Source organism: Aricia agestis, chromosome 13, assembly GCF_905147365.1.
Source record: "Aricia agestis chromosome 13, ilAriAges1.1, whole genome shotgun sequence".
Lineage (NCBI taxonomy): Eukaryota > Metazoa > Arthropoda > Insecta > Lepidoptera > Lycaenidae > Aricia > Aricia agestis.
The window spans coordinates 5,839,065-5,911,153 of record NC_056418.1 but is presented as its reverse complement, the minus strand read 5'-3'; the positions used below and the strand labels follow the sequence as shown (position 1 = coordinate 5,911,153).

General features: G+C 36.2%; 1 long non-coding RNA gene across 1 annotated transcript; it reads right to left on the bottom strand.

Moving 5' to 3' along the window:
• Positions 1–38,022: 38,022 nt before the first annotated feature.
• LOC121733236 lies at positions 38,023–56,089 on the bottom strand. Its single transcript, XR_006036527.1, has 3 exons — positions 56,079–56,089; positions 50,293–50,297; positions 38,023–38,100 (listed from the first exon to the last, which is right to left on the bottom strand). It is a non-coding gene; the product is annotated as an uncharacterized LOC121733236 (long non-coding RNA).
• Positions 56,090–72,089: the final 16,000 nt, after the last annotated feature.

Below are 72,089 nucleotides of genomic sequence, written 5' to 3'. Positions count from 1 at the left end.
AAAAGTTTCATATTACTTACATACTTACTTTTAACACCATCATAATATAACATTTTGAGCAAAAACTGTAAAAGTTACAGACACGAAATTTGGTGAGTAGGGTTGTTTTATTAAGTAGACACCCACTAAGGAAGGAATTTTGAAAATTTTACCCCGAAGGAGGTGAAATAAGGGTTGAAAGTTTTAATGAAAGTCCGTCATTTCTTGATTTAGAAACATGAAACTTTATTTTTGGACTGCTGATTAAAAATGAACGGATACGTATTTAAGTGTTTCTGGTAATTCTACCCCCAAGGGGGTGAAATTGGGGGTAGAAAGTTTCAATGAAAGTGCGTCATTTCTTGAGTTAGAAACATGAAAGTTTATTGACGTTTGTTTAAATAGGGTCCGTTTTTACCCTTTGTATAAGGAACCACAAAAACAAAAAGGAGAAAACTATCCATCTTTGTTATTATACTATGTTAACGCGGATGAAGTCGCGGGCAACAGCTAGTGTTTATATATTCTTATTCTCTCTCTCTCTCTCTGTTTGAGGTTTATGAAAGAGAGAAGAGGATTATTTTAATCTGTTCCAAAAATCGTCACAACGTTGTAACTTTTCAGCGATACCATTTTTTCTTGCAAAACAGACATATTTTTGCATTTATAACAAAGTAAATAGAAATGTATATATATTTCTGTGTGTCTGTCTGTATTATTGCGGTTTATAAATACTCTCTTCCAATCATTATATTCCTATTCCCACGATTCCAGTCGTCGTTCGCAGGTAAATAACGTAACATTAACGAGTCGTTGTCAACTGTCCCGGATGTGGGCCGAAGGTTTGTCCACACGGAGAAGAAATGTTTACTATCGATTGTTGTCCACGGAAATATTTTACAGGTCTAGTTGCGTCCAAAGCTAAAAACGACGAGAGACGATCAAAATGTATGGAATTGACATAAGCGTTCGATAATATGAAGTTGACGTTTGACTCGTCCACTTTCAATTCCATACATTTTGATCGGATTTAAATGTAATAACATTTTTAAATAAATTTTTAATCGCCATAAAAAATTGCCTATATCCACGGACCACGTGATTTGTGTTCTTTTCGATATCTCTACGCTTTTCTTTAAAAAAATTGTCAAATACTTTTGGAGCCTTTTTGATACAAAGAAACTAATAAAACCTCTTTATTTTAATACTAGATGACGCCCGCAACTCAGTTGCGCCAAAATTCGTTTATTGCGTGGAACCGTTCATTTTTCCGGGATAAAAACTATCCTACGTCCTTTCTCGGGACTCAAAGTATCTCCATGCCAAATTTCAGCAAAATCGGGTCAGCGGTTTGAGCGTGAAGAGATAACAGACAGACAGACAGACACACTTTCGCATTTATAATATTAGTATGGAAGTATTGATCGTAAGAATGACACCGTAAATAAATATATAAATTATTTCACATCTTCAGTCATTCTTCCATAAAATGGAAATAAAAGAATTAAAAAAAAACATTTTCATTTACCGATAGGACTGGAGACGATAACTGCAGCGCACGCGCTTGCGGTAACATTCGCAGAACTTCGTATGTAAATATTATCGATAACTAGTGAGGTACAGTTTTATCGAGGTACATGCATAATTTTACATATTCAAACCTAGGTGACCGTTGTCGGATCCAAAATTATCTCCACACCAAACAGCAAAATCCGTTCAGCGGTTTGGTTGGCTTGAAGCGGTAACAGACAGACAGATAGACACACTTTCGCATTAATTATAATGTAAGTATAGATACTATAGTGCTGATGGCTGGTTCTTCTTAAGAGGGAAGCCATAGCCTGTAAAATAGAAAATATTATGAGTATGTAAAAAACCACATGCTACTGATCTTAGATACTAAATACTAAAAAATAAAAAATAAATCAGTGCACATTAATACAAATATCAATGCCCGGATTTCTACTAGCTCTGCAAATGGATTCTTCCTTTATCGATGTTCGATATCCTCATAAACAATTTATCGATACATTGTCATGGTACACCATTATCTTATATAATTTATCGATACTTTTCAGGCTACATCCCTTCTCCAGAATTGTATAGACCACAGCATGTATACCGTTACTGCAAAACATAGACTTACCACCTGGTCATGTGCTATGTTTAAACGTTCTACGCTTGTTAACATCTTCATCGGCCTAATAGAAGTGAAATATGTTGAAAGATAACCTTATCTTCATTGCAGTTTAAATAAGTAATACCTAGATAAGTTGGGATTGAGTTACAAACAAGTTTTTCAAATATAAACTTATTTTATAGCGGATAAACGAGCAAACGGGTCACCTGAGTCGTATTGATCCAGAAATACTGCTACTGACAGTTTATTCCAGAGTTTTACTGTGGGTGGCAGAAAGGTATTTAGCGGCTACGAATAATAAAAACTAAGGAATCGTAACTCCCATACTATTACCGTTTTAAATTTGGTTCCTTTTGATTTGCCATGTAACGTCAGCCTAGTACCGCTCAAGGTCACTTAAACATTGCAAATGTATTGAAATGTGTACCTAAGGTACACTTTTTTGACAAGTATTGTGGAGCATGTTTTTTGACGGAGTTACTTTTCCTTAGTTTTTATTATTCGTAGTTTAGCGGTTATATATTATACTTACATAACTTCTTATACATTACAAACAATCCTTTAAAGTGTACAAAAGATGATATTATTCAGCGTGAAAATAATCGTAAAGTTATCCTGAAATCATTAACAACACACCTGACTCACGACTGTGACTGAAACCTTCAGTGGTTGGCAAACATTCAATAAATATATGGGGGACCACTAAAACCGATCTAGTTTAAGGCTAATCCTGTGTTAAATTTTCTTTAGTAATAGCTTCGTTTCTTCGCTGAAAACCACTTATTTTTTCGTTGCTTGGCTAGCTCGGTTTGTTTGATGGAGGAGTCGATTTTACGGCGCCCGGAAGGTTAATTCAACGTTTAGGACGGTCCGACGCGTGGAACGTCATTCTATTCAAACAATCAGGTGATCTGCATTGCCCTAACCTAGCTCAGATACAAAATTGTTGTCGAACTGAATCGAACCGAGGACCGAGGTGTCGAGAGCCAATCTCTAAACCACAGGTAGACTACTGAGCTAAAGTTGTATTTTTTATCGAGTTATTAAGGAAAAACTAACTTGGCGATGATTCCACGTCCTCCTTTTTCACCTGGCATATGACAAAAAAGGCGGGCATGAGTGTAAAGAGAGAAGGACGATGTTTGATTTTTTGGGTTAGTCGCCCTCCTAATCCTAATATTATATTATCTAACCACGGATTAACGAACGTGAGATATATAAACTTGATTATATTCACCAAGGATTAACCGCTTGGTGCAAGTAGGCGCTTCTAATTGATTTCAGCTTCCAAAATTTATTGAAGTTTTCACTTCTGTTCCTGCTTGTAACCAATTTTAAATATCTTTGTTGGCTTCTTATTTATATGAAGCCCGAAGGTAAATAACCAGCTCGGTTTGTACTTCCTCGTAAGATCGCATTAGTTTATTGATTTTTATACAGTTTACATTATTTCAATGTTTAATACCTACCTATTTTTTTTAACTTTTTCTAAGTTTCAAATCCTCACGTAAAGACATTAAAAAGGCAAGGGTAAAAAATCTTGGGGTTGAAAATCGATTAGGTACGTTTTAGGCGTTCGAGAAATCTCTCTCTCTCTCGAATTTCAAAATAATTATCGTAACATATTTTATAATACAATAATGCTTTAAAAAATTATAAGGTCTATTACGACAACAGAAATATAATATTATACAGTAAATCATCTTCATACAAGACCTCCCAAATCCGCAAACGCAATAATATAAAAGTTAAGGCGATTTGCAGACGATGGGGTGGGGCGGGCCGGTCAATTTTGCCGCGAACGATAGCACAAGGGGAATCCTATATTACCAACGCACACGGCGGGCAAAAAGACCGCGCCGCAGCCCGCAGGTGCCCGGCGGGCATCGACGGGCGTACGCAGCGAAATTGACCGGCTCGCCCCGCCCCGTCGTCTGCAAAGCGCCTAAGAGAGCATCACTTCCCGAGATGGTAAAAAAAAGTCCTGTATTTAGCGAGTTACATTTCAAGGACATATCCTACTGCATGTATTTATACTACTGTGTCTACTTCAATCAATCAAGGATCAATAGTTATCCTACTGTATGTATTTATACTGTGTCAACACAGTATATAATCATTTAGTATTAGCATTTAAAGTGAGTGTATTGAGAGAGTCCACCGCCCGGAACAACAATGTAGAGGCGCGCCGCGCCGGGATACAGTAATATAATGAATAGCCGCGGTTATTGTTTATGGAAACGAGCTGATGGGTCACCTGATAGTGATTACAGATAGAAATTGGGGTTAGGTGAGTCACAAAACTTTATATTAAGTACATAATAGTTATGCTGTTGTTCAAATATGAGAGCTTTAGTGGAAGATCTTCCAACACGCATTCATTCAGAATTGAAGACATAAGTGGATGAACCGGGCAACTAACATTTTACAATATAAGAGTAAAAACTCATTTACTTACCTACTTCATCATCTGGCTAAAATATCTATCTGGCTATACATAGAACCCATATTTTTTAATTCCAATATTTTTTCCGGTTCTAAAGCATCCATTGCTTCCGTGCAAGAAAAACGACAGTTGTCAACTTGTTACTTTACCTTCAATTGTGCGCTGTTTAATCCGCTACAATGTGTGCTAAAAGTATGCATAATCAAATAATCACTAATAATAAGCGACTGTTAAATGATGACACAACATACAAACGAATTACGATCCAACTACTAAACTTCCATTTCCCCGGCTGTACCTATTGTACAGTACAGGAAGTACAACACGTGCTGGTAATCCGATTAATGGCTTTTTTCGGTTGAATATTCTTTTAATGTGCCGTGTAACACGTCCTGTCGAGAAGTCGTGAACCTAAATCGGCCATGGAATATTGATTAGGATAATAGGTGAATACTTAAACGCAACTTAAAATATCCTTGGTGCCCGCCGTTGCGTCAAAACTCATTCATCGTGCGGGAACCGTACATGTTTCCGGGAAAGAACGTATCCTACGTCCTTTCCCCGGACTCAAAGTATCACCATACCAAATTCCAGCTAAATCGGTTTAGGCGTGTAGAGGAGGTTACAGACAGACACACTTTCGCGTTTATAATATTAGTATGAATACTCTCTGACTCTGTCTAAGCCAAATTCCCAAAGTGATCCAGGTGGACCCCCAGGGGTCCACGGGAGAACGACAGGGGTCTACGCTTGCGTGGAAAAAAATGGGGGTTCACAAGTCGTTAACGGGGGTCTATGAAAATGTATTTGGTGACCCAACTTGACTTCTGTTACTTAAAATAATAGCAAATTTCATGGATTAGTATTGTAGGGGGGGAGGGTGTTACAGGGGGTCCACAGTATGCACCAACACCTTAAAAGTGGGCCACGAAACAAAGGAGTTTGGGAACCTCTGGTCTAAACCAAACAACAACAACTCTATTGGCTAGATAAACTCCTGTCAAAAAACTTAACCTAAACCGAGCATATGAAATAGATAATAACAGAAGAATAACATAGATAATAGTATCGCAATTTCCTGAAAAGTTAGACCATCAACGTTTCAAAATGTATGAAATATGATGATATTGCTGCGCTTCTCACGATAAAACTTAACAATATGATGAAACGGCGCTTGTAATGTTAGATTTATCGAAATTTCGTACGTAGGATCGAGTTTAGTGAAAGTATCATATTGTATTACAATAACTTGCATTGTTTTACGCATTACATATTATGGCATAATATATTACAACGACATTTGACTTTTACTATCTACGAAATCTGTGCATAAAGTTAAGAAATAAAGTTAGATGAAGAAATAGTTTAAAGTTGGTACGTAACGAACTTGCGGGAAAATTTGTTGCGTACCAATCCTTTTATATGAATCGTTAGTTTTCCTGCAAATAAAAATTTTTCTGTACATTATCCCGGATAGCTATTTTTAAACTCCATACATTTTTATCAAAATCGGTTAGCGGTTTTAGCGTGAAGAGAGGAAAATTTTTGTTTTCAATTCTTGAAGTATCTTTATTCATTAATGTGTAGATTATATTAGTGTTTTTAAAAAACAAATGTACTTTTACAAGATCTAAAGAGCTTTACTTGAAAGGTCATTGTAACTGAAAATTTCAACTGAACTCTAACGAAAGTATTATGCTAAGTACTCACATACGGTTTTTCTCGATAGATTTACTCCAAATCGAGTAATAATTACTGTGTGGACCGCAAAACTGACAGCTCCTGACAGCTCGAAGGCTCGCTACGAGCCAGCTTGATGGAATTAAATCTATCGATTTAGAGTAAAACTATCGAGCAATTTTGAATGTGTGGACGAAAGTCCGAGCCGCGGCTTTTGCTTGACGTTATTGCTTAATCGAGCAAAACTGTATGTGAGTACTTAGCATTAGATGACCCGGTGAACTTCGGATCACTTCGGGCGACTATTACCCAAAATTGACGATTTTATAATTCATTTTCATACTTGAAAATAAGCCCTGAATTGTTTCATTTTCTAAACATAGATACTACATTATATTTTCAATAATTTGATCTGAGCGAAAACACGTTATCTTAAAATTTTCTAGCTAGATAAAAAATCACAAAGATAAATCTAATTTTCACGATTTTTTCATATATTGCCGTAACCGTGCAAATTAAGTTAATTTTTAACACGTTGTATTAAATTCTATCATTGACACAAACACGGATTTTTTAAATGTTGTTTATTTATCGAGTTTTTAAGAAAAAAATAACTTGGAGATGAATCCGCGTCGTCCTTTTTCACCTGGCATATGAAAGACGGGTGTGAGTGTGAAGAGAGAAGGACGACGTTGGATTTTTTACGTAAACCTTCCATGGACTTTCATAAATATTTCATGACCTCCATTAGCCAAATCCGTTTCAGCTGTTCAGAGTTTTAATGAGGCTAACAATATTTTGAAATTAATTTTTATTTTTTAAGTAATTATTTAGACAATTTCTTAAAGTTTCCCTTTGTAGTCATGTACCTTCATAAATCATAGTTCATACAGCCTGATGTTTTTAGCTACCTGTGTTTATAACTCTTTAATCTTTATGTGATACTTGATAGATGCATATTTTAATATTAGGTTTACGTGTTTTATCTCAGCCATAAATTCTTTAGTGTCATAACTCGAAACTTTCTTTTGCCGTGTTTTATAGTCTAGTTTCGCGCCTCGGTGCGGGGCGTGGCAAAATCTTTTGATTAAAAATACCGCCGCCATAACTCATTATTTACTTTTACGATAATAACTTTTTTATGCAAATGCACGACAAAAACAAAGGCAGAGCGAATTGTTGAAAATTGACATAAATTAAAATTCTTGAAGATGTTCAACTATGAGAATTAGTGAAAGGAAGATCAACTATTGTCTATTGAAATTTTATGTATCACAAAGTTTAAATAAGATTAAAGATTTTCTTTGAAACTATAATTAAAATAGATAATATTATGATAGATATAATATTAAGAAATCTAATCATAGCACGAGCTTACAAAGGGGCTTTACAAGTAAAGAATAAAATATTTTAAACTTGACTGTGATTTGCGAGTTGCGACGGTATTACGCATTTTTATGTATTTTCTCTTCATATTTGACTCCAAGCAAAGCTATGCTAGGTATGGATGGGTATGATATTAGTATGGATATAGAATATAAAAGCCTGATAGATAGATAGATGTTTTATTTTTGCGCCGGTTCCCATGGTTATCGTCTAAGCGTGGACGGGTCATGACTCATGAGTCATCTTTGAGGTCAAGCGGCCTATTCGAGATTTGCGCTTGCCACAAGCGCATAAAGTTTCGCGCAATGATCATGACCCAGATTGGGAACACGCTGTATTTGGGCCTCACGTCGCGGGAGAGTTATAGACACTTGTAGAGTATAAAGCTGGAGGAGACTTTAAATTTTTTTTTTTTTTTTTTGGTGATTAGTGAACACTGAACAGGCAAATGTTTTTAAGCCGATTTCAATGAGATTGTTTTTATAACATATTGGTAAAACATAAAACAAACAGTTGCCGTCAATCAGTACATGAATAAGCATCTATAAAACATTTCTAGACGGCCTACTGGTTCCCTAAGGTGAATTCCTATGGTTTTCGGAAGTATCACTCAGAGATTGTATTCGTATTCGCATAGGATAAAAACTTGCATGACTTAATCTTATGACTAATAATAATAATTATTGTTATCAGAAGAATTCTTTTTCTCTAAGCATGAGCATCAAAATGAAAGCATTATAGTCGATTACAATAAATACGTTATTTCATATCGTTAATATTTTTTGAATAACAATAATTATCAGTGGCAGACAGCCGGTCTGGGGTCAACGGCTCGTGATTCAACTGACACATCAATTGTCATGGAAATCACTGTCGGTGTCAAAAGGGGAACCTGTTACACCCAGACAACACGTTTTTAGTATACTGTACGACATAATAATAAAATTTGTATTATATTGATTGGATGTAGACTGCAACTTCACACCGTGGCACAGTGACTCCATTTCTACAGGGTTTAAGTAAACTAAGTGATAACGTGTACGTGTTTCTCGTAGAGACTAGAGAGTTCACTGTAAAAGCAGTACTGAAAGACCAATAATTTCTTTTCACTTTTGTCTGGGGAAATCCGTGACGCTGGGGCGCTTGCCCATATAAAAGTGAAAAAAAAACTCTACAAGGAACACATACACACCCTAAAGTATAATCACTTAGTTTTGTTAAATACTACCTGTAGGTATATAATTCGAACTCAAAGTAAAGTCACAAAATTTTATCTAAATTAGTTCAACAGCTTGATGATGTTAAATACAGGCAGACAGAAAACTTGATTACAGACAGACAGGAGGACAGACAGTGATTATAATGTATAGGACTACTAGTAGTAATTATTTAAATTGATAGGAAAAATGTAGCTTAAGCCAAAGTGTCTACGATCAATCAGAAAATATAATGTGTTTCTACTAATTCATAACCTACTTTCAAATTGAAAATTAATAAAACGTTATTTTGACTAAACGTTGTAAATTTTGGCATACGGAAAATAAATGTTAGCGTTTAGTTAACTAGTCACATTAGTCAGGTATTTAGGGTTATGACAATAATTAATGATGAACATTAAGGGTGGGTTGCACCAACTTTCTTTAACTATAACTTGGCGCAGCGCAGACGACAGACTACCGTGACGCACTTTTTAGTCCGTGGCAATAGAACCTATGCAATTATATGCAGTAACGCACACGACGCGCAGCACAGACGTGTGCGTTACTGCATATTGAATACGTTCTGATTCCACGGACTAAAAGTGCGTCACGGATAGTCTGTCGTCTGCGCTGCGCCTAACTTTAACCATAACAAAATGGCAAATGAAGTGTCAAATCCCTAGTAAAAGACCATAATGGACGCCATATTTGACTATAACCTTAACCTTAACTATAACTACGCCTCTGGTGCAACCCACCCTAAGCTTCTCAAATCCGATGCTTTTGATTTCCCACGAATTTATTAACTAAGGTTAACACCCACGTCTGTCTGATCTCCAAAAATAATAAAGTGAATAAATAAAATTACTCAAAATATAGTGACAAATAACTTAGGTTGTACTGGCCAAATGACTGAGCAAATCATAGAAGAATTGGTTCCTATCATGTTCTAACTTAGAACATGGTAGCGCAGAGTACTATAATACTGATGGTAGGAACTTCTAACCCACAAAAAAGAAACTACTTCAAAATCAGTAAATGAGTCTTCTTGATCTTCCTTGCTAACTTTAAATGTCGTACACAATAATGACCAAAAATTGGTCTATAAATTGACATAATCAACCGAAGATGACACTGTTAATTTATGGGCCATTCAAATAATCAATGCGCTTGATCTATGTTATCGAAACAACATAGATCAAGTGCATAATAAATTGACATTGTCATCTTCGATCATATTAATAGTTATATAGTTTCCCATGGGGCCGCCTACGCTGGCACTTTCGTTTGGGCCCCCGGCCGCACGTGACCGCCGCCATGACAGTACAGTCGGCGACACAACTCGAATATTAACGACGCCATGTCAGATTTGTGGCTACGGTGTTTTAGGAAATGAGTGACGACATTTTTCATTTGAAACCGCCGATTTAGACATGATTAGGCTATTAATGTCTCAATCGGCTAATACAAAACTAGCTTAGCTTATCTACGTTTCTAAACAGAGTAAAGTTTAAAATATTCATAACTAGCTGACCCGGCGAACTTCGTATCGCCTAACAGTCGATTCTTTAACTTTTGTATGGGAGTATAGAAAAGTGTAGTTTTTAGACTTTTCCAGGATTTTTTTTTAATTTTTCTCTCCGTAAGAACCATCCTCGTACTTCAAGGAATAATTTTAAAAAAATAATTAGCGAAATCGGTCCAACCGTTCCCGAGTTTTGCGCTTAGCAACACATTCAGCGACTCATTTTTATATTATAGATTTAAACTTGCATCTCAACTTGTTACTTGTTAATCTTGTTATGTATTATTTAAACTACATAATGTTTATAATCCATTTACAACTGAGTCATGTCTTGAAATTCGTGTAACAATTAGTTATATAACATCAAACAGGTGATTATAACCGAGCCCGTCAAACGAGATCAACGTCAAACTATTGACACGTGTCATACTCAACATTAAGTCATGTGTACATAACTATACAAGAGAACTATGACCAGAGAGATGAGTGCGAGATTTGCATTACTGTCACTCGAGCTCACACCTACCGATGCTTAAACGGCGTTTAAAATATTAATCGCCGCTCGATTTACATACAAATCGCGATGAGCAAAGCTTAAACGACGCTTAGACGTCCTTTCGATGTCAGTGAATACGGCCCCAGTCCATCTCGCGTACACTCAATAGCAAAACACTTTGGCGAGCTAAATACAAAACGTCAGTAATATGTCAAGATAAACAATACCCTCTTAACATGGCAACATGTTCTTATGAATGGAAAGGTAAAAGGAATATGCAAAAGATGGATTCTTTGGTGTAATCTACGAACAAGATACGAAGATACTTTCAACATTCCTTTTCGTTTAGCTTGTCTGGTGTATTGTTAATAACAATACTTATTTTATAACACCTAATAACACATTAAAATAACACTTACGAGGGAGAGCCATGCTTCGGCACGAATGGGCCGGCTCGACCGGAGAAATACCACGTTCTCACAGAAAACCGGCGTGAAACAGCGCTTGCGCTGTGTTTTGCCGAGTGAGTGAGTTTACCGGAGGCCCAATTCTCTTCCCTATCCTCCCCTTTTCCCTTCCCTTCCCATCCCTACCCTCCCCTATTATCCTATTCCCTCTTAAAAGGCCGGCAACGCACCTGCAGCTCTTCTGATGCTGCGAGTGTCCATGGGCGACGGAAGTTGCTTTCCATCAGGTGACCCGTTTGCTCGTTTGCCCCCTTATTTCATTAAAAAAAAAAACTTTCATTAATATCAAAATTTTGAAATATCGTACATTTTCGTTACGTATCTTAATATTAGCGCAATCTAATCAGTAATAGTGATTTGAGCTATTAAGCTGTTAATAGATCAATTGTAGCAGTTTTTTGCAAATCGCATATTGACTCTCTCTATAGTTCACGATCGGTAGCGCCTACATCACCATTCTCTTTCTCATCAGCCATTTTAGTGAAAGTCATTCGGTCAAGTTCATCACAAAAACTTCTGATCTGATTTAATTGTTATCATCACAAATACTGCGCTATAGAAAGTGAGATTTTCATCGGGCTTGTTAGCATCATTAAAATTTGAATGGTTTTTTACGTCTTTTGTTACGGGAAGAGCCAAACCTGTTCGACCACACACCTCGTTATCGTTATATCCAGAACTAGTTTGTTGGGATACGCTTTGTTTATTGACTTAAGCCTGTCGCCTTAAATGTAGGCCAATAGTATTCACAGTACATTATTATCAAAATAAAGTTTAGAAGTGATGCTAGATGAGTGAGCTAAGATGCTAATACGATCGAAAATAATTTAAATCCACTTATGGTGTCCCACAGGGCTCAATTTTAGGAGCAGTGTCTTTATCTTTATAGAAACAAAGAAACCTTAGAAGTAATGCACATTAACACAACATAAGTAAATAATCGCGATTTGCGACTGTTATGTTTTTGTAAAAAAATTATTTTAAGAATAATTGGAAAATATAATAATTTTAATTAAAATTACTAAGTATTATTTTTTCTTATTTCAAAAGCTTTGCAGATAATCGGAAAATTGAATAATTATCTGTTAGTTTATTACAATTTAAACTTCACAAGTTTGATATAAAAAGCCTTTCCATAAATGTCGACACAATAAAATTGAATTAAGGCAAAGCTCATTTACAACGTACAAAAAGCGTAATCAGTTGTAATGAGCCGACACCTTTTGTAATCTTAATGTCTCCCAGCATGGGCTTACATACTTATACGTGTGATGGCTTTTTATTTAACAATAAAAATAAAATATCACACAATAATATCATCTCTTAAAATTGTTCGTTTAGTATTTATTTAATAACTAGCGAGCCCAACGTTGTCTCAACTCTCATGATTAAAATGATATAAAGAAATAAAAATTATCCTATCAGATGTCTATGTTGTAATCTACCTCTCTGGAAATTTTATGCAAAACGGTTAAGCCGTACTTGAGAAAAAAAACAGACTTCCTTTACTGCAACTTTTAACTGATGTCATTTGTTGTCAAAGGCTTCGTATAATTCCCGAACCCACACAATCTAACTTTTTAATAGCGTCTTTCTCAGATCCAGTTACAATCTCACAAGTTGCAAAATATAAAACATATTTAGATTATCATACGCATTCAGACCGCCTACTATATAATTTTTTGGCCTTACGCAAGCTTGATGTATGAGTGTACTTTCACTGAGACAGTTAGGAGTCCCCAAGTTTACATCATAACGACCTTATCTATTAGACGACCACATTTTATATTCATTTTTTGCCAATTAATTTATGTTACATATAATTACAGTTTATCTACCCGATACCATCTCGCATCCGTCTCGGATGTTATGTTTTGGAGAGAGGTTTTTGATATTTGATGTAGACAAACATACTTTTTCTGTATTAGGTTTGGAGAGCGATTACTTTATATTTGTTGTAGATAAAGTTTTATTAAGATCTTGTTTTTCTTCTCTTTGACAATTATTATTAATTATATTAATATTACGTAGAAATGATAATAATTATAAATAAGTACATAGTTAATATTGACTTTAGCATTATTATTTTTTATTACCTCGTTTAATTTTTTATGTTTAACTTAATCTAATCTGTCGTAGCAATTCTTAGTCTTTTTTTTACTTTTTCTTCAATAGTGAATTAATTAAGCTTAATTATAATCTAAGGTGATGGTTGTGAGATGCACTAATTTGTATCAAAACATTTCCATATTATTAAACAACATTATGCACACTATCATCATAAATTAGTATTCTTATAAGTATATTGGTTTTATTTTATGTATTAACAAGGTAACAAGTTATCAATCACTGATAATTATGTTAATGTGGATCATTATAATGATGAAGTGTCTAGCTTTCCTATTGATAGGTTTTTAATAAGGCGTATGGCTCAATTGGTAAAAAGCACACCTCATTAGTAGAAATAGCAAATAAATTCCAGTCATCAGAGAGCAATATCAATAAATAATCTTGTTTACAGATATAAAACTCATCTATTTGTGTTTCCGCTTTTCCCATAAAGATCAAATGGGACTTAATGAGACACTTTTTAATTAATTTTTGCAGAAAGTTTTCTTATTTTCACTTTCATGTTACGCTACAATTATGTAACTAACTCACTAGCCCAGGAGCCAGGGGCAGCTAGACTTTTGTCTAATTATAAAAGCTGAAGTTTTTTTAAAGAGGTAATAAGAACCAGAGAATTTTGGAGTTTGAGGTGCGGTTACTTTAGGAGATATCAAATAGTTAGGGCAACCTAAGTTACATTACTATGAAAATATAAATTACAAGCGAATAACTTATTTATTTATTTTATTTAAACACTGATTCCGACTCGGCACAAAGCACTCGTCGTACTGAAATAAGTAAATGACATTGAAGACTCATAAAACGAAACAAGAGATAAATCACAATACTCATCTAAAAGTACCATTAGAACCTCCTATTTCTGATAGAAGAGAATACGAAGATGGCTATAAAGACTTAAATCAAAAGCCAACAAAAGCAACAGAAGATGCAATCAAAGCAAACACTGAGGTGCATTTTAATCCCGGGAGTGCCCCAGGGGTCTGCGATCTAAGCAAAGCCATTACCGGGACTTCATACGTAGACGTTTACAAGTCGTAATTATGGTCGTATAAAATTACCATTATAAGTAATTGCGTATTTATGAACGAACAGAACCTAATGAAGTGAGAGGTGCAGCGACAAAGAGTAACGTGCGAATAGAGACGTACCTATAGCCGAAGTGATTTAAGGTGACATCGGTCATAGACCCCCTGTGAAAGATTTAAAAGTATTATAATTTTCGATTGACAATAAACTAACAGATATTTATATTCTAAAAACAAAGAGTACAGACTATTAAATGTAAGTTGTGATACATGTATAAAATTGACGCAAGTTAATTTCATTTCATTGAAATATAACGTGACTCTTACAGCCAAGTTAACACTAAAAGAACTATAGATGGAAATGAAGATAAATTGTGCCTGCTAAGACTATAATATTATATAAAATTTTTGAATTTTGTAGAGCTAACTCTAGCTAGAGCTAAGAATCCATAAGGAACATTTTAAATTGTTGAAAGTGTTTAAAGTGTACTCTCTGTAGTAATAATCTTTGCTGTTACAGCGTTTGACGCAACACACACCTGCTGTATATGGAACAGAATAACTTGATTTGAGCAGCATTCCGCTACCATATACGACTTACTCTTTTACAAGCTTTGTTTTCATTGTCAAAATACGGAAATTGCGTAGATCCAGAGATCACACGAGTTTATATTATGTGGAGATGAATGCAGCTTTGACGTCTTTTATCGCGTTTTTTTTCAATCTCAGATCATAATAATAAAAAAGGGTAACACTGGGAGTGCCGGAAGGTCTAGTAAAAAAATACCGTATATTATAATGTAACATTGCTTTGCCAGAGGTCAATGACTTTCTTAGCACCTTAATGTTTCATCTATTACCATTTACCAGTTACTATTTTAAACTGTGTCCATGCGAGTATTTTAAAAATATGCCTTTATTACAACACTGTTAAGCCAACTGTGGTTAATAGTACGTTATTTTGCAATTTTTATCATTCATTATATCTGTTACGCTCAAAGACCGAAATCGCTCAATGAGCGAAAAAATGGCTCACAACGCGTTGTGGTCACAGTGAAACAGCCACGACGCGAAATTCGCGTCGTGGCTCTAATGAAAACGGCCACGACGCGTTCTGGCAATCACAAAAAGACCATAACGCGAAATTCGTGTCGTGGCTGATATGCTATTCGTTTTTCTTCTTGATTTGTTCTCGATTGATTAATCGTCCATAGGTATGGAAGATTATATTTAAATTACCACGCGTACTACAAAATATTTTTTCTTTTACTAAATCACTGCATAACGTTTTTTTCATTTTTATTTCAAAATATCCATAGTTCCATAATATCCGTGCTAATATTATTACTGTCTGTCTGTCTGGCGCAACGTGTTATTGTTTGTTGTTGTTGTTTTTTTTAAATATAAGGTAATCTGATCTTAATAAATTATAAAAATTAAGCTTTATTTTTATTTATATAATTTAAATATAATACCACTAGTTGATGCCCGCAACTACGTTGCGCTAGACATACAGTAATAATATTAGTACGTATAGTATGGAATTATGGATATTTTATAAATAATAATGATAAACACGTTATGCAGTGATGTAGGTAAAAGAAAAAATATTTTGTAGTACGCGTGGTAATTCAAATATAATCTTCTATACCCAGGGACGATTAATCAATCAAGAACAAGTCAAGAAAAACGAATAGCATATCAGCCACGACACGAATTTCGCGTTATGGTCTTTTGGTGATTGCTAGAACGCGTCGTGGCCGTTTTCATCAGAGCCACGACGCGAAATTCGCGTCATGGCTGTTTCACTGTGACCACAACGCGTTGTGAGCCATTTTTTCGCTCATTGAGCGATTTCGATCTTTGAGCGTAACATATCCATATCCATAGACCATACTAATAATATTATAAATGCGAAATTATATCTGTATGTCCGTTACCTCTTCACGCCCAAACCTCTGAACCGATTTTGCTAAAATTTGCTATGGAGATGCATTGAGTCCCGGGAAATGACATAGGGTACTTTTTATCCCGGAAATATTATGTATAATACGGCTCCCGCGCAATTAACGAATTTTGGCGCAACAGATTTGTTACTTTCTGTCATCTAGTAATACATTATTTTGCATAATTGTCTGGTATTTTATTGATAAAGGAAAAGGGTATCATTACACGGCATACCCTCGCCAAGGTTAGGAACTAGTATTCCCACGCGGTTCGCCTTTCAAAGGTCCGGTCTTACGAAATAAGACACGTTGTGTGTCACTAAACTAATAGTTTAGCTGACGTGCAGTTGTTAATTGTAATTTAAGCATTTACTGGGACAAAGTTGTCATTTTTTTTTTAATGAAAAAAGGGGGCAAACGAGTCGCCCATGGACACTCGCAGCATCAGAAGAGCTGCAGGTGCGTTGCCGACCTTTTAAGAGGGAATAGAGGAGGGTAGGGATGGGAAGGGAAGGTAATAGGGGAGGAAGGCACTAAATGTCCAAGAATCTCGGTTCGATTCTCAGGATTCGAGGGGAACTGACATTTGGTGCATTATAAGAATTGGGACCCAGAATATTATGTAGAAAGGAGAATTCTTATCGTATCGTGTCGTTATAATATTATGTGTTCTTTAGTAATTAATATACCCGTAGAATAAGCCACGAAGCTTCTACGTAGCTCTACGGTACTTGTTTAGCATTCTACAGAGCCTATCTTTTTACACGTTTCGCACAAAAAAGTGGAACAACGATTTAGTAAAGGATTCATCAAGGATTATCACGCATTATTTCGCCAGATTTGATTTTTTGAGATCACGGCCGACTTGATTCTTGAATAACAATAGTTTGGATATTTGACATTGAACATCTGCAAGCTTTTGTACGAAAACAGTTTATGATTTTGTTTATACGTCTATCGGAATCTCATGGCTTTGGATGGGAGATTTTCAGAAAACATCCTTAATCATTGGATATTTTATTATATTTGCATGTATCGCACGTAGAATCAGACGCTTTTGCTCCAATTTCCCTAGTATTGGTAGTGTCAATTTCTTTTTTCCATTTTTTGCCATCAGATTCTGGTAGACCTATACATACCTTACTAGTCACTGTAGACATCTCAATTGATTTTGATCGTAATGTAAAATACCTTACCGCTTACTCTATTCCTTTCATCATCAATTTATGTCTCCTACATTTTGGAAATTGTCATCTAAATAAATCCTGAACTCTACGGGTTCAGGCTTTTCTCTCTCTATACATAGGTATATATTCTTCGACACATGGTTACATAATATGATAATATTATGTTGCGAGTTGTGAGTAAACATGACAAGAAAACATTTTTTTCGAAAGATATTTTTATGAGCTTTTTACTGCGCAGAAAGTTGATTAAAATCGAGTTCATATTTACAAGATAATTTATGCAATGCAGTACCAAAAGCGGTTGCTTTTAAGTGGTATATTAATGATAAATTATTGTATTAATTATATAAATGAGCACAAATAATTAAGGATTGTTGATTGAGACTAACAATTAGTAGCGACATGACACTCCCGCGCAAATTATGAGGACAAGGCCCTACTACTGTCAGTAAATATAATAAAATATCAGCCAGTGATGTGACAACCCTGGATTTATAATTGGGCCGTATAGGCCGCGGCCTAGGGGTGGCCCGTGGCAGCGTCTTAGGAAGGCGACCGCGACAGCATGCGATTTAGTACATGGGACGGCAGAAATAATCCGGCATTGTGATGTGACCTGCGGGGCTAAAATGGTCGCTTTGAAGAATCATGATATGAATCATAACATGATTTATTTTTCTAAAATCGCAAAATGCAACTCTGCTTGCAATTCATTTATGTATTTTCGTACTGATTTGACATTTGTCAGTTTGACAGCTTTGACAATTCATTTGCTGAATGGATTGAGAGGAATTGCTAAATGTGACCATTTTAGCGCCGCTGAACCAGTCAGGAAAAAATGCACTCCTGGAGTGCCGGCAGAAGTAAAAACGCAACGGTAGAAGCAAAAGAGAGATATATACTTCCTCTTCAACGCAGCTTAGACGGTCTCTCTTTCTTATGTATTTTCGATCAGCTCACGTGACACTGCCAGGAAAGTGTACCACACCTAAAGAAGTTTTCACCAAAATAATACATATAAACTTATACTTACCAAAACAATGTTGTCCTATAAGTACATAATCTATATATATATATATATATATATATATATATATATATATATATATATATATATATATATATATATATATATATATATATATATATATATAAAACTCAAAGGTGACTGACTGACATGGTGATCTATCAACGCACAGCCCAAACTACTGGACGGAGCGGGCTGAAATTTTGCATGCAGGTAGATGTTATGACGTAGGCATCCACTAAGAAAGGATTTTGATAAATTCCAACCCCAAGGGGTTAAAATAGGGGATGAAAGTTTGTATATAACAATACTTCTTAACGCGAGCGAAGCCGCGGGCAAAAGCTCGTTATTAATATTTGCATAATTTTATTATTGTATTCGTTTTGAGTTGACATCACTAGTGTACGAGTATAATGAGAGGTCATTACCAGTCACATTGCATTCGAAGTAATTATGTCACCGAAGTCGAGTGGTCGACCAATATTTTTTTACTGAACTTCGTACACACACTTGAGTGCGGAGAAGGGTACAATAATTTGGTTTTGTTGTTTTTCATTTATGATTTTTTTATACTCTGATGAAAAATAAATATTAGCTACTGATAATTACTTAATAATAATAAATCAGTTTTTTCATAGAATGTAGAGATCAGAGAGAAAGGTGTGGCAAATTCGCTAGAATGAAAATACATATTATATTAATTAGTTAAGTAATACTTTTCTGAATTCTTTGTAGCTACTAAATTGAAGTTATTGAAACAATGTTCTAATCGTTTCTTTTGATTTTTTTTAATGAAAGAAGGGGTAAACGAGCAAACGGGTCACCTGATGGAAAGCAACTTCCGTCGCCCATGGACACTCGCAGCATCAGAAGAGCTGCAGGTGCGTTGCCGGCCTTTTAAGAGGGAATAGGGTAATAGGGGAGGGTAGGGATGGGAAAGGAAGGGAATAGGGGAGGATAGGGAAGGGAATTGGGCCTCCGGTAAACTCACTCACTCGGCTAAACACAGCGCAAGCGCTGTTTCACGCCGGTTTTCTGTGAGAACGTGGTATTTCTCCGGTCGAGCCGGCCCATTCGTGCCGAAGCATGGCTCTCCCACGATAAAAGCGAACTGATTCTTCCATGTACCGACTGTGTATTATTCTCTTAGGGCTGATTACACCTCCCGAGTAGAGCGGTAAGACAGTGCCATCGGCCGAGCACGCCCCTAATGAACTTGGCCGAGAGCACAGTCTTGCCACTTCAATCGGTAGGTGTGAACTAGGGAATGCAATCCCGCCAGATAATTTCAATCCCGGTATTTGCGGGAATGAACCATCGCAATCCCGCGGGATCCCGGTATTTGCGGGATCCCGCAGAGTAGACTTAAACTTTCAAAATAAATGGTTATAATGACTTTAGTTGATAGACCCCGTTTAATTCTTAGAATTCAAATGAAACTAACTTTGTCGGACACTTTTTTTACAAGGGTTTTTAAATACTTCAGGCTTCAGATGTAAAAAAACTAATCATTTTTTGGAAATGGCTACGTAATAATAATAATAATAGTTAAAATAAACTAAAAAACCATGCCTATTTCTTTTCATCTTTTATGAAAAAAATGTTTTATGAAAAGTGTGAACCATAAAGTTAATATACTTAGCGGAATAGAGCAACAATCTCGAGCTGTCAAACGAAACCGAAATTGGTTTTCATCTGTGTGAAAAATATGTGTAAGTACGTAATACATACTTACACAAGCATGATTGAACATGAATTCTATGAGATTAAATTGTCAACGTGCGGCACGTGCCTACTGGACGTCAAAAAAAGAGTGCTGCTGATGACAGCAGCACTCTTTTTTTGACGTCCGTGGCGAAAAGAAAAAAGACGTGTGACGTGACTCATGTGTCACACGTCTTTTTTCTTTTCGCCGTCTCTTTTTACCACGTAGTGTTACTGATAGTGACATCTCTCTTGCTCAGGCCTTTGTTTCTCTATTCTGCTAAGTATATTAACTTTATGGTGTAATCACGCCCCTTCGTTCAATTGTCATTTCCAAGATTCATGGCATGAAAATTGCGCTCCTGACACTTACCAACTAATTACATCTCATCCGTATATTATTTACTCTGAACTGACCTTTTCAACTCCAACATAAAATTTACCTGTTGTATGCAACATTAATCCTCATCTGTGTCCCCGTAACCCATTCAGATGATAAGATATAGCATGGGTGGTCTCGTGTGGATCATGTGACCAACATTTTGGAAACTTCCGGACGTGCGATTTTTTACTCAAAATCTGACTTATCCGCTTATTTTTTGCCAGATTTATAAAAAAAATGTTGCTTTGAAAATTTGGTTACTTGTAAGTAAATAATAAAAGATCGCTATTTGTGTCAGTCTAATGCTTTCTGAGATTTTTCAACACGCCGTCGCACACGGTTTGCGCGCGAGTGGGGATGCGGTCGGGGAACCAGCCGCGAAGTGCGAAAAATATGCGAACCAGATCCACACTCACGTTTCGCGGAAATTCCGCGGCGTCGCGCGCGGTTCGCGCGCGCGACTCCGCGGGGAGTGGGGATGGGGCCTAAACAAAAGTGATATGACAAAAAGACGCAGTGTATATGTCGCAGCCAACTGGTTTAAATAGCCGTTCAATCAAACAGCTAGCCCTTTGACTGAACAACGCCATTCAATCACACGTCTAGCTTTTTAATTGAATATTTAAGTCACTAAAAACGTTCAACACTACAGCTGATTCAAAAGCCGCCGTTTGATTGAATTAGTTCAGCGCTCACCATCGCGGCGCTAGGTGTGTTTTGTTTACAATATGGCGTCAACTAACAGGTGTTTTGTGGTTGTATTAAGAATATATTTTTCGTAAATATACGTGACAAGTATTATTAAAGAGACAGAAATTATGTGAGCACATACGAGTGAATCAAAATTTAAACTAATATTCGAGGAGAAATTACGGGATTATGAAATGCATCAAACAAGTTAATTTATTGCAATTGTGTTCAAAATGAATTAGAATACAATTAATCTGCTTGTCATCTTTACGCTTGTGTAATAATAACACTAAGCTAATGGTCGCCATAGTTAATTTACCATTTAACCAGTTGGCCAAGCGTCATCTAGCTGTAGTGTTGAACGTTGCAGTCAACAAGTCGTCGAAACGACGTACAGCCGTGTGACTGAATGGCGTTGTTCAGTCAAAGGGCTAGCTGTTTGATTGAACGGCTATTTAAACCAGTTGGCTGCGACATATACATTATTAAAGTCATAGGTCCATAGTCTATCTATGGAAGCTGGAAGGTATAATATTATAGCCTTCTCATATTCATATTTTACTAATTGAAATTCTCTTCGTACTTTAAAATATTAGTAACTACAAAGTTATTTAAACAACTTATCAATATAAAACTAATAGATTAACAGCATGTTTTTAATGTAAAGATGTTCAACAAAGGTTCCCCTTGGCCCCACTGAGTGGCCAAAATATGCGACGTTTGATATTAATGTCTCAACTTAGTACAACTTTCTTTTGCTGTGATTTATTTCACTATTTACAAGTTTAATTCACATTTAACATTAAGTTATTGCTATTATTATAACGCTATTAATATAATTTAAGTATATATTTTGAGAAAAAGTTAGAACGTTATAATACTTAATATTTTAAAATCTTGTAATCGTTAGATTGTACTTTATTCGTTTTTAAACAGCAGCATAAGCTGCTGTAAGAAATCAATAATTATGTTATTTTAGTGCAATATTTTTTAAAATACCTATTTGAAAATATTGAGGGTCTTCTTATAGTAGGTAACAAAAAATAATTAGTAGTTTAAAAAGCTAAAAAACACGCTTTTAGCACGCACTAAGTCAATCTTGGATGTCCGCCATGTTGGATTTAAGTCACGTGCATTTCAAATAAACTGTCCGCCATCTTCGGGAGGCCGCCATATTGGATTTGTAATGACGTTTCTTAGCTAGTCGTATATTGTCATCAGAACCAGAGCGTGTGCAAAATTTCATCCTAATCGAAGGCCGGGAAGTGAATCAAATTACGATTCCAAGATTTTCTTACATACTAACTATGTATGAACCAGTGAATCTACGTGTGTTAAAAATACATCAAGGAACAAACATTTATTTAATTGGTGAGAAGATGTAAAAGTTTATTTTTACTTAAACATATAAACAGATAAGGCAGAAGGAACCAAACCGAGTCAGGACTCAGGAGGCCTACTTGGATGTGCAAATTTCAATTTTTCGGCCGAATGATCGGGCCGTTTCCTTATCCGAAATACTTTTGTTCTATAGTTCGAGGTTTGGGCCGACTAACGTTTATCATATTTTGTCTACGAAGTTTCTCACGTGTCTACGATAGACGATAGACTGATGATGTCTGATGAGTGAAGTAACTTCGAAGTTCGAAGTAAGGTCATTTTTGAACTTCGGTCGAATCCGATGCTTTGGATACGCCGTTTCGGTGTAGGCCTTCTGTATTAACAAATATTTTGTTCGGGAAATTACTGTTATCTAAGCTAATTTGGATTAATTAAGAGTAAGGAACAAGATTATTCCTCAGTGAGTAATATAATATGTACATTTCATTCATTTCTGCCTGGCGCCGATTATTCATATTGATTGTAGGTGTTACCTTGAAATTACACGCTGTTTAGTTAACCAACTAATATCTTACTGTTATTAAACGATTACCACGCCATTATTAATAATGATAATGTGCAACATAAAAATATTATGTTAATAATCATCCCACATTGTAATAAGATAGTAGCTGTTTCCTATAGCCCACTACAAATCCAGATTTAATATCATAAATGCGAAGGCGTATTTGTGTGTTTCCTATTTACGCTTAAACCGCTGAACTAATATTACTGAAATTTGGTATAGAGATACCTGGAGACCCGGGTAAGGACATAGGATACTTTTTGTCCCGGAAAAATATACAGTTCACGCGAGGCAAGCGAATTTCTGCGCGGCAGAGTTGCGGGCGTGAACTAGTAATAACAAGTAAGCTTTTATAGACTTGAGACATAGATGAATCATCTTTTGGCGCCGTTCGCACCATATTCCAACAAATGTAACTTTTAACATTTAGTTTTACATACAATATCAATAATCTTAATTCGGTAGGAACATAAATTCGTTTTTCCTGGTAACGTGTCCCCATAACTAATGTTACTTGGAATTAAACTAAGCGATTTACATATTTTTATGACAAAGTAAGCGGCCTGGTTGTTGAAGTAGGTCAAAAGGTATAAGCTGTCACTTTTAAGAGGATTAGGCTAATTTAGGCTAATTAAATAATTAGGTAATTGATACTTACTTACAACTTATAAGTAATCAATTTTATTTTTTTTTGGTAAAAGGTTCAACTTAGCTCTTGGTCTTAGTAAGTGAGATTTAGTTACTAGGAACTTAAAAATTAAATGATATTAATTTTAATTTGTATGCACATCAAGTCAGAGTTCTTTCATGTTTTTCTATTGTCTGTAAAATAAACTGTCTTGGTGACCAGGCTACGGGACAAACTTGAATGATAATGATAAACAACAAATTTGAACTGTGATAAAAACAATGAAGATGCAAAAATTTCAACCTTAAAATTCATTCTTAATTTTCTTAAAAGCAAAGCAAAGAAATGAGATAACAAAGAATGAGGTGTTCCACATCAAAGAAAGTTGAAATATGTAACCGTCCTGATGGATGTTCGCATTGTATCACCTTCAAGGACGATCGGATTTATTCGCGATACTGACAGATTTACTGCAACCTCGACCTTGCGGACGAAAAGTACGAAAAACACGACCACAACACAACTGCATACAGTAGCGTAACCTCCTTCTCTTGCAAACAAATCGGAGACAAGCGCGGCGCCACGTAAAACGAACCTTCCGAATTTGATATTTTACTTAAGATTAATACAGCTTCGATACGGTTTCAATGCAGTTTTGGTATAAACTCTAGAACGAACTGTCACCAGCAGTATTTTCGAACCTATACGACCTGCAAACCTTCAAGAAAAGCGCGTATTCCCTATTAAAAGGCCACCAACGCACCTGCAGCTCTTCTGATGTTACGGGAGTCCAAAAAAAATAGTTTCATGTAATAATTGTAACACCTACCTCTATTTGAGTGGTCTACCATGAAGTTGGTCTACTCTATACTATTTATACTGTAACATAAATGTGGGACACGCGTTATGGCGCTGAGGTCGTTCTGCTTTACATAAAGACAAGTGTGTGTTGTAGCTTGTATCATTGTGGTTCCGTGTTCAATTTTAAGCTATTCCCATTACTATCAGAGAAATTATTCATAGGCAGACTTTCATCATTTAGTAGGGTTATTTCAAGCCCAGAATATGATCTACATAATTATTATTATAACGTAATCGCTATGTCAAGTCAATGTTAATAGTTAATACATGGACTTGACATAATCTCACTAAGTCTGCTCTAAATCATTTCTTTAATGTGTATCTATAGAAACTATTTTATTCGATGAAAGCACAAACAGAATGACAAATTAAAAAAAATTTTTGTCTCTGCAAGCTTATAATAGCTATGTCCACACTATGCGCTTTCGTTTTCAATTTTCGTCACCTTCTTTCATTCAACTTTCGTTTTGGCGCATTCAATAATTGAATACGTCAACGAACGCAACGCCAACATTGTCATTTTTGTTTTTTGGATACGGTCAGAGGGCATGCGTCGCGGGCTTGCCTCATAACGCATGTCCTTGACGAACAGAAAAAGGCACAGTGTGGACAAAGCTAATGATCAAGAAAGTACTTATCAAGGATAACATTATCACGACAGTGTGGAAATGAAACATGAATGTCAGTTAATTTTAAAGTTCAAAAGCTTTTTTTCATGTACCTACCTTTTTTATTTTCTCTTTTTTCCTACTTGACAAAAGAGCTTTAGAAGCATTTTAGAAACCAGCATAAGTTGCTTAAATACAATAGTGTATTTAATCTGCAAAATCTCGAAATGGAAAGTGCAAGAATCATAAATCACGCTATCGAAATTTCTGAAAACGCGAGACACAAAACTTCTGAAATAATATCAGTGGGCTTCTGCCTGACCGAGCATTCTTTCTCACTCGGTCGAAAGATCTTCCTTTAGGGTTACTATTCATATTCAGACAGAAGAAATATTCCTGTGTATTCGACACAGAACCCTAAATCTCATTGCAGTTAAGTTATCACCATCTTAACTCCACAGGACACTAATAATACGTAATTACATGCCTACGTGTTTTCTGTAATTTCGACATTTTTTACCTCACATGACGATAAGTTTGGTAAAATATGACTTAATCCGAATAATATTTTCTTTCATTAACTGCCGAACGAATTTTGATTTTTAGCCCTTAATACACTAGGATCTGGATGTAGGCGATTTTTTATCCCAAAAAATATAGCGTATCCGTAACTAGTTTTCATAACATAATAATATACTAGGCTCCTAAAACTAGTTATTAGTTAGGATACTGTTTTATAGCTTAAACTGTGGGTTAAAATCATAACACAGTAAATAATTGAAACCATGTAAAATTGCTGTCTATAGTATCTAGACTCTACCTAGACTACCTACGTACATTTTTAAGGTACTGTCTACTACAACCTTACTACAACACAGGCCTTCTGACTTGAATAACTAATGAAAAAACTACGCAATTATATTTTATTGACAGTTTATTGATTGTTTTATTTATAATCGCATTTTTGATAAGACCAGATGTCTTATCAAAAAACGGTTAAAATCAATCAAAATTAATTACCAAAAATTAAACATAATTAACAACCGCAAAATTAACGGTCGATAGCCTAATTGCCAAAATTAATGTCAAAATAATTAATCAGCGAGATTGAGAAAGAGGTGGTTGACATGTCATTATTTATTGGCAACCAGTAACCATTAACCACTTATCTATCATCGGGTTGCCAAATCACAAAAGTCAAGGTCGATAATACGATTTAATATTTTTAATCATACCAACATAGTCTCATAATTTATATTCCCCCGAGTCCCGTTTGACCCTTTGGGTACGGAACTTTAAAAACGTGGATGGTTCATTTGAAAATCTTAAATCCCAGATTACAAAACAGTCAAGTGATAAATTAGATATACTTACGCCAAATTATAAAATGTAGCGAAACTTTTTAGGGTTCCGTACCCAAAGGGTAAAAACGGGACCCTATTACTGAGGTCTGAGACTTCTATGTCTGTCCGTCTGTTTGTTTGTCTCCAGACTGTAACTCAATAACCGCTATGGCTAGACTTCTGAAACCCTTCGTGCACGAGTCCGACTCGCACTTGGCCAATTATTATTTTTTTTTGCATTGCATATTTCAAGTTGCAACATCGTAAACGCTATAGTGTCAAGGTTACATGAAACGAAACATATCCGCTTCTCTTTCAGTCATAAACATGAACAATCGTAAGTACAATGTTCATGCAGGCAGCAGGCTCATAAAAGTCGTAAAGTCATCCTTATAAGCGTGGAATCCATTACCTCTGATGGTGATACAAATAAATATGGTTTGATCATTCATAAAAGATTATGGTAAGTACTTGGGCTTACACTTTACAATGTTGCCATCTTTGAATGAAAAAAAGTTGAATTATTTCTGTCTATCTGTTAAGCTTTCTTTAAGGCTGTCTGACTGTTATGTTTTCTTGCGATTAAGATGTTTGTGTATTTGGTATCAAAATTCGAAGGAACTTTTAAGGGTAAACGCTTGTTACACATGGATCCATTGCCCTTAAATTCGTTTATCACGGATACCGTACATTTTTCACTTCATCATCATCGCGCTTAGTGCTGTAATATTTGGGTTTAACTATTTCATGTAAGGTTACTTCTAGTGACTTGGGCGATAACGATTAACGCCCCCTTGTGGGCGCTACAGGTCTAAAGGGGGTGTGAGACCCAGAAAAAAATGGGGGCGTTGTGCAGGCGCGGTACGAAGGGGAGGGTCACAGGGGACATGACCCCCCCCCCCCCCCAAATCTAAGGTCAATTTGAAAAATCTCAAAATCTTGCCAAATAATAAAAAAAAATGCCAAATAAGTTTGGGGACCCCTACTTTACATTCTAATTCATGAATTTTATTAGAGTTTCGTATCAGTAGTTCTTTATTTAACTTAATTTAACATTTGAATGTTAAATTAAGTTTAATAACATTGAAATAACCAGCAGCAGCTGTGTTCAAAAGAGCCTCTTGTTGAATAATTCAGAAAACATAAGTAAACATCGTGAATCATGGCCACACAAAGAGCTAGATGTTTGAATTAATAATTAGATTCTATTATTTTCTACAATGATTTAAAAGTCAATTTAAAAGGCCTATGGGGGATTTTGTATGGACCCCGTCCCCACCCTTCAACGTGGGATGCGTCTCGATTTGTTCACTGGGACCCAAAAAAGTCTTAAATACCAGTGTCAGTTTCAAAATCAATGGGGTTTATTAAAAAAATGAACTTTTCTCCAAAAAAAAAAGATGTTTATTTTTGAACAAAAAAATACTTTTTTCTACAAACAAAAAGCATATCAGGGTTCCGTAGTCAACAAGGAACCCTTATAGTTTCGGTTTTTTCGTCCGTCTGTGTGTCTGTCTGTCTGTCCGCGGTTTTTCTCTGAGACTATAGGGCCTACAAAGTTGTAATTCGGCATGTATGCATATTATCTTAATGATGGCGACAAAATGGTATTTAAAATCTTTATTTTTTTATGGTACCTCCCCATACACATCAAGCGGGGGTGATTTTTTCCGCGTCCATCCTATCGTGTGGGGTGTCGTTGGGTACGTTTTTAAAAAATTTTATTTAGAGTATTTAAAGATCATTTTCCGATTTAGGGATCCACTTGTGAAATATAAAGTTTTAAAGTGGAAAATATCGTTAGAGTCCAGTGTCCCCCATTCCACTAGCTCAAATTGTTTTAGCTCAGATTTCAGGCTCAGGTTTAGCTGTTTAGCTCAGGTTGCTTCTGGAAATGTGGAAAAATTCGCGGGAGTAGGAGATATTATGCTGATTTTAAAGGAAAACTATCACGGCTAAGAAAACTTCATAAATAAGTCATAATTGAGTAATAGTCGATCAACTAAAAAAATGTATTCGAAGAAGTATAAAGAAACTTTTCGTTCAAATTATTTTGAACGTAACTGAGATAGTATTGTTGGTAGTGAAAAACACGTTACAAATGTATATTCATTGACGATACAAAAATTAGCAAAAACTAGCGGTACTACAGAGCCCTATATTGCGCGTGACGCACTGTGCTGGTTTTTAATTTCATGTACAAACAAATCGTCGTATCCTACGAATAAGGGCGCTGTTGCAAAAACCCTACTTTACAGGAGAAGGTTTATTGTGTTTATTTCAAAATATTGTTAGACAACTTTTAAAAATTAATTATGAAATTATCGCATAACTACGTAGCGGTTGCTATGAAATTTTGAATGAGAGGTTTAATTTGATATTTCGGGTAGATTTGTCCCTTATTTCTTTTTTCGGCGGAGTAAAATAAGTCTCATCAGACACAAGTAACGTTATGCCTTTTTTGTGCGGATTCAACGGGGTCTTAAGAGCATTTGTGTCTTTTTAGTGATCATTATCAAAGAATTTCCTTTTTTAAACCACATTGAAAAATCGGCCAAGTGCGAGTTGTACTCGCGCACGAAGGGTTCCGTACCATTATACAGTAAAAATAGCCAAAAATGTGTGTTTTTTGTATGAGTCGTCAATTATTATTAAAGTATACTTAAGTACAACGGAACATTTTAAAAGCTCACCTATTGCTATTATTGACATGGAGCAAAAAATAGCAAAAAATCACGTTCGTTGTATGGGAGCCCACTTAAATATTTAATTTCATTTTTTTTCAGTATTTATTGTTATAGTGGCAGAAGATAATATACTCAATCTGTAAAAAGTTCTTGAGATAGAGCCTGGAGACAGACAGACATCGAAGTGTTATTAATAGGGTCCTGTCTTCACCCTTTGGGTTCGTAAACCAAAAAAAAACAATATAAATAGGCATATGGAAAAAACATACATTAAATTAATAATATGGAACGTTTTATAATATTAATTCTCAACCCTTCAGGGTTGAGAACCAATAGTTATTGTGATTGCTTTCGAGCTATCACAATAACTAGCTATTGGTTTCCTTCAACTTGTAAAAATAAAATATATAAAGTGATAAGTATAACTGGCATAAAACTTTACAGTTTTATGCCAGTTATTTTAAATTACCAAATAACTAACGACTAGTTACTCTGACTATTATAATATTGGTTAACTTTTATGACAATTAGAATATTATCCAAGAGCCAGCGATAGACAGATTTTTGTCATTTTATAAAAGCTGAAAGTTTTCCTGTATGAACAAACAGCAACTATAGAATTTCGATCGCATTTAGGAGGTATCCAGTTTTGAAGGTCTAACTAGCCTTCGATACAATGTTAAGCGCTTTTTTTTCTTACTTCTTTCGGAAATGTAGGAATCTCATCTCAGACACCCTTAATTATTCCCTAAAATGCCAAAAGTATTACACTTTAAGGTGGTATGGCAGTGGGAAGTAACTGGCATAAGTTGTCTGGCAATAGGGAGCAACTGTCATAAGGGTCCGTCAGTGGGAGACGAAATTCGAGAGAGAGAGTGGCAGAGAGGAAAAAAATTACCTTAAATTTTATCGAAGGTGCGGTAGACTTTCAAAACTGGATACCTCCTAAAGTATCCACGACCGAAGCTCTATAATAATTGGTTGCCGTTCTTACCTCTATATAAGTTACTAGCTTTTGCCCCCCGGCTTGAATCGCGTGAAATTCAAAAATCTCGAAAACACGAGTATTTTAGGAACATTATGTTTTTCCAAAACCAAAAGTAGCATTTGTTACTCTTCATTCATTCGACTTAGTATTTGCTAAAAATCATGTCAATTAGTTGCTTCGCTAGGGCGTGAATACTTTAAGTATAATTTTATATTTTAAGTATAGATGGGAAAGTACGAGTATAGCATAATGATTATAGGTAAAAGAAAACTCTGGCTATTTCTGGCTCTTGGTTTAGCTTATGAGTAGTTACAATATGACGGAGCGGTGCCTATTCTACTTCAACATCAGCTTAGCATGATAATGCTAATATTTTGTATTCTAAATCAAATTCTTTTATGAGACGATATACGACATCCCTCGTGTCCTTTTGCAAGAGTGTAATGACCGATGATACATCATCAGCACAGCTCAAGAGATGTACTCAAAATTTTGGGTACGTTCAGTTACTCACAGTTCGTCCAATAAATCAAAAAAATTAATAGTAACAAAAAAAAGCTTCGTTACACTCACTCTCGATACACCAAAAGCTCTTTTCCTAAATTTTTAATAAAAAAGAAACTTTTTTTTCAATTCTTTCAGGCACCGGGGACTGTTTTCGTTTTCTAGAACCTAAAAATACAAAAAAAAACTCAAATTATATTGTGGAATATTATTTGTTATTTAAATATTCTTGTAGCACACTACCTTTAACGATTTTTCTATACGGCGAAAAAAGTCACAATGTTCACTGCGGCTTTTTAACAAAATATTTTTTTTACATTATAAACTTTCAATTATATACTTTTCGAAATGATTAGTATATAAAAGGCAAATTCATGTAATAATTTTTCCAATAATAACTGTTCAACTAAAGAAAAATTAAAGAAATAAATTTCGTACATAGAAAAAGGCAACAAAAGCCATTAGGGCAAACGATTCCCTAGCTAAGTACTAAGACTTAAGAGACGATTCCGTGGAAAAAGGCCACAGACGCAATAGTGTCTTTTTTCCAGGTAATTACTTTTAAGAATGTAAAACATTTTTTATACTTACTGTGTGTTTCATTTTACGGTTAACACAAAGTAATTTAAACAAAAAACAGTGCAATGACGCATACGCGAGTTCGCGGAGTAAGGGCGTGGTGGCGCGAGCGCCTCGTCCCCGCCCCGCGCGTCCTTTCACGCACTCCAAGAAAACGGTCACTGAAGCCTTTGTTGCTTTTTTCGCCGGGGAATTTAAGAGCTAACAAATGTGGCATTTTTTTAAACTTCATTTACTGGTTATTAAAATTAACTTTTTACTATTTTTTACACTGAAGGCTATAGATAATGAGCTGCAAATTTCGTTTTTGCAATAAAAATAAAAAGCCATAGTGGGCGCCCTTATTCGTAGGATACGACGAAATGACGATTTAATTGAAGACAATAATATTAATATGATCTCCATATTTTAACACTATTTATTTGCACATTAAGGAAATTCGTATGTAAAATAGAAAAAATAAAATAAAAACAATATATTATTATAAAACATAAGGCCGCGTCACCATCAAACACGGCGCGGCATCGTCACCGTGCCACGATACGACGCCGCCACCGTGACACGTGACGCGTGTTCCGACTTCTGGTGCCACGAACAGTGCGCCGCCCCGTGGCCCATTTAGTTTGATTGAAATCTGACAATATTTCCTCTACGCGACTTTGTTTGATACAAAGTTCACATGCCTCGTTTAAGTTTGGAACGCCATTTTTCGGAAGTTTCACCCTGAATAGGGGCGCGCGGTGCACCGTTCGCGTCACCGGGACACTGTGCGGCGTCGCACCGTGTCAGGGTGACGGCGTCGTGTCATGGCACGATGACGACGCCGCGCCAAGTTTGATGGAATTGCACTGTAACCCCACGTATTTGACAGATGTCGCCATAGTAAAAAAATCTCTATTCTAGTAGATCTTTCGAATGACACCTGTTTCTGCTCTGTTGGTTGGTGGGGACGTTTCTTCTCATAGTCCTTTAAAAGGTAAAATAAAATGAAGTTTCAATTGCTTTTTCTTAACTAAAAACATCAAAGTTACTTAATAAGGAGAATCCAGTGTTGCTGGCGGTTACTACTGAGTACTGAGTCAATCCAAGAAAGTCTAAAATCTATGTATATTTCCTTACTAATATTTCAGTATGGAAGTAATCCGTAAACTGTTATTTTAACCAGACATTGTTAGTGTTACACATTATTTTGGCAATAAAAACCACGGTGACCATGATTCAGTCGTAAAGTTGGACATAAAAATTATTATCATGTAATCAAGAAGCATTTTGAATTACACTAAGATATTTTAAACCGAATTTAATACATTTTTAGTTAATCATATATTTACATAGATATCTATTATCTAATTGAATAAATAAAATAATTATAAAACTATGTAGGATAACATAGCGTAGCCAAAAAAAACGAAAATCAATGTTCAATTAATATTATAATATTTTCAGCTTATCAATTAAAAATAGTCTTAAAAAGTAAAATTTTTAGAATTCCTATGAAAATTTTGGAGCTCGAAACCGAGCAATTTCTATCAAGTTTTCTTAGATGTGGTTCTATATCATAAAGTAAAGGAAGGAACTACGCATTTTCCTTCCGTCAGAAAGAAGTGATTATCTAACCAAGTACCGACAAACATTCAAACTTTGTAATTATTTACTGTCAAATACTAAATTACTTTAGGCTTACAAATCGCTTTAAATTGTTCGGGTAATGTGAAGATTAGTTATGTAAATTAAAATTATAATTTTGGAGAAATATTGAATGAAATATTGTGACCATGTTATGCAGAATATGTTGATAAGTTTCAATTTTTCTTGAAATGGATCGATTGATACTGTAAATAAAAATGATAAAAAACCTACTAAAAACCATTAAAATTGTAATCATAAGCTACATTATATTTTGAAACGAAAAATTTTCAGCATGATTGCAATTTTTCATCAAAATTCATAGTTGTGATTTGTAGAATCATACTTAAAAGTCAGGGGCACTATACCTAGATGAATTAATATTACACAGGTCATATTAGTAGGTATTATGAAAAGAAGGCAACCGTGGATCATTCACAGTACAGCATAATCTTACAGTCTTTGTAACAGTAAAAAAATATTTTTTATAATATTTCATTTCATTCAAGAAGACGATTCCATGTTTTTTACTTCCTTATCATTTTTACGTACATAAATACTCTAAAAGTGGCAAAGTGGAGTATCGCAATTCGCAAAGTGGACATTTATGGTCACCCTACGCGGCATCTAGCGGCACAATTTGGCCAATTTGTTACAGGGACACTGATAACACCACTTTCTCTGTTATAACATGCCAATAGCCAAGGTCAAGGAACCGGATGGCATCGAAAGCGCCTCCAGATTTGGAGACAACTTTCTGCGCTCGAACCACTTTTTATCCTTTCCCAGTTGGTCAATGATAACTTTCCACTTACGTAACTCATTGTTACGTTAATAATAGTTATTTAATTAATCTGTATATGGTATGGTCATTGACACGGCGAATTCTTGTGGCCATAGACTGCGTATCTTTAGGGTTGCTCGGCAATATCCATACTAATATTGTGAATGTAAAAGTGTGTATTTTGTCTGTTACCTCTTCACGTCCAAAGCTCTGAACCGATCTTGTTGTATGGTATGAAGATTTTGAGATTGGTATAGACTATCCTATTACCTATCCTATACAGGGTGTAACAAAAATAAGTGATAATACTTTAGGGTGTGTACGTGTTCCTTGTAGAGAGTTCAATGTGAAAGTAGCAGCGCTGAAAGACCAAACATTTTTTTCACTTTTGTATGGGGAAACTCGTGACGCTCGTGCTCTTGTCCATATAAAAGTGAAAAAAATTTTTCGTCTTTCAGCGCTGCTACTTTCACAGTGAACTCTCTACAAGGAACACGTACACACCCTAAAGTATTATCACTTATTTTAGTTACACACTGTATATTATCCTATACTATTGGTATAGAATATTGGTATCCCAGAAAATTTTCAAAATCTACCTTTACACAATTATAAAAAAGCAGTTAAAGAACGTTTGTGTGCTAAAGCGTATTATAAAGTCAATGATTTCATCAAGGACAGCACACCTTGGGAATAGGGTGGCTCCATGCAGGTTACTTTTCTTTTGTTTTTGTTACATAGCTGTAAGACATAACATTGCATTGTAATTTTCCATTTTTTAGTAAAAGATGGCCCCGTGCGAGTTTCTTACGCCGGTTCTTCACGGCGGGGTAGTTCCCGAACCGGTGGTAGGCAACGTAGTTTCTTCGTTCGACTTTCAAAAAGTGTATCATGATACCCATTTTGAATAAAAAAATATGTTTTATTTTATTTTTTATTTATTTATCTATAGAGAGACATTCCAATTTTTGGCCTATTTTTTATTTATTAACGGTACAGAACCCTTCGCGAATCCGACTCACACTTGACCGATATTTGACGAAGCTTTTTGTTGACTGTCTATGCTGGTGCTGCCTCTTGGCTAGCGGTAAAACATTGCAGTAATGTCCTATTGACGGATTCATGAGGAATCGTAGACGAATATTTTGCCCCTACACGTATGCAATCAAGTGTAGTATTGACTTGGTCCATATTATGGGCCAACACGGAAGACACATAACACATTAGCAGAGATTTATTGACGAAATACAGGTGTTTAAATTCTTGACTGAAGGCAATCAATCACCAATAATTTAAAATCAAAAGGAACACCTGGTGCATTTATGCTACACATTAAAAACAGCTTCCACTGTGTCCTTACATCTAAAAAGTAATCAGGTGATTTTATTACTCTGCAAGGATTTATCTTTTTCTGTTAATCAGATTCCTGTTTGCCATTAACCTCCGTGAACTCTATACTTGTGTGCTCTACATTTTTTTAAAGACATCTAAAAATACAGTTGACGATTCTTATCACATAATGTGATAAAAATCGTTATAGTTAAAACTGGTAGTAAAGTTTTTAAATCTTTTTAAGTATAACGTTAATGTTTCTCATGTTTTAGTTCTTCCTGTAAGAAGCGCACCTTTTTTTTTTTTTTTTGGTCGGGAAATGCCATTATGCATTCCCGGCAGTGCTGGGGAGGACAACCGGGGTATGTGGGACTCGCTCTGCCTGGTCGTCGGCAGACACGTCTGAGTGAGGGTGTTCAGGGGTTTCTGAACTCCCTCTAAGAATCGCACCTAGGTCAAGTATAGACAGGATTTTGTTTACCTAGAGCTAGATTGTAAACACTTGAACTTATACAATATACTTTAGTCGCTGCTGCGTGCCTGCTTTTTCACTTTTTCATCTGCCGGCACGGCCGAAGTTTATATTTTTCTGTTTAAAGTTAGAAATGGAATACATTAATTTTAAAGTTTTTGGCAAATAGTTTGCCAAAATTTCAAAGGTGTGTCCACGCGCCGTAAGTCATATTCAAAATACTTATGTAACTGCTTTCTCCATACTCTTTTTCTCTTCTCTTGTATAAATTATAATAATCACAACCATTTTCCCAATAAATATCCATTGTATCTCAAGATCATCTTAAATTGTTAAGTATAAAAGAAAGATTATCTGAAATTTTTGTCACCAAAAATCCATAATATTAAGTAACACCACAGATGTAATTTTTATAGCTTTTTAAGCTGTGACACAGATGCCATCTTATCTTATCTTTATCCTACAAAGGATGTGGAGAAATCATAGCACGATTTAAGATTACATAATTATTATTAAGATTTTATTGCTCTAAAAACCCGTATACTTTACTATTAAAAATTATTTCAATCTTAAAAAATATAAATATCATAGAACAAGACGCTCGCAACTCCGTAAACCAAAATTAATTTATCGCGCTGGAATCGTACATTTTTTTCGGGATAAAAGGTATCCTATGTCCTTTCCCGGGACAATATCCCTTCCCCGGGACTCAATTTACCTCTTATCAAAATTGGTTCAGCTGTTTAAGCGTATAGAGATAATAGACAGATAGACCTCTTTAGAATTTATAATATTGTGTATGGATAAGTAAGATCAACAAAAATAGTAGTCGGATCAGCAAACTCTCTCTTACTTACTACAATATAAGTGCCAAAAAATTTACTTATCAGTCTTTTCACTTATATCACTTATCACAAAAACAGAAAAAATATTTACGACATTAATGTCGTATTCTTTCCTCTTTTTCTCTGATGAAGAAAATAATTTTTCCATAGGAAGTGGAGGCGATGTATCTTTATCTCGGACAGCCACTGTGGCGACATCCATCATCTGTTAGCGACGCCGCGCCCAGACCACCCAAGACAGAAATACTCGGACATAATATTTTTACGGGATTTGACTTAAAATGTGGTCTTTTTAAACTGTTTGGGTCAATGAGTTTCTAAAATACTAGAGTAGCAATGTCTTACAAAAGATTCTCAGAAATGCGTAACCACTTTTTTGTTCAAAAGACAATGTCAAGTCATATATTCGTTATGTCATTATGTATGTGAGATATGCCTGCAGGCATCTTCGAAGTGGCAACGCGTTGCTACCGTAAACTTCCAATCTAGTTACGTTAGTAACATAGAATATCATTGGTTTGGGTTGGCATTTGAATCACGCATTATAGGTAGAGGGTTACCCCTTTCAAATGACACCTGATTTGTGTCTAGGAGATGCATAGTTTTTTATAATACGTCTTTGAAGTAACGTGTAACGGAACATTATTTTTTGCTAACATGTCTATTATTAATTTTTCCTATAGTTACGTTTTGTTTTACGCGTTATTTGTTGTAAAATGTATTTAAGTGTCATAAATATAAGAACAGTACTTATACAATTACGACTTGGTTGGGTAAGGTTAGGTCGTGGTTAATTTTTGTGAACCACCCAGAATAAGAGCCCCGCGTAGCGGGGCTTCGTCGAATAATATTTAATTGAAGCCAGTTGTTATAATATATCTATAAAAAATATAGGGGGTGCAATTAAACCTTTAGTTAGTTTGTCAGGGTACAAATAAGTCCCTATAATTCGTTACGCAAGGGCGATAGGGCATTGCATTCCCGCAGATGCCCGCAGCATCGGATCTGTTTATTTACAATCTATACTAATATTATAAATGCGAAAGTATCTCTGTCTGTCGTCTGTCTCGCTTTCACGCCAAAACTACTAAACCGATTGCAATGAAATTTTGTACTCAGTTATTCTAGAGTCTGAGAAAGGACATAGGCTACATTTTGATCTGGGAAAATATCTTATTTCCATGAAAATATCGATGAAAATTAATTCGCATTGCGCGTGGCCAGCGCTCATCCCGGGGGTCCTGGGTTCGAGTCCCGCAGGCGGAACAAAAAGTTTTCAATGTTCCTGGGTCTTGGATGTGTATTAAAATAATACCTATTTCAAAAATCTTAAATATATTTTATTTATAATATTATAAAAAATCCAGAAATATATCGATGCAATGAACATTATAGTTCTAATAGGATTGTTCTGTGTGTCTTATACTAGCATAAGACATATTTTGAACCGAGTTTGCCCACACCCAAAAAGACTAATTTTGTCGTAAGTCCACTAATTTGGTTGTTTTATTGAACATAACCTCAAAAACTAAAAAAAAATTCGTGGTAACTACTGATTTTCTAACTGGAGGGGGTATGGGGGTCCCCCCTCACCCCCCTCCCCTATCCCCTCCTCTCCCGCCCCTTCCCTATAATGCGTAATTCAAATGCAACCCCAACTGTTTAAATTAAAGTATTTAATGACTAACGGCAAGTTGTAAATAAGTTCAAACAAATGTTTAATTTGTATTGATTGAGGAAAAACCGTTTTGAACATAATTTAAAAGAAAAGTGTCTCCTAACTCTTAGGAGTTAGGACTCTAAGTGCTAACCCTTTTACAGATGATTTTCAAGCTCTACCACCACTTTGTCACTTTTTTTAAATAAATTAGCTTTTATCGATTAGAAATTATAAAATAATATAATTATTGATTTAACTACACGAAAAAATTTCAAAAAGAACGCGAATTCCTAAGCTTTCTTCGAATATATGCAAATTCTGCTACAATCTTCACACGTTCGCTAAAAATCTTTAATTTAATTATCTGAATGGTCATTGACTGTGCCTGGAGCGTTGTGCCCGAGGGTAGATGTAAAAAACTGATTTCTCCGCTTACATAACTTCTATTGACTTAATTGATAAAAGTGTGCCAAAATGTGCTTAGGGATAGTCTTTGATTGGGTTAGATTAACCTATTACGTCGAGTTAGTTAAGCGTTTTATAATATTTTCACTTTCTATGTACGTATAAGGAGTGTAGATAATAATCGCGATGAAGATTAACGAAATGTTGACGCACTTTTCTTCGCAGTTTGCGTTTAGGGAATGCTTAGAAAATTTATCTTTTAGCTTCGGATCTTCTAAGAGTTTTCTTAAGGTTAGTTTAAAAAATAAACAACTTTGGCTTCAAGCTTCACAAAATGCTTAATAGCTTTTAAAAATCACCAATCCTAATTTTTGAGAAAGTTCTAAAAATTCTACAAATCTTTCTCCTTTAACAATGTAATCTATCAGTTTTCTTCAAGATTCGAGTATCTGAAGATGGTCGGCAGACCAAAATACTCATGTGAGATCGGAAGGTACAATTCTACAAGGTCTTCATTTATTAATAAGTTTGGCGTCATCGAGATCGGCGAAAATCCATTCAACAAGAAGCGATGTATTTAAAGACGTATCTTCATAAACACACGTTCCACGGAATGTATCTTAGTGATAAATTTTCCGGTAACCGAAGATGTAAGATGTTTACATTGGTATATCCTGAATGAGTTTTTCTTAGAGCTCATGGCTACGAAGAATTAGATTTTTCCTAACTTATTATGCCAAATACTCACATACGGTTTTGCTCGATCGAGCAATAATGTCGAGCGAAACCCGCGGATCGGGATTTCGTCCACACATTCAGCATTGCTCGATAGTTTTATTCTAAATCGATATCATATTTATTCCATCGAGCCGGCTCAATGCGAGCCTTCGAGCTGTGAGTTTTGCGGTCCACACAGTCAGAGTAGACATAGTCGATTTGGAGTAAAACTATCCAGCGAAACCGTATGTGAGTACTTAGCACTATGATATTCTATTATAAAAAAAAGGTAGATATCGCACTAGCGCGTACAGTCTGATGCGGCCAAATGAAGCTAAGTCCCTTCTTTTGAATTAGTTGCATGTTGGCAGCGAGTGAGCGACGAGGTGTCACGTTAGAATATCATTGTGTCACGACTCACGTTTTTGATTTAAAATGCCAAGCTGCGTTTTTAGGAAATGCAAAAATTATACTTATAATGTAAAAAAGGATGAAAAAATTACGTACCACAAGTAAGTACATAAAAACATCTAGTAATTAATTTTTATTTGGATATTTTCCAAAATTATCGGCAAATTATTCAATGCAAAAAATTAAACTAAAAAAAGGATAGAAAATACGGACGACAACTGCAGCGCGATAAGGACAGATAATAGAATAATCAATTGAAATAATCAGAAGCGCTTCCGTAGGCACCAACACGTAGGCATCAACTAATTGCGTAATATTGTAAACATCTTTTCGTTTTAATATTTTTTAATTTAAAACTACACATGCGTTTTCCCTTTTAACATTTAGCCCAAACCATGTTAGATTAATTATTTTATAAATTAAAATATGGATAGGTAAGCTGTCTAGTACGCCATGCGCTGCTCGGTTTCCGGGGTGGGTCTATAGGTATTATATTATAAATCTATACATTTTATAAGTAAGTATTTTTATAAGTATTATAAAACAGAAGTAATATGACTTTAGAAGTAAGTATGACTGGATGCCTGAAAAAAATATTACAATATGTTCTGCCCATTTTGAAGACCAAGACAAATATACTACGCCAAAAGGATCAGAAAATTTGCGGTGCCTGTGGTTTCATCGGCAAGAGAGCACAATTTTTAACCGACTTCAAAAAAAGGAGGTTATCAATTGACGGACAGACGGACAGACATCAAAGTCTCAGTAATAGGGTCCCGTTTTTACCCTTTGGGTACAGAACCCTAAAAACATCTATTGTGTAAAGTTAACTAATGCGACCACATCTTGTCCAGATAAACTCATTGTAGTTTTTGCGGCAAGATTTCTTGTATTTTGTAATATTATTTTATACAGTATTGAACAAAATAAATAAATAAAATAAATGATTAAAAAATTTCAAAATAGTATATTGTAACTGATGAATGTCTCGAGAATTACCGAAAAAGGGACCGTTCTTTTAAATGAATTTTTTGATAATTTTCTGATAAGCAGACTAAAAAAACATTGGGTGAAGCAAAACATAAACCTCCTAGATATCTTTCAATGTGACCAGTTTGTGAAACCATAATTTTTCATCGGTAAACAAAGATTAACGACACGTTTCACATTTCAAACGTTCGCAAAGTTTTCTGGAAACCCAACCTGAAATATATCCAACGATTTGTTCCACGTTACATAAATCGTTTTCCTCGTAAAGGATATCAGTTAAAACTGTAACATTATCTTGAGATTTTTTATCACTTGGTAAAATATATCATCCTCGGTTAGATCTTCTTAACCATAAATGCGTCCACCACAAGTGTTATTTATATTATTAACTGCTGATGAGCAATTAATTATTGGAAAATGTTCCACTGGTAAGTATACAATTTTCTGTAAAAGAAGACCGCAGTTCCAGGTGGTTAAATATTTTATATAAATGCCCTTGAACTGAATTGTATCTGGATTGTTATTATACCCTCCGTGTCGACGAATATCTCCGAACAATATTTCAATATGGTCCTGACTAGTGACTATATTAATAATATAAATAATCTGTTTTCATTTTGGATCAGGGATGTAGTGTCCATGGGTGACGGTAGTTGTTTCCATTAGGTGACCCATTCGCTCGTTTGCCCCCTTATTTTAAGATTAAAATATATAGGTATTATACTTAAAATAAGGGGCGATACGATTTTTGGCGCAACGGAGTTGCGGGCGTCATCTAGTAAGATGACGCCCGCAACTCCGTTGCGCCAAAATTCGTTATCGCGCGGGAACTGTACCTTTTTCCGGGAAGTATGGATTATAAAAGTACTCTAAGAGTTTAGCTCGGACGTATATCCGGACTAAACTCCTAAAGTAACTCTATGTTATGTATTTATATACAGACAAAGAGAAAAACAATTACACGTGAAACGCCCCATGGATTTTTTAAAATATTATGTACATTGGGTACACTTTTGTTTTCCTACGAGTTACGACCGACTCTATTATAATATTATAATATGTATAGAATAATAAAAAAATATCGAACAAACAATTTGTTTTATTAAATATCTCTTCTGTTCAACAATAACAGTATTCTCTTGATCTATGTCGCGCATGCGCGCCGATGCGCCTGTCAAGTGCAACTCAAAATATATAGCAATCCTTTTCTATATCATTCGTTACGTATTATCTGTCGCATTCATTGTTGTAATTTATAGATATTTATATACCAGAGGTAGGTATTTATATGTCGTATAGGAACAAATTCTGAGGACCGCTTTGTATGAGCATACGCCATCTTTATTAAAACATTATTGACTTAGCATTAGATACTGCGAATATCCTTACTAGCAATACTTTGCGTTACGGGAAAGTACATAGGAAACTTTTTATCTACTACTTACTATAATGCTCCTTCACCATATAAACTATAACTGTGCAAAATTTCATGCACCTACGTTCCCCCGTTTTTCGTAAAAAGGGTTACAAAGTTTTTCGTTCGCGTATATTCAGATTTCAGCCATGTTAGTAAATAAAATTGTCTTCTTTTCTCTTTCTGCACATGTATAGCTTAATATTATATTGAGAAATGGACCAAGAGCCTGCGACGGCCATACCTTCCTCAGTTTGGGGAAGCTGAAAACCTGTTTGTGACCTACTTTTTTTACGTCCGTGCCTTTACCGTGACCTGTGACCGAAACTCCATAGTTGCTTCTTGTTCTTCGTTGTTCTTATATCTGTAAAGGTCACAAACAGGTATCTAAACTTTCAGCTTTCCTAAACTGAGGAACGTCTGGCCGTCACAGGCCCTTACTCTTAATGTTATTGATTATTCGTATTGTACATACTTTATTGTTTTACCAAATAAAGTTTCTTTCTTTCTTTCTTTCTTTCTTTCTTTCTTTCTTTCTTTCTTTCTTTCTTTCTTAAAAGTGCATAAGTGAAAAATACATTTTTTACTTAAACGTTCGTTTTGTACTTCTGTCTATGTGATTTAACATAAAGTTAATATACCTAGCGGAATAGAGAAACAAAGGCCTGTGCAAGAGAGATGTCACTACTAGGAACACTGCGTGGTAAAAAGAGACGTGTGATACATGACAGCAGCACTCTTTTTTTAACGTTCAGTCGGCACGGGCCGCACGTTAACAATTTAAGCTTATAGAAATCATGTTCAATCATGCTTGTGTAAGTGTATAGGAGATTGCAGACGACAGACTTTTTGTGCGATCGAGTCTGCGGCGCCGCAGACTCGATCGCACAAAAAGTCTGTCGTCTGCGATTTCCCTATACGTACACATAATTTTACACACATATGAAACCAATTTTGGTTTCTATATTATGTGATTTATCTAAATTCTAAACCGTTAGAATTTATTCAAACTTCGCAACTGGGCCTCATAAAGTTCTTTTATTTAATACTGTGCTTAATAGTAGACCTACAGCTAATGTCGTGATATACAGCCATGCTCATTTTATTGAATACAATAAAACAATTGACTAAACGGCCTAATATACCGTTTGGTCAGACAAACGACCGGACTTTCCGTTACATACGTTATATAGAGTTTATGACTCATCCATATCCATATACTTACATAGTACTTACTTACTCGTACTTAACTGATTCGTATATTATAATTTATAACTGTAAGTAATATCATCATCATATCAGCCTATAGTCGTCCACTGCTGGACATAGGCCTCTCTCAATGAACGCCAAGATGACCGATCTCCTGCTACTCGCATCCAACATGGGCCCGCAACTAAGCGGAGATCGTCGTCCCACCTAGTTGGTGGTCGACCTACACCCCGATTTCCCAGCACTGGTCTCCATTCCAGAATAAGTTTACTCCAGCGATCGTCTGTTCTTCGAGCTACGTGACCAGCCCAGTTCCACTTCAGCGTACTGATTCTCTGCACTATGTCGGTGACTTTAGTTCTTTGACGAATTGTAAGTACTATATACTATAAATTATATTAATTTCTGTTGCTTTATCTATAACATTAGGCAGTTGCCTATTAAGGGCCAACCCACACGTACCACAACCACACGACAACCACACCACGTGGTCGGGCGTATATTTCGTATTGTAAAATATGTCTAAATTAACTGGACCATTCACACGTACCACATTTTGCAGTCGTTGTCGACCACTTGTGTGATACCGACCACATCCCAACCACAACCTTGCGTCGATGCAATGACAGTGCGCGCACACCGCCCGTGCTCTTCCCCCCCTCCGTATTATTGACTTTCGTACGTAACCACATCGCAACGACTGGCGACAACGTAACCACGTGGGCATTTTGTCGGTACCACAACGCAACTACAAAAAGCTGCAGCGACACCATTCACACGTGACCACTGCTCGACCACATTCAAATCGTTGCGATGTGGTATGGTTATGGTACGTGTGGGTTGGCCCTAACTGCTCTTGAGATGATGTACAACTTACAAGACTAACGAATAGAATTTACTAAAATATTTTTTGATAAAATAATTTCTGAAATAGTAGACTGTAGAGTCTACACAATTTGATATTGAAGAAAATTCTCCATTTCCATTTTCTGTCGATTTTGTGGTTATAATGAGGACGGAACAAATAAACGAGAAATATCAAATTAGGCCGGCCTCCGGCAACGCATCTGCAGCTCTTCTGATGTTACAAGTGTCCATGGGCGACGGTAGTTGCTTTCCATCAGTTGACCAGTTTGCTCGTTTGCACCCTTATTTTATTTTTAAAAAATCTTTCACACTTGTTAGTTGTTACTGCGGGGCTAAAATGGTCACATTTAGCAATTCCTCTCAATCAATTCAGCAAATGAATTGTCAAAACTGTCAAACTGACATATGTCAAATCAGTACAAAAATACAGAAATGAATTGCAAGCAGAGTTGCATTTTACGATTTTAGAAAAATGAATCATATTATGATTCATATCATGATTCTTCAAAGCGACCATTTTTTTTTTATGAAACAAGGGGGCAAACGAGCAAATGGGTCACCTGATGGAAAGCAACTTCCGTCGCCCATGGACACTTGCAGCATCAGAAGAGCAGCTCTTCTGCGTTGCCGTCCTTTTAAGAGGGAATAGGGTAATAGGGGAGGGTAGGGATGGGAAGGGAAGGGAATAGGGGAGGGTAGGGAAGGGAATAGGGTAGGGGATTAGGCCTCCGGTAAACTCACTCACTCGGCGAAACACAGCGCAAGCGCTGTTTCACGCCGGTTTTCTGTGAGAACGTGGTATATGGAACGACTCCGGTCGAGCCGGCCCATTCGTGCCGAAGCATGGCTCTCCCACGTGTAGCCCCGCTGTAGTCCTTTAGGTATTACATAAAAAGGTTCCGATGTTTCATCACACGGCCCTTTCATGTCAAAGGTATCCCATATACCCACTTACGTGACGTACAACGTAACGTTAACCATTGTGGGCATTTATATGCCCGGGGGCCCGAAACATTTGTCAGATTTACTGAAAAATACAACACGCGAAATAATCCCTTATGCCTACAGATTAAAGCTTAAAATTCTGTGAGCAATCTGACAGTATCATCACCTGTTTCTGAATAACCACTCTCGGGATTTTCAACTTTAATTTATAGTAGTAAGGTTTAATGTTGGATGCATGTTTTCGTATGTCCGTCTGCATGATAGCCTCGTAACCTAGCGAGCATCACCGTTAGGCACTATCTGGACCATCTTATCAGACATCGTTACGGAATTAAAAAGTAGCGTAATGTTTATGTGATATTTTAAAGTTACCTTTGACTTAAACCGCGCAAGTTTTAAGAGGATTCCACACCGCCATTTTTCCCATACAAACGCTGTCCCCTGTTTCCTCCCTGGATAATGCTAGTAGAGTTATAATTTTTTTCCTGAATATCTACGGCCACTAATACAATGTCCCTATGTTTTCCTTTTTTTCATAATTTAATTATTAAATAAGATATGAACGTTCAAAAACCCAAAAAAATGGCCAGATTTTCCACTGTGTTCAAACGTCCAGAAAACAGATTTGGATAGATTATACAAAAAAAGCAAAACATAGGAACACAGCTCAAGCCTTTTTTTAATCTTTAATGAAAAAAGTACTTAAATCGGTTAAGTTTTGGAGAAGGAATCAGGGGACAACGAATCGTTGATTTTCTGGATTTTCTGCAGTTGTCTCTATCGCGTTCTGCGGTATAGGCTTGAGGTAAGGGAGACAGCTATAGATATTACACGTACTTTTTTTTCATTTCTCTAGCTGCTGTGGTATCCTCTTAAGCTATTGCATAGCTTTTATCGCGGGCTTTGAGAGCGGCGACCGAGTCAAGAAATTCCGTAACGAAAATAAACCTAACACTTTGCCACGGCAGTCCCTGAGAGCTACACGTATTTTTATTACTTCAGTAGAATCTGCTACTTTTAATCATATTTGAGACTGATTCCATCCCGTCCAGTAGTGATGAGCAAAATTGGTCTTGGTCAGTTCTTCAGTAAGACAAATACTAAGACTGCAAGACCAAGACCAATTTTGCTCATGGTGTGCAATCTTGGTCTTGGCCTGGCGAAAAAAGCAAGACCAAATCAAAACTAATTTTGATATATTATCAATACCGTACAGGGTAGGCCCTATCAAGAAATGCCAAATGACTAGTTTTGATTATTCGTAGCAAACGACAAACATTTAAAATGTTGACCGATCAAGGAACTAAGATTTAGATTCAGAACTAATCAAGGAACTAAGATTTAGATTCAGAACTAAAGCAAGAAAGAAACACATGGCTTCGAAGAAGACATTTCATTTCGAAAAAATATCTGCAGAATTGCCTGTAGAAAGTAAAAACTTCATGAAGCATCGACGCATGCGGTCATGCAAAAACCGAATTGTAAATACAAGAGACAATTTAATTAAAACACTCAAATATTTTGACTTACGCAACGGTGCTCGAAAGGAAAGGTATTCTTAATTCAAGACATGATTCCATAAAGTGGGTAGTTAACAATTTTAAAATTGTCTTTTTTGCATTTAAATGGAGGCTGGCTGCGTTTCCACCAGAGATGTGTTGCGAGGATTGTGTTTTTGAGAACCAATAGAATCGTTTCATTGACGGGACCCCGCTGAGCGCAGCGATTCTATTGGATCATAAAAAAATTCTCTAGTGGAAACGCAGCCGAATCTGATTGGAAATTTATTTGAAATCAAAAAATGACGATTTTATATACAGCTAATATTAGCTAGATGATGAACTGTACTTTGCAAGGTTTGTTCAAATTATAAGGGTTATAAGTTATAACCCTCCCTATTTGAAAGTTGGTTAAAAATGAGTAATTGCTATGTTGTAAAATGTTACTTACCCAATTCATCTGCTCGTGTCTTTAATTAATTTGCACGGTCACGTCCGATTCGCTTGCAATTAGCATGGAGACGTTGACGTGAGGAACCGGTTGGTCCTATGGAGGTCGGAGACCACAGAGCGAGAAAGAGTATACGGCTGGATGGCAAGATTCTCACGTTGTTTACAGGAATTAGAGCGATTTAGAGCAACCGTTGAAAAAGCTTTCAGGCGCAGCCACAGATTACTAAACACTCCTAAATCCTACGTAAGCGCAGGGCTGATTGGCTGATTGACTTGTCAAACACCAATAAAGGACGCTACTTAAGAGGGCTACTGACCCAAATAATCAAACATCGTCGTTCTCTCTTCACACTGACGCCCGTTTTTCATATGACAGGTGAAAAAGGACGACGCGGAATCATCGCCAAGTTAGTTTTACTTGAATAAAAGACGAACGTATTTTGAGCTTTAGGTTTTATCAATACCTTTTTAAATATTAAAAAATATTAAAGACAAGACGAGAAACTTGGAAGATCCAGGCAAAAATGTGTCTAAAACCAGTTTTTTGTAAAAAAGAAACTATCGAGCATTTTCTCAGTAATCGTGTTTCGTCTTGAGCATTTAATCCTCATGAACTGAAATTACTTGTGTAAAAAAATCAGTTTTCTAGACCTTACAGATTTTGAGATCTAAGTTTAAGTACCTATGTAGTCATGTTAGGGTCAGGTGCACTATTAAAATATTATTGTTTTAAAGATAAGAGAAGACGTGATTTAGTGAGAAGAGTCAGAGTCAGTCAGGTACTTTATTATGGTTGCCTGGTAGAGACTGCTTCCAGCAGTAAGGCCGCCAATTCAAACTATTTCTGTTTTTGTAACATGTGTAAATTGATCTGTTTTGTTTGTTTGAATAAAGAGTTTTTTATTTTATTTTATTTTTATTTATTTCATGTTTAGATTTTCACGACTACTCAACGGATTTTGATGCGTTTTTGTAGAATTGAGATTTGAGATAGAGTTATTAAAAAAAAAAGGTTTGCCGGATCAACTAATTCTAATATACTAAAACATCTAAACAATATATTTGGTCATTCGATGACTAATCCATGACATAGATAATATGTCTGGCCATCGCTAGAATGGCAATGGACTATGTAGGCCGCTAATGGCAAACGCGAGTTTTGGCACGCCTAAACCTGATACTTAAGAGGTCTTGGGTCAGTCTTGAAGTTAAAAATGAGACAGGTCTAATTGGAATTACAAATACATACATAGAAACAATACGCGAATCGGCAAGAATGTGACATGGATATAGAAACTATATGTAGATATGTCTCATTTATGCCTATAAATACATAATATTCTTATATATAAAATTCTCCTGTCACAAATCACAATGTTAGGCCGCGAACTCCTCGGAAACGGCTATGCATATTCAGTGGGTCTGAGAATCGGCTACTGGATACTTTTTATATTGATAAGTGCATTTGTTAAATAAATAATAGTAAATTATTACAACTCGAGACTGGCGGCGACCATTAACGTGAGACGGGATAGCGATGAACGTTTCCATGGTGACATACTTATTTAGTCACTTCAATAAAACAATACGGGCGAAATAATTTAAATGGCAAAAAAACGTTTGCCGGGACAGCTAGTATTATTATAATGGTAGAGCCAGAGTCCAGACGCTACAATTTTTTTTTGGTATTTTCGGAATGCTCATCAAGACACTCATAAGATAGGACTGACCAATTAGAAGAACGCTTTAATTGTTGAATTTTAATAATAATCAAAGAATACAACCGGTGCAATCATCATAATAATTACATCTTTTTATAGCAAATTGAGTAGATTTGAAGTTTCAACAAAGTTCCGTTCCCATTCAACGTTCTATATCCCCTTTTTCCCTCCAAACAGTTACTCTTATAATAATTTGTTTATCTTCTGATTCTAAACTACTTCCCTCAGTCAGCCGAATCGGTGAAGCAGTTCTTGAGTAATAATTAATAGTATAACTAACACGATTTGCTTTTATACGTATGTAGATATTATCCTCAATTTCTATTCCTTTTCTCTATTTTCTTGTCATATCTATCAGTTTCCACAGTCTGTACGCCACACCGTTCACAACACAGGAGGCACATTGACCGAGATCCCCACAATACCAATAGTTTCTACTTTTGGACTAACTGTCGCAGTATTGTTGAAAGTGACCCACTTCGTACATGTTACTCTTAATTGGAATAGCTCAGGCACGACTCTACCACGGCCGCTTAGGCGTGGAAGAGAATCCATACAAATATTGAAATTGTTTTATTTCTGAAGCTAATACTTTTAGAACGTCTTACGTGTTAAGCACCACCGGCTTGAGAGCCCGGCGTATTGTATAATTAATAACACAAAGATCTGACTGTCGGCTACCTTTTCAGAAAGATACGGGACAGTTTCCATCCAGAAAAATGATTTTTGTTGTTGTATTACATTATGACATTTTATGTACTACAATAAAATATTTTTGACTAGCGTCGCGCGGGTATAAAATATATATGAAAAAATTATTAAAATCGATAGCCTATGATCCTTCACGTGGTCTACTTCTTATCTGTGCCAAATAACATAAAAATTGCTCCAGTAGTTCGCGAGATAAGCCCTTTCAAATAATTTCCCCCGTTTTTTCCACATTCTCCTATTAGTCTTACCGTAATAAAAAAAAGATTATAGCCTTCCTCAATAAATGAACTATCTACCACTGAAAGAATATTTCAAATCGGACCAGTACTTCCTGAGATTAGCGCGTTCAAGTTAGCCCGTTCAAATATTTTTCCCCGTTTTTTCCACATTTTCCTGTATTTATTCGCTCATATTAGTCATAGCGTGATAAAATATATCCTATAGCCTTCCTCGATAAATGGGCTATCTAACACTGAAAGAATTATCAAAATCCGTTGCGTAGTTTTAAAGATTAGAGGGAACAAAGGGACATGAGGGAAAAAAAGCGACTTTGTTTTATAATATATACTTATAGATGATCTCTATCGTTGCATGCAACAAATATTCTTTTTTCAGACTTCTAGTAAGGGGTTTTATAAACCAGATGCTGTCATTTTCTAATAGGTTATAGGTACTTGTTATAAAGAATAGACAGCATGTGACCACTTTTGAGATCCACTTAATCTAAGTATACGGCAGGCGTACAGGCACTTGAATAACATTTTATGGAACCATAAAGTTTTTTAATAAGTATCCAGTAGGCAAGTAAACGATCATTTTAATAGAAGGATGTCCTTTCCGTAAACGGAAGCACTGTTTTATTACGTTGTTAAATTATGTAAGCTAAATAATTGTAGTTTCATAGAAACCTTGTATCATTATGGCATCGCGCAAATATGTCCCAGAATTGATAGAACATATTTTTCAAGTGGCCTGCACGCTTAGCATGGCAATCATAGAGATAATTTCTTTGTACGGGAAACTAGACAAAGTGACAGATTGACAAAGATGTCGTTTTGACCCTTTTTTTATGAAATAAGGGGGCAAACGAGCAAACGGGTCAACTGATGGTAAGCAACTGCCGTCGCCCATGGACACTCGCAACATCAGAAGAGCTGCAGGTGCATTGCCGGCCTTTTAAGAGGGAATACGCTCTTTTCTTGAAGGTCCGGAAATACTGCCGGTGACAGTTCGTTCCAGAGTTTTACAGTGCGCGGTAAAAAGTTACGCGAAAAACGCACTGTGAAAGTCTGCCACTCATCAAGGTGATGAGGATGGTATGTTTTCGCGTGGGACGATGGCGAAAAGTTGCAGACGGTATGATTCCGAACAATTCCTCAGAGCGCTCCCCGTGATACAACCCTTCCCTAAAACATCTCCCATATTTCCCTTTCCTAAAACATCTCCGTGAATAGTTTCAGCAAAATTGGCTCAGCCGTTTAAGTGTGAAAAGACAACAGACCTACACTTGCGCTTTGTCATAATTATATTAGTATGAATTGCACCGATTTTCAATGTGACCGTGGCATTACCCATTCACACAAACCGGCGTTACGTGTATTACGCCATGTGCCCCATTCACAATGCCTGGAATTTTGTTTCTCATAAGTTCATAACCGAGCCAATGAACTTCTACTTTCACTATTGACGAATTTAAAAACAAACCTTACGAGTTTATTGCCAGTTTACATGTGATTAAAATAATTTTATAGTACCTTACCGTAGTATTATTTAAAGGAAATCGTTACGTATTGTTGGTAACTTTAATAAGGAACGAGACTATCTAATTATCTATACTAATTTATAAAGTAAAGTGTTTGTTTGAATGCACAAATCTCACGGATAACTAACGATTCTTATGTATTTTTTTTTATGAAATAAGGGGGCAAACGAGCAAACGGGTCACCTGATGGAAAGCAACTTCCGTCGCCCGTGAACAGTCGCAGCATCAGAAGAGCTGCAAGTGCGTTGCCGGCCTTTTAAGAGGGAATAGGGTAATAGTTGAGGGTAGGTAAGGGAATAGGGTAGGGGTTAGGGGATTGGGCCTCCGGTAAACTCACTCACTCGGTGAAACACAGCGCGAGCGCTGTTTCACGCCGGTTTTCTGTGAGAACGTGGTATTTATCCGGTCGAGCCGGCCCATTCGTGCCGAAGCATGGCTCTCCCACGTATAAAATTTTAGTGGATAAAGTGGATTAGACCACGGGGGAGGACAAATACTATTTTTTGTGAGAAAATGTGGGATTCCAGCGGAAATATTTATTTACGCGAATGGAGCCGAGTGTTTATACACTATACATATATACAGTCAGTTTTTCTATACCAGAGATGCAAGACACTTCTCACAAGGGCTTAATTCTCATACATTGAAACCCGCTGCAGTCTGCGATCGAAGCCACATTCAAGCCATGAGAATCGTTCCCCTGTATAAATTAGAGGATATTGTTTGTGATGAGTCAGCCAATGTCGTCTGAACATTGTGATGAACTTTCCTCCGGCACCGAAGAAAGTCCATTCTTTCAATAATGAGATGATTATGCTAGCACGACTTACTAGATTATGCATTTTTATGGGGAAAGTGGTGTTTATTTTGTGGTAACTGGTAAGACCTGGCAACTACATTGAATAGGTACAGAATAACTTGTATGTTGTATAAGGTATTGTGTGGTATTGTTGTATGACAATCCCCCTTTAAATATTTATTTTGTTTCTACTAGTATTTATTGTTAAAGGGGCAACAGAAGTTCATAATATTATGTGACAATTAAACTGTATAGCTTCGTGGTTTTGGCGATACACTGGTGACAGACAGTGAAGTCTTGGTAATAATAATAATTGAAGTGCCTGATAGCTGTACGAACTTAAAGTACGCGGGTTTGTTCGCGAGCTTACTCGGCTCGCGTCAGTGACACACGAGGATCGCTCACACTGGATTACCATGCCCCCAGGCTCGCGGCTCTTTGCTCGTTGTATCGTCAAGCTATACGTCCGCGTACTTACTCGCACGTCTGTCACCAGGTTAAAGTGTTACGAGGTTAAAAACGGGACTCCATTAAGGGTAATAGAGTCCCGTTTTTAACCTCGTAGGGGCGGAACCCTAAAACCAGCAATCTATATGAACCACATCGTACAGCCACAGTAAAAATATATTTTACCGTGGTACAGCGTACTAATTTGTCAATAACACATTAAGGTAACCGTACTTAAATTAATTATTCATTAATTTGCCCAAATTAGAAAGCGTTTAATTTCTTAAATATCACTTAAGTGTCCTACCGTTATTGAGAGGCTTATGATATTGATATTAGTGAAAGTAATGTCGTTAATTATGACTTCAATTAATTAATAATTAATTTAAATTTATTTATCCTCGTTTTGTGAATAACTTATTCTGGCTAAAAGCCTGAGCAAGTTTCGTACTACTTCTTGAAAACATAGACTTGGCTTCATATTTCATTGCCCTGGCAATCCATACAAATATTATAAATAAATAAAAAATCCAGAAATATATCGATGCAATGAACATTTAAGTTCTAATACGATTCAACAGATGGCGTTTTATTTTTTACTTCATTGTAACATAGAACTAATCATACTTATTAGTTACTAGCTGTTGCCCGCGACTTCGTCCGCGTGGTCTTCAGTTTATAAAGCGCGATGTCAACAAAATTGGTGTCAAAAGTTTTTATAAAAAACCCTGGTACCCCTTAAATCAATACAGCTGTGCAGTGTGCACACAATAAGTATTTCATTTTTTTATATTAAACTTTATATTTTATGCCAAATTTTAAAGCTTATTTAGCCCCCCAATTACACAACTTTACACATAAACTATTTATCATTGATGGGTTTAAGGTTACGTCACTGCACAGATAAAGTACTGAGTTATTTAACACCGTAGAATAGATATAACAATCGGTTCGGTAGTTTTGGCGTTTGGCGTGAAAGCGAGACTGACAGACAGACAGAGAGACAGAGATACTTTCGCATTTATAATATTAGTATAGATTATGTGCACACTGCACAGCTGTTTTTGGGTATTTTGATTAATAAAGGGCCGCGCTACACCGGAATGGCAGCGGCGAGGCGAGCACTTTCAGCGCTGCCATTCCGGTGTAGCGCGGCCCTAAGAGGGGTACCACTTACCAGGGCTTTAAAAAGTTTTTAAATTTGACACAAATTTTGTTGACACCGCGCGATATAAACTAAAGTCCACGCGGACGAAGTCGCGGGCAACAGCTTGTAAATGTTATAAAAAAACTGTTGGTTTTTTTCATCTGCATATGCTGCAAGCATAGCTTAGAATGGGTTTGTTTTCTTTTTACAGAAGAATAGACAAAGTGACAGATTGAAAAGGAAAACTGTCCCTTAATAATTCTGTCAGTGTTTGCATTATAGGTCTACCAGAATCTGATGGCAAAAAGTGAGAAATTAAATTGACTCTAGCAATGCCGGGGTAATTAGAATAAAACGTTTTGATTCTTTTTTTTTCCTTTTAGCGGCTTATTCTGTGTGTGACACATGCAAACATAAAAATTTATCCAATGATCGAGGATATTTTTTTAAAATCTGCCGTCAAAATTTGCCATCAGATTCTGGTAGACCTATATAGTATATACTTCTCTGCTCATGCTAAGCTTGCTATGCTGGTGTTGTCACCACTTAGAGACCTTACAGTGTGCACTGACTTTACATCCATCCATCCATTTTTAGGGTTCCGTACCCAAAGGTTAAAAACTAAAAACGCGACCCTATTACTAAGACTTCGATGTCTGTCGGTCTGTCCGTCTGGACGTCTGACTGTCTATCTGTCTGTCTGTCTGTCTGTCTCCAGGCTATATCTCAAAAACCGCTATAGCCACATATTTGTCGGCAAAAATCAAAATATATTATGCCACAGTTGGCAACAAATAGAAGATACTAATTGTAAATTTCAAAGACGGCGTCTTTTAGAATATTATACATATCACATTTAAGTGATTAGTGATTACTAATTAGCCCGTTATTTAAAGTCCTCTAATATTAAGTACACCGAAGCCTAACCTATTTTCTTGGAATAAGGTTGAAAGACGCTATCTTCAACCTACCCGTACTTTCGACAGTAAATTAGGCGGCAAGTTCCATTGAACCGTTATCGGAGTTCCCACTTAGTTCCCGGTTCCCCGTTCTCGGTTCCCACCGATAAGATAATTCGGGGTTGACACGATTTATCACACTGATAAATGTGATCGATATTAAAATAATTGTATACTTGTTACGCCTACGACTATCACAAGTCACAGCTTACACCATAGAGTTATGGTAGAGAAAGATAGGTTAGCTTTCAAATTGTGTATGATCTATTTTAAGGTGGAGTCTTCTCGGCTTGGCAAAGACGAGAGCAGGAGGTGCGATGAGGAGGGCTTCATACTGGTGGAGAGGAGGAAGAAGAAGCCCGCCGCCCGCAACCATCGCGGCACCGCACCATATGTACCTGAGCTGCGTCTGCGGAGCGAGGTCCCCGCGACGCCCCTGTACATATCCCGCCTGCACTGGTCCATGGAGGTCGAGGACGTCGTGGACTACATCCAGAAGAAGACAACACTGCGCCTGAGGGTCGAGCGTCTGCAGTCTCGCCACAAGGTTAACTTTAGCTCCTTTGTGGTGAGAGTACCGACGCATCTTCTGTCGACTTTCGAGGCGCCGGAGTTCTGGCCGATGGATGTAGTCTATCGGAGGTTCCGGGGGAGACTCCGGAACGAAGCGAGTCACGTCGCCGGCAAAACGTGACAGTGTTAGTATTTAAGAATATATATAAAATATGTATGTTAGTTTTAAGGTATTTATTATATAATTGATATGTATGTTAGATTTAAGGTATTTGTCATATGGGCCACTGATGCCCGAAATAAATGATTTGATTTGATTTGATTTGATTTTAGTAGGGGAGGAAGTGCTATCGTTTGCTAAGTCATTTCATACCGACCAAATTTTTGTCCAGCGGTAGCTTAATATTTATCAATCAACATAATCAGCGTCAGTCGCCGCACCCGTGGTGGAATGTTAACTGAGAGTATTTCAAAGTTGTAAAAAAAATAATTGCGAAAAGTGATTTTATACCGAATGAAAATTTTATGGATGATTATTGAGGTCATGCTTAACCAAAAATGCACCGTCAGCCGTATCGCAGACGGGGGATTCAACGTCAGTCGCGTTACTGAACTATGTTAAAAAAGTTAAAATATAAAGTCATTTCATACCGTACAAAATTTATACAGGTGAATGTTGATACCTTTTTAATAATAAAGACCACCGTCAGTCGTTAATATGCGGGTGGAAAGCCCGTCAGTCAGCGATATAAGCTATAACCAATATAGCCCTATTTCGCGCTCAATGTATCCTAGGGCGTCGCGTAGACGACATCTCCACCTGCAAATATTCAGCTGACGGCGATTTTCGTTTGAATTAACCATTAAATTGTCCCACATAGCAATTTTAAGTAATTAATTCGATAGTCAATATTTGTGAAGAAGAATTATATACATTTTACTTTAAAAGCGCCATCTGTTGTTATACGTGCTGTTTTTATACGTGGGAGAGCCATGTTTCGGCACGAATGGGCCTGCTCGACCGGATAAATACCACGTTCTCACAGAAAACCGACGTGAAACAGCGCTTGCGCTGTGTTTCGCCGAGTGAGTGAGTTTACCGGAGGCCCAATCCCCTAACCCCTACCCTATTCCCTTCCCTACCCTCAACTATTCCCTTCCCTTCCCTACACTTGCAGCTCTTCTGATGCTGCGAGTGTCCATGGGCGACGGAAGTTGCTTTCCATCAGGTGACCCGTTTGCTCGTTTGCCCCCTTATTTCATAAAAAAAAATCTGTTGTTATATACTAAAACTAAAATAACAACTACCGAACCTGAACGTGTATAATCTAGATATGAAGCTTTATTGGGTGCGAATTGGGATCTTTTTAATGTCAATTCAATACGATTCCCAACAACAACTTTGATACTCTCAATTTTTATTCCACCCATACTGGAGCAGCTGACGATCAAAACTCTTATGTATTAATAGAATAGTATTATTGTTACGATTTTCGCTCGGTATGAAATTACTTTTTAAAATGAGCGCGACCTCCCCTACTATTTGAGGAGTTTTACCTAGGAGAAGCCGCACTCAGAAAAGTTTTCTTGACTTTAATTCAATGAAGATTTTGACATTATCTCTACATTTTCTGTCAAACTCTTCATTAAAACTAGCAAGAATCAAGGTCAATAAAGTGTTTCTGAAAGCAGCCGTTAAACGTTTTTTGCCATAAAATGATTGAAGTTTTTTCTGATTTTTTTTCTATAGACCTCACGGAGCCCGAGACCTTTCCGAATGGAAAACCGTAGAATTGGTTCGTGTGTTCTGGAGTTACAGAGTCATGAAAGAAAACCCGACTTATTTTTATATTATATTAAATATTATGATCATATTCTCCGATAAGTATTATAATAATTCTGCAGGTTACAGTCATTAGCCAAGATGCCAACGTCTACTGACAGTCGGAATTTGAAATCAGGAATGACAGGAATTAATTTATTTACTAGAACTTTTGATTGGGTAGGGTTAAGACATTATCCAACCAAGTGAGGAATTTCGAAAATTATATTAACCAAAGCATTATAGCTAAGGGAACTTATTTCTTTTGAAGTTCACATATTTTAGTGGATAGGAAGTTAATATTTAATTCACAAATCAATTAACAACCTAAAATAAGATACATAAATAACTTTCTTCGCATCTGAACATTTCCTGAATCTATGAACACTTTTTCCCATAAACAATATAGGTTTATTACTTTTAATATAGGTGGTATAGTAACAGTTAATAAAATGTAACGCATTACGTAATGTGTAATTTTATGTTAAAAATATGTAATAGTGGAACTATTAACAAAACTTGTATTACTTTCTTTGGTGTTGGGTATGCTAGAAATTGTTTATGACATAACCATACATTTCATACTGCATATCTCTATGAGCAAAAGTTGAGTAAGTATTTTACAAGAGAACTACACGAATATTGACGACCTCTGTGGCTCAGTGGTGAGCGCGTTGGCAGCTCAAGCCGGGGGTTGCGGGTTCGAATCCCGTCGACGGAACAAAAAGTTTTCATAAGTTCCTGGGTCATGGGCAGGGCCCGATCTAAGGGGGGGCGAGCCGGGCATTTTCCCAGAGCGGCAAAAATGAGGGGCGGCAAAATGACTTGTTCCTATCTTCCAACCTAGCCATCCACCACTTAAGTTTGAGAATTTTACCAGCTAACCTACCTTAAGTTTGCTAGTGGAAATATTTGAGTGTTTTACTTAAATATTCCTCTCATTTTCCCCCAACAAATATGTTTCCTGTATAATGTAAAGGGCGGCGAAAATGATCTTTGCCTGGAGCGGCTAAATGGCTAGATCGGGTCCTAGTCATGGGTGTGTATTAAAAAATATGTGTATCATATAATAAAAATCTTAAATATATGTATATTAATAAAAGTATTAATTTATATATTTCCGTTGTTTCGTACCTGTAACACAAGTCCTTCAGGTACTTACCACGGGGCCAGACTGACGTGGTGTGAAGCGTCCATAGATATTATTATTATTATTTGATAGAAGTTTATTTTAAGCGCTTTTGATTGGTTGTCAACAAAATAATAACCAACAGCAACCCTTATAGATTAAAGAAATTTAGTTTTTTCTGATTCTGCTGAAATTCGGTACAGAGATACTTTGAGTCCCGGGAAAGGATATAGAATACTTTTCATCCAGGACAAAAGTACGGTTTCCACGCGATAAACGAATTTTGGCGCAACGGAGTTGCGGGCGTCCTTTTGAATTTCCTATAAACAAACATGATCTCTATAGTATTTTTATAAACAAAACTGTGTTTTTCATAATTTTTATTCTAGTGGACAGTAGCCCATTGCTTTATTTATGTTTATACTTTATTATCACTTTATCGCGTTGGTCCACATAACACTTCCCGTTGTGTCAAGTAAACAATATTGTGTAAATTGTTGTAATTTAGATAACAATAAGACATTTCTGAGAAAGTTGCTTATCTACAATACACAGTAGTGTAACTTAGTTTTCTTAAAATATTTCCAAAACAAAAGCTTTACTTTTACCACTCCATTGTTCTGCGCTTTAAAGTTATCGAAAATTATGCATAAGTGTGCGTGCTTCAGCCGCAGTCTTAAAATGTAGTCTACTGTAATTCTATTATACTGTTTTATGACCAATGAGTAATGACAGAAGATTTAAAAAAAACCGCTATAGTTTGTGCGTGATGATATGGGTGACACATTATAATTGACAATAGTAGGGAAGTTACCTAAGAAAATTAATAGATAATTTAAAAATATCGAATCACTTCGTAAAGGAATTGCAATCGAAATTATCGATTTCGTACTGACGTTTCAGAGTGGCGCCGGCGATTTAAAATGGCCGCCCTTTTTATCGATTTGATTTCGATTCAACAGTGTCAATATCTATTGGCATAAGTTCCATTTCATGCATCTGACATTTTTCAAATATTTTCGTAACAATAATTTTCACAGTTAAAATTTATAATTTTATATTAATAAGTTAGCATTTAGCAACTTTTCATTTTTATTCATTTACAATTATGGGAAACATTTGTTTTTGTAGATGGAATATAATTTATTACGTTTTGATTTTTTTTGTTTTCTTATAAAAAAACCCGTAGCAAGGAATATGAGAAGTGTCACCCATATCATCTTAAAACGCACAAACTATAGTGAAATACTGTTTTGGGGTTTATTGTTATGGAACCTTTGTTTCATTAGGCACAGTCTAATTAAAACAAAATACTAAATGAGTAATATTTTTCATTTTTCTAGTAAGTGGCTAGCAACTACCAAGGTGGTCTACAAAGGTTTTTAAGAGGGCGCTTGAGGAAAATAATTACTAAGTTGTGAAATGACTCATAAGAATAATATAGCGATAGCAAGTTTAATTTGTTATAACTTGCCTAAACTTGGATATTTTAGAGCAAACGATCAATCTTAGACATAATTTGGTTGTTTTGACCTTAAAGAGACTGCTGCGACTTGTCGGTGTGAATCACGGAGCTCATACGAATGTATGTTATGATTAAATGTATTAGCTCCGTGGTGTGAATATTTTCTGCAACCTTTCCTTACGGTAAGGGCCCTAGCTCACAACTTTAGCGAACGAGTGATTGCCAATTCCATCGTGCGTTAGTAGCTAGCCCTAAGTGTCAGATTTGTCAGACTTTCGTCGAATTTGGTGTGACAGTAAGGTACAGTGAACTCGTAGGGCCAGAACGAATGACCCATGACGGAGCCCTTCGGTCCCATTCAATTCGCTAATGTCCCTTTAATTGGTTGAGTGGTTCGTATCCGGTTCGAATGCAATTGAATTTAAATTTTATAACGCATGACGCCCGTTATGTGGAAAATTGTAATTGGAACGAGACACGCTATGGCGCTGAGATTTATTCATACTAATATTATAATGCGAAAGTGTGTCTGCATGTTACATTTTCACACAGAAACCGCTGAACAAATTTGCTGGCATTTGGTATAAAGATAGTTAATATTATTAGTTAAGTCTCGGGAAAGATCATGGGATACTTTTATCCCGAAAAATTGTACGGTTCCCGCGCGATAGACGAATTTTGGCACAACGAAGATATATTTCGCTTTGCTCTGGCAAGCCACAGAATCTGAAATACTACTAGGACGTATCACATAAGTACTATCTTGTGTTGTAATTACTCTTATTATCTTGTTTCTACCAGATTTGGCAAAATAGAAACTTTGTTTCAGGGCTTGCTAATCACTACTACTTACTACTTAGGTCCTAAACAGCAAGTTGGAAAAAAGCTCATTTATATCTAGACTTACGGATATATGGATTTCGGGTAAATAATGAAATACTTAAAAAAAGAAAATACTTATTCACTTTGTAGAGATATTATGTTTTAATATGTTTGAAATGACCACCAAAGAATCTAAACTAGAAATAATCATAACAATACATTTCTAGGTTCTAGGTAGTATTGAATTTCAGTAAACCTAGAGGCTAGGCTATCAGACCAACAGTAGTGCGACAGTAAACAAAACTGGAATCTGACATACGAAACTATAACACGATTCCTATTAGCTTCTCCTGTAGAGCGAATACTTCTATGTGACAACATGGGTGGTGTTAAAAATGAGAGTTAGTAAAAGCCATTTTTTTTTTATGAAATAAGGGGGCAAACGAGCAAACGGGTCACCTGATGGAAAGCAACTTCCGTCGCCCATGAACACTCGCAGCATCAGTTTAAGAATTGTTATTTATAACTTAAGAGCTGCAGGTGCGTTGCCGGCCTTTTAAGAGGGAATAGGGTAATAGGGGAGGGTAGGGAAGGGAAGAGAAGGGAATAGGGGAGGGTAAGGAAGGGAATAGGGTAGGGGATTGGGGCTCCGGTAAACTCACTCACACACCATAATACTAAATCGATTGTCATACTTCAAACTTCTAATACATTTAGATTGGGACTTGAGAGCGCCTGCACATCTGGGAGTAGGGTTGCCAGGCGTCCGGATAAAGCAGGACACAGTCAGGCTTTTTGATTGCTTGTCCGGCCAAAATTAAGAGGAGTCCGGCTTTTGTAGAGCTTTGAATTGATAATTTTATATGAAAATCTACTATTTTTAGAAGGTTTTACACCTAATAAAATCTAAAATTGTAAACTTGTTTTTAATAAAACAGAAAATTACGAACGTATTTCTATACAAGTTCAGATTCTAAGTACTCGATAGCAGGACTTTTTTGTACAAATGCCCGGCCAAGCTGGCTCCTTTGTCCGGCTTTTTGGCTAAGCGACCTGGCAACCCTGAGTGCCCGTAGAAGTGAAAAAAGCCCAGCGCCATATGGTCTACCTCCGTCCTGTTCTCCCTCCGTCGCACAAATTTTCGATCTGGCCATGTTTCCTGGCGCGAGTTTGACATTTTTACCACCGAAAGATAAAATTCCGCTAACTTGAAGCTTTCACTTCAAAATGATGCTAATATGAACTCCTTCTGGTGCCAAGCATCACTCTAACAACTGGACTTTAATTTAAAATACTTAGGCCAATAAAGGCGCCACCCAACAGTTGACTCCACACGCTGTTAACACGTCAATCTATTAAACTATTAGCCAAATTAGCTCTTTGCACAATCGTCTAAGGTCCAACTGGTATAAAGTTTATAGGAGTTTTATTGAATGTCGTAGGCGAGAATCAAGATTATTTATTATTACAGACCATTTACAGCCCCACAAGGATCTTTGGATATGGAGGAAGTGGCATTTGGATGGCACTCTAAAATTGTTTGAATGAGTGTTTCGGCCACATGCGAAATTTCGCTTGGAAGCTATCGATAGAAAGACGTGTAAGTGTGAAACATTTTCGTATTAAGTATACCTTACAATATGGCATCGTTACTTCAGATTTTAGATACGCGTCCAAAAATTATTGTAGAGCCGAATGCTAGCGATTGAGAACAGCTCTACAATCAAATTTATCGGCAAAACTAAATAAATTATATCATGTTCTGAATGTCTACTTTCTTAAATGCTGGTGATTCCTCCATTTCTCCTTCCAACTACAAAGTAAGGATAAAGGATGTAAAACTTAGCAGGCGAGCTTGAGCATAATTTTAATGTTAAATGACGTCGTGTCTACATATTCAGAGTTAATTTACCCGAGTTTCTACTCAAATGATCTTTATGTAGTTGTCATAAGGGTTCTGTGAGTAGACCAGAGCTGTACAATACCGACGGAAGTCGCCGCGGGGACGGCAAACGTGATATTTTGAGAGGCACGCCGAGTATGCGTATACTTGGCGTACGCTAGTGCGAGTACGCACAAGTATAGTGCGTACTGTCGACAGAAACCTGCATTTCTTTATAAACTCTCCATGATTTGGCAGAGCAGTGCGTAGTATAGACAGAAATGTGGATTTCTTTATAAAACTCTCTATGATTTGGCAGTTGGCACAGAATTTCTCGCTCTCACACACAACCTCTCTACACTCTACAGTAATTTCAAAATACATCCCTTGAGAGGTGGTTATTACTTATTATGTACTTACATACAAAAAATCTGTATACACTCAAAAAAATATATCGTCGCTACACCACACTGTTCAATGCGAGAGAGAGAGAGAGGGAGAGAGAGACAGAGATAGAAACGCTATCGCACGGCTTACACTCTTCGGGTAGCTGGTTCGATTCCCGCGTTTGAAAACTGCTGTTTGTGTAATGTGTAGTGGTTATAACACAATGAAATAAAATAAGCAGGTTAATCACCTGACTGTCTGACAAGTCAGATGATTCATGAGTCGGATAGGAGTAAAAAGTCGGGCCTGCGCCGAGGTAGTACTAATAAGTATGTTGGATAATTAATAGAGTAGAATACTGACGGCGCCCGCAACTCCGTTGCGCAAAAATTCGTTTATCACGTGGCAACCGTACATTTTTCCGGGATAAAAAGTATCCTATGACCTCTCCCGGGACTCAAAGTATCTTCATGCCAAATTTTAGCAAAATCGGTTAAGCGGTTTAGGCGTGAAGAGGCAACAGACAGACAGCCAAACATACTTTCGTATTTATAACACTTCACAACTCTTTTGCTGACGTTACATAGTGCACAATGCACATGTACGCACAAGTGTCCGCAGAGCTCCAAGTTCCAATACTTGAAAACACAAAGGATATTTTAACTTTAACGCTTCTGTGATAAGTTAAAATGTTCTGGACAATTACGTTTGGACGCTAGAACTTGGAAATAAAGGAACCTAGGTCCTAGGTAATTTAGTGGATTCTTGGTACTTATAAGCAAAAAAATGGGCTTGTTGTTCGTCTACGTCTATCTACCTAGATACAATCTGCACTCAATGATTGATGAATGAAAGATGACATGTGCATGTACCTGACCTCCAAAGTCCAAATACCTGTCTATTAAAATAATTATTTAGATTAAACGCCTAAACCACAGTCTAATTATCAAGTGATTCACCGTTACATACTATGACGCAGTGTGTGTGGGAGAACTCGCCTACAAAAATAACCGATGTTAAAAAATAGATGTGTCATCTTACCCTGAGAGTGCCACAAGGATAGCTTCATAGTCCTTAGACCTTAATTTAAAAAAACAAAACGCCAAGCTCTCCGAGTTAGGTATGTTTAAATTTTATAAAGAACTGCATATCGGCATTGTTTAACCCATGTTTACCATGTTTACCCTACTCTACGTCTACCCCAAACTTTTTACTTTTTTAGTAATGGCAATTTTTATTGGTTTTCTAATAGATAAGGGTCATACATACTTCGTGGTAGAATATATTTTGTGAATGGACAATATTATGATCTATATTCTATTCATAGAAACAGAGCCGATGACAAAGAGACGAAATATTACAAAGCCCAACTATGCGGGGTGTTTTGCATTCACCTTGAACAAATAGAAAGGATATCCGTTTCGTTCTCAGCTCTCCTATTTATCCTAGTCAGTGGTCTACATGACAATACTGTGGTCTGTGCACTGCTCGTCTACTTATCCTACATGACAATATGCAATTAGCCTGTTTTAGTTCATTATGATCCAAATGTAAACAGATATCAATCCTGCTTTTGATGAAAAACTTTGGTGAACATGAAGTTTACTTATGACTTTCGGATTAATTAAAACAAAATATAAAAAGTTGTGATGTAAATTTTTTCAGATTTAGACGTTTTTAGGGTTCCGTAGTCAACAAGGAAGGACCACAGTTTTGGTATGTCCGTCATTGAATGAAACTGAGATTATGTTGTTAGTAGTGTAATTAACACATTAAAAATGTCTTGTCATTGACCAATCAAAAATTAGCGGTACCGTACTAAAGGAATATATTGCGCGTGACCCGACACGCACTTGGCCGGTTTTACTTTTTAATTTTATAAGTCAAAAGTGTGACCATAATATATATTTTTTTCATGAAAGTTTTATTAATATCGGGTGCAATTAAACCTTCCGGCCCGATATATTGATCCTTATTAGAAATCAAAATTGTTACTTACACCGTGTATTTTTTCTTTTATAATCACTCAGTACTAAAACGTTGAGAAAAAGCTTCTGAAAGTTTTCCTAAAAAACACCACTATTAATGGACACTACGCGTCGTCGGCGCGTGCCCCGGTTTTTTTTTTGTTAAATGAACTCTCCTAACCTAATGATACCTAAGCCCTAAAAAATTTGGCTGGTAGGTTTAATTGCATCTTGTAAAATCACCACCCACTCCCCTCAATATGCGCTTACGTTCCTAGTACCCGTCTTTTAACTGTCAATTAAAATTCAATTATCTTAATTTTATCAGTCGCGGTTTATTTCACATAGATCACCATTCACCACATACATCTCATGTTAATTCCTGTTATAAACTCAGTTCATAAACTATTTCCGGAGATAATTGAGACTCAAGGACAGGCGCTTCCGGTGGCTGAGAGCGTTTGGGGGTTAACGTTTTTGTGGCACAACAAAAACCAGTCACCAGATGGCCTTTTTCGCCTAATGTTGTGATCAAAGAGATCTCTTAAATATTTTGGTTTGAAAGTTGTTTCGGGCGTCAATGTTAGAAGTGTGACTTTAGCTACTCCCACGGTGATGATTGATGGGACTAACTAGGTAAATAAAGGTTTTAGTAATCTGAATAGCTACAGAGCAGGAACAGACACCTTGGTCGCCACGAATCATCCATAGAGGAAATTCGTGGCACCAGCCCTAACCATATCCCCCCAGGTTGGGGATGATACTCTAGTGGAAAGGTCAAAGGAGTCACAATAGATCCTATAGGTCGCAGTGACATCAAGGCTAAAGCGACCTGCCTTCTTTAAAAAAAATCTGAAGCCTTTATGGCACCATATTTTAAGATGTCGATGCATTTAAAATTCGAGGCCACATATTGCGTGTTATGATTTACTAACAATTCATGTAACGGTTGTCAGTTTGTCACGCATTACACGTTAGAATTTTCAATGGCACAAGAGTAAGACCATTCTTATCAACATTGCGAGTTACACCTAAAAGCTATACTATAAAAACAGTATTAATGCGAAAGAATAGAAACACAGACAGACATAGGGACAAACTGACAGACTTCCTAATTCCTATATTATCAATCTAACACTTTTTCTATTCTACCGTAGAAAGAAACTCTATCGTGATTCGTGGCCAGCCTCAGAAAGAAGGTTGGTTCATCTTCAAAGGGAGTGACGTTGGTTCATCTTCAAAGGGAGGGACCCTAGTTGACGATCTTCAAAATGTAGTACCTATACTTACTTAAATAAGGAAGCTGATAAAAATTGAACTACATATATAGGTCTACCAGAATCTGATGGCAAATGACGGCAGATTTTCAAAAAATATCCTTGATCGTTGGATAAATTTTTATATTTGCATGTTTCACACACAAAATAAGCCGCTAAAGGAAATGAAAATGTTTTATTCCAATTACCCCGGTATTGCTAGTCAATTTATTTTCTCACTTTTTGCCATTAGATTCTGGTGGACCTATACAAAGCCAAACTTAGAACATACCTATTGTATCGAATATTCCACATCCACCTTTCCTGGAAAGTTAGTTAAATATTAAGGTTGGGTTGCACCAACTAAGTTTAACTATACTTAACTGTAACTTTAACTACAATGCAAAATGTCAAATCTTTGGTTAAAGTTTAAAATGGACACCATTAAGACATCATATTTAACCATAACCATAGAGCTCGACAAGGTTTTAAATGCACGTGGCGATAAAAGGAGCTAACGCTGTCATCATACAAAAACGCCATTTTTGACAGTTCTCCTTTACCAGCAGCGCCCCCGCTCACGTTCATTTATCACCTTGTTGCTGCTGTCATCTGTAAATTTCTCCGGTCAAAATTAGGGTTAAAGTTAAAGTTAAATTTAGCCTTAACTAGATATAACCATAACTTTAACCTTAATTTTAACTTTAACCACGCCTCTGGTGCAACCCAACCTAAGTATCATGCAAATTACAAGATGGAATCCTTCCTGGTCCGAACACTGTATTCAACATGTCGTATCACTTTCTCTGCCACCTAGAATTTAAACTCATCTGCCAGCAATAATTGAAGACATGCGTGGATGAAGCCGGTAACTAACAATTTGAAAACTGTCGTTATTTCGCATAAATGGATTATGGAGGCTTTAGGACCGGGAAAATGATTTGAAATCCAAAATGTGGATTATATTATGTATAGCTGGATATAATATGAGCTAAATGATAAAGTAGATAAGTTACAAGGTTTGTTCAAATTATAAGGGAAAAAATGAGTTCTTGTGTTGTAAATTGATAGTTGTCGACTTCGTACACTCATGCCTTTAATTACAGGACGGCACCAGCCACCAAGATTCCGGATGATAGATGTGCCATGATGAATTGCTTTCACGAAAATTGTACGAAAGTGTGCCGTGCGAAATTGAAGTTTTTTTACGGAATGTGCAATCGTGCAGGCAGATTTCCGACAACAAATTAGTTCGTTGAGATAAAGCTTGCGTAAATATTGCACGTGGAGTAAAGTTGATGTGAGAATCAAAGATGATGTTTCAGTTAGAACATGCACGATTAACGATTGAATAAGTAATTCAGAATTCCTTAGCATTACGTCTACATTTAGGTATCGAACATTTTAAAAAAGCTTATTTTGGACTTTGGTTCAATATAGCCTACGTATTATTTTGAAATTATTATAGTATGGACAGATCTATTCTTTTTTACAGGCTATGTCTTTGGTAGGTATGTACAAACCGCGTTCCAGTAGACTCGTTCCTGTATATCAATGATCGATTAATTTAACGTCGGCCGCTGCGAAATACCTGTCGACTTTCATGGCGATTGAATTCCATTAAAGTTGTTATTTTAATGATAATTTTGAACAGCAATATGCAAATGAAAGTAAAGGCGAATGAAGCAATGAGAAGTGATTTAATTAAATTGTAGTTATTATCCACTCCTATACGTATATTTATTATACACGCAAAACAAAACCTTACATAGAAGCCGTTAGCGATATTTCTTTGACAATTCCATTTTTTTTTTATAGATGTCGTCCTTTTTTTTTATTTCAGTATAATATGTCATTGTCATTTTTTCTTAATTTGTCAATGTCAATTTCTGTTATTTATATTGTGATTTGTGGGAAAAGTTCTCTGCAATAGTTTTAAAATTAAACATAAACCAAAACATGCCGCACCGCTTGAAACAAAATAAAACGTTCATAACGTAATAACGAAAATGACTTGCGAGACGAGGCAGGATGGTTGGGGGACGGGTAGTTGCGCCCCTCTACCCGCGTGTTGCACCCGCGAGCCCGACCGAGAGACGATGTTCTATGGCGAGCGACTGCTACACAGCTGCGCGCTCGACTCGTTTGCTTGTGTTTTTCGGTTTTTGTTGTGAGATTGACGTCTCGCTCATTTTCAAAGTTAATTAAAGTTATAAAACTTGCTAAACAATCGGTGCGTCATCGAATCGTTGCATCCTTGCAGTGTTTGAAGGTTACAAATTAAAAAAAAAACTAAAGTTCGAACATTCGGATTTGGAATAGCGTGTGTTTGGATACCAGTGCTTTTTATTTAGTGATTTAAGTATAACAATAGTGGTGCTATTTTGGGTACGTTTGTCAGGTTGTACACTTGTGAACCCAGCAGTGACCAGTGATTGTTGTCGTGGCCGGTTTCCGTTGAGGAAACTTTCGAAACGTGCATAAAACAGTGGGTAATGCTTTCCTAGTGAATGCGGGCCCTGCCTGCACGCATTCCATAGGGAAGCAAGTGCCGGCAATAAGAATTTTACGGTGAGTAAGGCGCACTCAAGTTCATCGTACTTTGACCCAAAATTAACGATGTCGATTTGCCGTCTATGGCAGTTTACAAAACCAACCATTTCTTTCACTGTTTATTTACTCGTACGACATATTTGTTCAACAGTCTGCTCTTTACTATTTGTGTGTTTGTTTGTTTGTCCACACCTAGACTATTTTCTACAAGAGAAATATATATCCACAAAAACCTTTGTACTATTTGGCTTAGGCACTTCTCGGCAATTACACAGAATTTAAAATACTATGCACTAGAAATGAATAAATAAAATAAAACATGATAAATTCAGAATTAATAAAAATTTACAAGGCAAAAGAAATTGCAAAATTTCCGTCGAATTGCTGTTGTTTCTACATTTAACCTGGACCGTGATATGATTATGATTTGTTTTCATTGAACCAACAGTTAGGATTCAAATATTTTATCAATAAGAGCAGAAAACTTGCAAATAAACACAAAAAGTTAAAAAATAATAATATAAGTCTATAGTTTTCTTTAGTTAGGGGACTTTGGTAACCACCCTTTTTGCTATTTCTTAATTTACTTTACTTGTGTTTTAAAAGATTAATAAAATACAATGTATTCAGTAAATGTGGATACTTCATAGGTGATAGCTAGAAATGTTACTTTCATTCATGTAAAAGATTGTATTTAAACACCAGAAAAAATCTCAAATATGACTTGGTACGGGAACTAACATTTCTATTCCCTAGAGCACTTCTTCATGAAACAGCTTAATGTTAAAAGAAGAATTAACTGTGAGTTACATTATATCTTGTAAAACTATATCTAACTAAGTTTGTATGCTATTTTAGGTCACAACTTTTCTACCCTGTTTGCCCCAAGAGTAAACCAAAAGTAAGCAATTTCACACAGTATTGAGATAGATTTCTACTTAAAGATTTTTTTAAGTAGAAATCTATCTAAAATAATAGGTCTAAATAGAGAAGAATGTCTCTTCCAAGATGTGAACCAAATTTCTTTTAACACCTCCATTGTGGGTACCACAGACACAATAGATTTTCAATTGTTATGTGGCAGCTGGCTGCCACTTGGGGATTGATGGGTTAATCCTTCAATTGTGGATTCTTGAAAATCTTTTATTATTCTCTTATGTCTTGTGTGTCTCGCTCTCCGGTGAGCTTAGGGGGCTTGATGAGTTAATGCCTCAAGCCCCAAGCGGTCACATACGACCATGAAGCAATAGAATAGTTATTATGTCTGGATTTTGGTCAAGGTATGGTATCAAGGTATTAAATAACTTATACCAGCTTATACTATTTTACTGTTGAATCACATATATAAACATTTTTCTTACTTAACTCCGGTATAACAGTTACAAAATAATTAACAGAAATCTAATTTTACAGTGCGTTCACAGCATTATTCCTTTGTTTAGAGTTAGTCATGAGTCCACTACATGGGGCATTGACATTACCACTACCTGGCAGGTATTTTATTTTATTTTATTTTATTAGGAAAACAAACAAGTATACTAAGAAATCACAAAAGAAATTACATACTAAACTTAACATAAACAGTAGTATACTCCACTATGTTTTCACATATTATTAGGAAAAATATAATGAAATCTATAATGAACAGGTATCTAAATTTAAATTAAACAAAGCTGAGTATTATTTTAAATGTATAAAACTGTAAATGATTATCCTGCAACCTGCATGAACTTAATTACATGTTTTTGGAATAACCAAAATTTTAAGAAAATAATGTGTAATTACAAAACTTTTTAGTTTTTTCTTTGATATTTCTTTTTTCTACCTTTTAGGGCCTGTTTCACCACTTCCTGATAAGTGTCGGATAGGCTATTCACAACTTGTTTTTATTATTAAGTATATAATTATAGTAATAGTTTAGTAAAATAAAGGAGTATGTTTTAAAATGTGTGGAGTCTGGTCCAAATTTCCACCACTAAAGAGCCATATACTAAAATTGTGTACTGAATCATTATAACCAGACCGCAATCAAAAATTCCCTGTCAGTGAAAAGCTATGGCTGAATTAAAAGTCATGTTTATTTTTTATGAAAACCATTTTGTATGAAAATATTATATACTTAGATGTAATAAAAATGTACTTATTGAGTTTGGTGGAAATGTCCACAACCAATAGTACTTACGTAATGGTCTGCTAAATACGAAATCATTATAACTGGACCGCAACCAAAAATATCCTGTAAGTAAAAAATTGTAACGGAATGAAAAAGTTTTCTACTATTTTATTCCATAAAATAGTGTTAATATGATCCATTGCACTTTTTAACTACTCAATCTATGTTATGTCTTGCCGCTTGGCATTCCCTATTAGGTTTTCACCACAGTTTTCACTATAATAGATGAATATCAATATCAATATTTTCACTCAAAAAAATAATTTTTCATATGGTCATAACTTTTTACTGACAGCTTATTTTTAACTCGTCTCATACTTAATTCATTAAATTTATTTTCTTTTAGTTTTGCTCAAGCAAGCAGTTTTATTAGTTAACCAGTTTTGCTCAAGCAAGCAGTTTTATTAGTTAATTAGTTAACCAGCTGATTGCTCCCTGTCTCAGGCAGTCTTCATCTGCCTGAGACAGGGAGCAATCAGCTGACAAGACTAGAGTAAACATTCCAATATTAAAAGCTTTTTAGTATTAATGCTTCAACTTCCAACCGGTCGAATTTGACTACAATAACAATAGATTTCCATCCGATATCAAGATCGATAACAATAGAATCCACGATCGAGGGACTAATTATCATAATCATACATAATATAATATGAATCAGATTCATTCAGAGTAGGTGTAATAAAAAATTTAATTAAGTACCAAACTAAGATGTCAGATGCATTTTTAATTTTCTCTGTTTCAATAAAATTGATTATACAGTGTAAACTCCATGTAACATCACTCTATTTAACTTCTAAGTGTGACATGAATAATAGAATATTGGCCTGACCTTCATAAGTCCAAGGTTTTGTTAGGTGTTATTCTTGGTTTTGACGTAAATATTGTTACATAATATTTGCCTCAACCTATGACATGTTCAGCTACTTATAATATGGAAACACATTATTATTGTAGTTATACTATATTTGTGCAGTATTAGGTTTCTTTGCTACAACTTCATTTCCTTGAGGTCAAGGTTTTCTAGGGCAAGGGATACTAAACTTATATAATATTATTTTTAGAAGTCACCGTCAAAACTTGCTGGCCTAAAATTAAAACTAATGTGAAGGAATAGATGCATTTAATTTAAAATGCATCCAGATGAAATAAAATAACAAATCAAACCCCAAGCCTCTACACAAGCGCCTATTTTTATGGGTCCCACAAGGAGGCGTTATCACTCACTTTGGGAAAGGCTGCGATAGACCCTCAGAGCCAGTGTACACGGCGCGTTGCGTCAGCGTTGCATCGACGCAGCGCTGCCGTTGCGTTGTTTTACATCCAAGCTATAACCAAGGTGTTCACACGGCGCGCTGCGTCGTCGCAACGCACACATGACGGACAGCAGCCCCCAAGATGGAGCGGGACGGGGTGTTGACGTTAAAACTGC